The sequence below is a fragment of the Amblyomma mixtum genome, chromosome 7 (assembly GCF_055824585.1).
Source record: "Amblyomma mixtum isolate Tamu chromosome 7, ASM5582458v1, whole genome shotgun sequence".
Taxonomy (NCBI): Eukaryota; Metazoa; Arthropoda; class Arachnida; order Ixodida; family Ixodidae; genus Amblyomma; species Amblyomma mixtum.
The window spans coordinates 126,789,089-126,861,177 of record NC_143018.1 but is presented as its reverse complement, the minus strand read 5'-3'; the positions used below and the strand labels follow the sequence as shown (position 1 = coordinate 126,861,177).

The 72,089-nt window shown below is 47.4% G+C and overlaps 1 non-coding gene and 2 pseudogenes across 1 annotated transcript; 1 reads left to right on the top strand and 2 right to left on the bottom strand.

Annotated features, from left to right (window-relative positions):
- The window catches only part of LOC149337540 (uncharacterized), a 136,986-nt pseudogene extending 97,238 nt beyond the window's left edge, over window positions 1-39,748 (bottom strand).
- On the bottom strand, window positions 22,995-23,158 carry LOC149337541 (U1 spliceosomal RNA). Its single transcript, XR_016284672.1, has one exon. It is a non-coding gene; the product is annotated as a U1 spliceosomal RNA (small nuclear RNA).
- Window positions 39,749-42,311: 2,563 nt separating the features above from the next.
- On the top strand, window positions 42,312-63,771 carry LOC149337539 (uncharacterized; annotated as a pseudogene).
- Window positions 63,772-72,089: the final 8,318 nt, after the last annotated feature.

The window sequence follows — 72,089 nt, the reverse complement described above, 5'->3', positions numbered from 1 at the left end:
CCGTGTTACAGAGCGGGAAAAGTAGAGGTGGCGTAGATGTCGGTCATCCATCGGCATCGTGTGCAAGAGGACCCGGGTTGAAATCTCGGTGCCGCATAATTCTGTACCAAGTTTTTAAAAAATATCAGCGTGTCGATGGAATTGCATAATCAGGCCTGGGGTGCGGCCTGTCCTCGGTGACCACAACCGACAAAGCACTCCCTCACCAGAACACAGTTTGGCTGCACTGGTGTATTTGGCCACAACCTCCTATATGAACAAATGAATTAGCCCTCGACCGTCCGTCGTCAGCGGCTGTGGAGCAACTGACCAAGGCGGCGGTCAGACTTGTGACCCAGCGTAAGTTGCTAAGAATCTGTGGCTCCGGACAGGCCACCAATGGAAACTGACCCGTGCAACGTTTAACGCTAGAACCTTATCCAATGAAGCTAGTCTAGAAGTGCTGTTAGAGGAATTATAGGTTATTGAATGGGATGTCATAAGGCTTAGTTAGGTTAGCACAGATGAAGCATATGTTACAGTGCGTATTATGCAGTGTTAAAGGGCTAGCAGGTATTATGATATCCGGTGTTAGCGAATAAACGAGAACTAGGTGTAAGATTCCTCATCAGTCAGGACTTAGCTGGCAACACCAAGCAAGTCTGCAGTGTTAACGAGCGGGCGGCAGATATCGTATTTGGCTTAATAAGAGGTACAAACTGAAGGTGGTATATGCCTATGCACTTAAATCTAGCTATGGTGACCAGATCGCAGAAAGCTTTTATGAGGACGTGAAATAGACTATGGGGAAAGTAAAAACAGTACACTCTACTGATGGGCGACTTCAGTGCCATGATAGGGAAAAAACAGGCTGTATACCAGGCAGTAGGCGGTTATGGCATAGGCTCTAGGGATAACACCGGGAATTTCTTAGTAGAGCTCGCAGAGACAAATAATTTACGGACCGAGAATACCTTCATCCGCACAAGTAAAAACTGGAAATGGACATGAAAGAATTCATGGTGAGACTAAAAATCAAATACACTTCATATTATGCGTTCACCCTAGTATCGTGCAGGATGTAGAGGTCCGCGGTAAAGTGCGTTGAAGCGACCTTAGGAGGGTATGGTCTCCAATTAGCATGGACCTGAAGAGAGAACGGTAGAAACTAGTGGCGCGGAAGTCTATTAAAAGGAGACTGAAGCACTTTTTTTGAAAATCAGGCTGGCAGCGGCGTCCTATAGTTTTTCATGCTGTATACTGGAATATCGCATCCAAATAAGGCAAAAATAAGCGCGAATTGCCTTTTTTAGCCGAAATATGCGGCCTGTGCCGCGGGGCAGGCCGCGCGGCGCGCCGCCGCCCGTGATTGGTCAAGAGAGGTCGTGACGTCACTTTGAGGACTGGAGAAGCTGCCGATGCAGATCTGGCGCTGCGTTGAGTGCAGATCGCAGCTTTCCGTGTCCTTGTAGAAGCGAATACGGCGACTATTTTTTTTTACTGACCTCCCAAGAAAAGGATACTACAGTTTGCTCATTCCACGAATCGCCTGAAACCAAAAAAGACACAAGCAAGAAATTCTACGCCTAGCACAAGCATACGTCAGCGTCAAAGACACGATGCAGACCATGCGTAAAAGGTGCTAGCACAACCCCGGCTCGTATTCTCGGAAAGGAAGGGGTGCGAACAATACTCAAGTCAGTTACTACCACCGGACGCCTCCTGACTCACCCGGAAGAGGGTCATCCTAAAGAAAAGGCTCAAAGCACTGTCTACAAAAAATCCTGTTGTCAGTACCCGGCGTTGCAGGTTGGGGCAAGAAAGTATTTCAAGGAAACGATGAAGCAGCACAAAGTTGATGTCAAAATTAGCGAAGCGCAGTGGCCAAGCACTGCGAGGCATGTGACCACAGGATAGTGACGCAATCATTGTGCGCTGGAAACCAAGCCAAATACGCGCACAAGCCTGCTGCTTCACTCGTGGCGCGTTCAGCAGATCACAGAAAATATTAATCGCTGCCTCCGAAACTTCGCCCTTCCTAGATTTGCAGTTTAGGTTCAGTGAAGTGGTTGCCAACTATATGTGTGTTTAAAAGCCAAGCTAGTTGCAACTCGCCCCTGCCACAACTTGATGAAGAAACCGAGTAAGGTTGCCGTGTTCTTTTTTTTGCGAAAACTCGGTTGGCATTCATTTCTCTCATAAATTTGCATCCCAAATCAACGTCGCACGCTTTCATTTTAATCGCTTATCTACGATTAAACGAGATGCCGCATATGAAGGGCTTCGATGCTTGCTTGCTTGCTTGCTTGCTTGCTTGCTTGCTTGCTTGCTTGCTTGCTTGCTTTGCTTGCTTGCTTGCTTGCTTGCTTGCTTGCTTGCTTGCTTGCTTGCTTGCTTGCTTGCTTGCTTGCTTGCTTGCTTGCTTGCTTGCTTGCTTGCTTGCTTGCTTGCTTGCTTGCTTGCTTGCTTGCTTGCTTGCTTGCTTGCTTGCTTGCTTGCTTGCTTGCTTGCTTGCTTGCTTGCTTGCTTGCTTGCTTGCTTGCTTGCTTGCTTGCTTGCTTGCTTGCTTGCTTGCTTGCTTGCTTGCTTGCTTGCTTGCTTGCTTGCTTGCTTGCTTGCTTGCTTGCTTGCTTGCTTGCTTGCTTGCTTGCTTGCTTGCTTGCTTGCTTGCTTGCTTGCTTGCTTGCTTGCTTGCTTGCTTGCTTGCTTGCTTGCTTGCTTGCTTGCTTGCTTGCTTGCTTGCTTGCTTGCTTGCTTGCTTGCTTGCTTGCTTGCTTGCTTGCTTGCTTGCTTGCTTGCTTGCTTGCTTGCTTGCTTGCTTGCTTGCTTGCTTGCTTGCTTGCTTGCTTGCTTGCTTGCTTGCTTGCTTGCTTGCTTGCTTGCTTGCTTGCTTGCTTGCTTGCTTGCTTGCTTGCTTGCTTGCTTGCTTGCTTGCTTGCTTGCTTGCTTGCTTGCTTGCTTGCTTGCTTGCTTGCTTGCTTGCTTGCTTGCTTGCTTGCTTGCTTGCTTGCTTGCTTGCTTGCTTGCTTGCTTGCTTGCTTGCTTGCTTGCTTGCTTGCTTGCTTGCTTGCTTGCTTGCTTGCTTGCTTGCTTGCTTGCTTGCTTGCTTGCTTGCTTGCTTGCTTGCTTGCTTGCTTGCTTGCTTGCTTGCTTGCTTGCTTGCTTGCTTGCTTGCTTGCTTGCTTGCTTGCTTGCTTGCTTGCTTGCTTGCTTGCTTGCTTGCTTGCTTGCTTGCTTGCTTGCTTGCTTGCTTGCTTGCTTGCTTGCTTGCTTGCTTGCTTGCTTGCTTGCTTGCTTGCTTGCTTGCTTGCTTGCTTGCTTGCTTGCTTGCTTGCTTGCTTGCTTGCTTGCTTGCTTGCTTGCTTGCTTGCTTGCTTGCTTGCTTGCTTGCTTGCTTGCTTGCTTGCTTGCTTGCTTGCTTGCTTGCTTGCTTGCTTGCTTGCTTGCTTGCTTGCTTGCTTGCTTGCTTGCTTGCTTGCTTGCTTGCTTGCTTGCTTGCTTGCTTGCTTGCTTGCTTGCTTGCTTGCTTGCTTGCTTGCTTGCTTGCTTGCTTGCTTGCTTGCTTGCTTGCTTGCTTGCTTGCTTGCTTGCTTGCTTGCTTGCTTGCTTGCTTGCTTGCTTGGACACGTTGAACCGAGTATAAAATCTCACTAATCGAGCCTTGCTGAGCACGTCTCAGGTGGTCTGGCCGCACCTAAGCTGAGGAGAGCGATACATGCTTAAGCCTCTATAAGGTGTCTTCAGGGGCTAAGTGAGCATGTTTCTACATTTAAAAGAGGCGCTTCTTCGGAATCGTGACACGCCTCTCATGCGCGAGAAAATCGAAGGAACTGTGTCATGGTTCAGCCGCGCCTATTCGACAGAAATCTGCAGAGGTCTCATTAGGGACAAGCTCTGCATGTAGCCGCTCTTAAGAAAGTGCTTCGAGCAGAGTAGGCTTGCTTTGGTCAGCTTGAATTCTTCGTCACAGCAGCGAGCGCTTGCGCTGCGAGCTTATGATCTTACGAAGAACAGTGGAAGACGACGCAGACTCGGCCGTATTTGTTCATGGACACGAACGCAGAGAGCCCTGATTCCTGCCGGGATGTTTACCATCTTGTGCGTGCTACTTTCTGGCCGGATTCCTACCCATTCGAGTATTGTCCCGCCCGTTTCAGACTGGCCGAGCCGTTCTAATTGGGATATCCTCACCCCCTCTGCCAGCTCAACCCATCTGTTGTGTACCCCCATTTTTTCAAGCCGCTCCGTCGACGTAGATATCGGAAGTCCCAGAGCTCGCTTGGCGCATTTCCTCAATATTCTATCCACCTTCTCTATTTCTGCCTTGTTCATGTTTAGGTACGGCGTCGCGTAGGTCGGCTGGCAGGCTTTGCACGTCACAACGCACGCAGCTCGAGAAACAACGCGCGCTGAAAGCTCGCTCGGGTGCGCCGAAGTATCCCCGGCTCCTCAACGTGACGTCACTTGGCCGACATGGACGAGGTTTCTCTCTCCGCTGTTCTCTCCTACGCTCGCGCGGGGCGCGGGGGATTTGAACATCGCGTTTTTAATTGGTGATTGCGCCACTGTTTTAGCCAAAATCGAAAAAATAATTTCACAGACGTGATCAGCAAAGACACTACTTCAAAACCCTAAAAAATTAGCTGATTCGAAAACCGCCTCAGTATCCCTTTAACGAGTTAGCGGTTAAGTGGGAAGTAGAGTAAATCAGGATATCTTTGCAGAAATGATATTCGGCTTTAACTGAGGACGACAACGTCAACGATCAAGCGATGGACGAAAATCCCACAGCTGTCGTTACGGAATGCGCAGTAGAAGTAGGCGGTGTGTTGGTTCGACAGGATACCGGCCAGTTATCCCACAAAATGAACGATCCGATGAATGAAGGCGCCTAACCTCACAGACAGTGTATAATTGGCACAGCTATCAAAGTAAATCAATAAGCGCAAGGTAGCCGACGTAAGGACGTTTATTATGGAGAGGATCGAGCATGCTCTAAAGAACGGAGGTAGCCCAAAATGTGATGAAAAAGAAACTAGGCATAGGAAAAAACCAGATGCATTCGTTAGGAGATAAAGAGGGCAATGGCCGGTAGGTTCGTTGGTTGCTTTACGGGGTTGAACGTCCCAGAGCGACTCAGGCTACGAGAGACGCCGTAGTGGAGGGCTGGGAAAAATGTCGACTTCCTGAGGTTTTTTAATGTGCACTGACATCCCACAGTACACAGACCTCTATCATCGAACCCCGTGTCTTTCGGGTCGCAGCCGGGCACTATAACCACAGAGCAACTGTGCCGGCACCAAATAGAACAATGTCTTTAGCAATATGTATAAGATAGTTGAAGCAGCCGAAGAGTTCTACACGAACCTCTACAGTAGCCATTGCAGTCGGGACGTAATGAGAGAGACAGTAGCGCACAGCGCTGGGACACCCCGCCATTAATGATAGAGGGAGTAATGTAAGCTTTAGGGGCAGTGAAAAGAGAGAAAGCAGCTGGTGAGGATCAGGCAACAGCATATCTGATAAAACGGAGAGAAGGTTGTGGTAAAAAAACTAGCCACCCTGTGTACGCGGTGTCTTATCACCTCGAACGTGCCATAAGCTTGGAAGAATCCACAGAAAGGAGATGTCAAGAAGTTGAAAAATTACAGATCTTTGTGGTAACGCACCACAAAACTTTGGGAGCGCTTAACGCACCTAACCAGGGCACTGTGATAGCGGTGTGTTCTAACTCTATTTCGCAAGGATGGAGGTTCATGAAGACAGCGGCATACTTTGCACAGCGTGAGAGAGCAGTATAGTTAACCACGAGGAGTAATCGGTTGCGGCGATGGCGTAGTGCCCTCGTGCAGTGGCCACCGAAGCTTTTCTGTTCGCGCTGCCGCGGGACCGAAACCCTACTTACTTTATTCCTGCAGGTCTACCGGGCTTCAGACAAAAAGGCAAGGTTTTTTTTTCGAGATTGAAAGCCTTAGCGCTGGCGCACTAAAATTATTGACAGATACACTTGAGGCAAAATCTCAGCGTCAGGAAATGGCAGGGAATCTGCTATGCCCAGTAAATCTGGGCAAAAGAATTTCTGAACGGGAAAGAGTTTCCGGGCGCAATTTTTTCATGTATTATAAGATCTGACTATAATATTCAACATAGCTGTTCTCCCGTCGGCAAGCTTGGTTTTTTGCTATAAACAATTTTGCTCTCATCAAAACTGTTCCCCAATGTTTTTCCATGGCACTCTTATGCTCGATGCGACCGATGGAAACATTATAAAAGAAAGGTTTGCCTACATATCGGACGAATGAACCATTAACTTCACTATTTCATTTTTTCGGTCCAGGAATGTTGGACATGTACCACGCTCACTGTTTCGAGAAATGTCCTTTTCTCTGTTCACTAGGCGCCATACAAATGTATCCTTTTTTAATACGAATAATGCTGAATTCATCTGAGAGAAAAAAATCAGTTCTACTTTGGATCAGTATCACCAAGATGCAACAGAATGTCCTGGGTGAAATGAATATTGTCGATATTGACAATATAAAACAAGAATGGAAGCTGACGTAAGACTGACTCCTGTGGTACTTCCTTATGGTTTTTAGTTTGAACGCATAATCACCCAGATTTTCGAAATGTTTTTAATCGTTTAGATGGCTTTGTATTCGATTATTAGTATGCACCGGAATTCTAAATGCATTCAGCTTTCTGAGTAGTAGAATATGATTAAGAAAATCAAAATGTTTTCAGATATCTGCCAAGGTGCCCATTGTACAAAGCTTCTTTTCGGTATTTTAATTTTTTTGTTCTTGTTGAATATCAATCAGTGTTATTTCAGCGGATTTGTTCTTGCAAAAGCCAAACTATTTTGGAAGATCATTTGAGATCATGTATATTGTTACCGGTGAACTGGTTACTGTATAAAGGGACTGGACTCGTTTATGATTCCTGAACGACGAAGTGGCGGTGCGCTGGATGACGCCGACGCTGACAGTTCGAAGCTGGGCGCTTGGAGTCTCTGAGCTGAGTGCTGGCTATCGTAGCGTAGCCGTCAATACAGGCCTAACAGCCCAAACAGCCCCAGTCAATACAGGCCAACAGCCTAACAGTCAATACAGGCCTAACAAGGATCTTCTGAGGGCGCACTGCGCTTCCACAGACAGGCCTGGAAAAAGGAGTACCTACGAGGAATGGAGCAGAATCGCCGACCAGACCACCGAGTGGTTATGGAACTCTGTGCTTACAACGCTTCCCAAAAGAGGGAGGGTTTGTGCCCAAGAAGGAAACGTTCTTTTTCTCGGGTCTTCTTCAGTTCCGGAGTGCCACCGCAAGGTATTGCAGTTGGGGCCAAAGCACGTCTTTGAACCCCCGCTGAAGTCTGTAGAAAAACTGGCTGTGTCTCGGTCTGTGTCTCGTCTTGTTCCGGAGGGAAGTGTGCCACAGTGCCTGAAGGAGTGTTTTCCAGTTGTAACCAAGCCACAAGGTAGGCCAAAAACTCCTGATCGGTTACGTTCGTTGGTGACTTATTTCTCGACGAACAATTTAAGAGCCATGACCTCGGACAAAGGTTTTTTTGTGCTTATCCCCAAAGGGCTGTTTTTTGAGAAGTCCGGCAAGCGGTGGAAAAATGTTTCACTCGACTCTCTGTAAAACCCTCTGCTGTGAAGAAGAGGGCGCTGAAATTGCTTGGTGATCTCAACCTTGGGCGTTTAGCCTCGGCCGTTAATGGGGCGCGAGAGAGTAAGCGGAGCGTTTTCTTTACTGCAAAAACGCATAAGCCGGAAGTCCCCTTCCGGGTTATCGTTTCAGAACGTGATACCTGGCAGCATGAAGTGTCAGGCTTTCTGCAGAGGCACCTGAAGTCGTTGGACATTGCGGATCCTTTCCTGATCCCCAGTTCTGGAACGGTAGTTGAGTTTTTGAAGCATAATAATCCGCGTGGTGGTTCAGCGTTCAGTATTGATGTTGAAGACCTATTTTACTCGCTTCCGCATGTGCAACTTTTGAAATGTGTCAAGGATTGTATAACGCAACAGAACGATGAAGTTGCCTTTATTTCCAGGTGCGGGATTTCGGTCGATAGTTTCCTTGAGCTTCTGGCTGTTTATTTGAACTCTACTTTTATTGGCTGGAACAACGACGTGTACATTCAAAAATCTGGTATCTGTATCGGGTCAAGAGTTGCTCCGGTTCTGAGCGATATTTTTCTGTGCGCGGTTGATAGGTGCCTGGAGCGTGATTTCGAAGGAATGGTGACAAAAGTTTTCCGTTATGCTGACGATTTCATAGTTTTTGTGGACTTTCGTGACACCACCCGGCCAATGGTCGATGTTTTGAAGGTGTTCAAAGAAAGAGGACGTGGCCTGAAATTTACGTGTGAAGCTCCCGAAAATGGATGCATCCAGTTTTTGGACCTTTCCTTGTTTTTCGAGGGCAACCATGTGCGCTGGTCGTTTTCACCAAGGTCAAAGAAACCCTTGTTGAATTTTTCTTCCGGCCATTCGAAGTTGATTAAGAATGGCATTGCGTGTAATGCATTAAATTCGGCTTTCACAAAGTCCTGTTTCCATCGGATGGACAAAGCGTTCGCTGATCAGGTGGCCAGACTAAAAAACGCGGGGTTCCCGGCCTCTGTGCTGGCTTCGGTGTCGCACCGGATCCTTACGGTACAGAAACAGACTGCAAAGGGAACTAGGTCGCATAAAGAGAGCACAGAGGGAAGGAAAAAGCTCGCCTGCATCCCTTACATACATGGTGTGTCTCATAGCCTTAAAAAGGTGGCTCGTCGTTATGAGGTGGACTTGGTGTTTTCAGCCAAGAATAAGGTAGGGCGGATATGTGCCGCCATTGAGAGGTGTGACGCACCGCGGGAGAGAAGGAACGCTTGTGGGGTGAAGCACTCCAACCCTTTTGTGGACTGTGCTTGCGGTGTGGTCTATTCCATTCCCCTAACATGCGGTCGACACTACACGGGGCAGACTGGACGCTGTCAGAATGTACGCCTCCAGGAGCATGCCAGGTCCCTTGACGGGAGTTCGGGGACGCACCTGGCTAAGCATGTAAAAAGCCACAAGTGTGCCCATTGTTCAAGGAAACGCGCGTTCTCTGGAAGCATATAGATAAGACTTCCCGGGAGATTATGGAGGCCTTCCGCATAAAAAAGTCGGCAGATGTATGCGTGAGTTTGCCATCCTTGCTACTGCTTGACGCCGAGGTTGATTATCTTCAAAGAACACTAAACCATGATAATAGATAGATTCGTTGTGATTTAACGCGTTTTCTACTTGTAACCCTTGTAACCATGTTATGACTGTGCATGTAACCATAGGTTTCGTCTATATATTTTTTGTGCTTTTAATAAACTTTGTCAGTTGTTAGTGAGCACTTGTGTTGTCACTCTGTCCCTGTCCCTGTGGTGCCACACCAGTATGAATTCGTACCAACTCGCCCAATTTTCAACCCTTTTGAACCATAACATCTATTTGTGGAGGTGCGGGATATTCAGCGTCTTTTGTACAAGGAAGTCAAATATTTTCGCGAAAACACTTAAAGTAATGAGCGCGCCAGTTATTAAGATGGCTTTTTAAGCCATTTTTATGTATCACTGTTACCTATTGAAATAATTCATTGCTCAAGATACAGCAGCTGCCTTGACTTGGTTATCGTTTCTCGATGCCTTATCAGCAACGTCCGGGGGTGTTCGGATATTAAAACCCGCGGAAATGACCATATCGCTACATGTCTGATCATTACTGGCCTTTCCACATGCACCTCTGCCACACGCATACCGCGCATCGATTGGTCAGGGTTTCAAGCACTTATGGAAGATGCTTGCAGTGAACGTTCATCCGTTAGTTTAGAAGGGAAAATTAAGGAGGTCATAGAAAATGCGACACGGTTATCCACCCCAATTACAAAGTACACGGAATTCGATATGGAATTGCAGCGCCTGCGATCACTGCGACGGACGGCAGACCGTATGTACCGACGCACAAAGTCGAGGATTGACCTCATAGATGCGAGGCGCATGAAAAAGAAAATTCACTGCAGACTTCAAGCTCTCCAGGCACAACGTTGGAGGTTATTCTGTGAAACGCTTGATCCATGGAAACCTTTGTCACGCATCTGGAATGTCGTTTGTGGCCTTCGAACATCCCCACACCAGCTGTACCCTTTCAAGTCTCTTGCACTCTGCAAACGACGTGGCGAGGTCGAGGTAGCTGAGGACTGCTGCGCTAGGGTAGAAGGACCGCCCAACTTATCTGCAACGCTGCATTGCAGCGATGTTTCCGCTTCTCGGGATTCTCGGATGGACCTTCCCTTCTCCCTGGAGGAATTCGACGCCGCGCTGGCTTTGCAGACGATCATCACCGCCGGTACCTGACGGTGGGCCATACTGCATTTGAAAACCTTGGACAAGAAGCTAGGCCTGTCCTTTTGAAGTATTACAACAAATCATGGAATGAGGGCGCAAGACGAGTTGAAGTTGGCAAATCACGCTTTATCATTAGTTAGAGACTGGTCGCAAACAAATTACCTGCAGTTGAATACCAAAAAAACTCAAGCTATTCTTTTCCGTACTAAGAACACAAAGGTAAACATCAAGGGCAAAATTCTTTTAGACTGCGAAGAGGTAAGCATTATTAATGAAATTAAGACTCTTGGCGTAACATTATCGGAAACTCTAACTTGGAACAAGCATGTTGATGGGCTTTGCAACAAACTTAATAAGGTTTGCGGGATACTAAACAGACACCGCAACTTCTTGCCAACAACAGTTAAACGCTTAATTTATAACGCACTATTTTTGTCGACACTTAACTACTGCCATTTAGTCTGGTCAACTACAACGAAAGAAAACATACAGAAACTTAAAATCTGCCAGAAACGTGCCTTGCGTGCTATTGCTAATGTCCCTTGTCATGCACACACTTCCGATTACTTCTTGCGCTATAAGTTTCTTCCCACGGAATGCATTTATCCTTACCGTCTATCTTGTACATATCGCTCATCCGTATCGGCGTGCAATCACAGCATCCTGAATTTGTTAAACCTTCGCCCCCGCACTTACATTTACAATACACGTCATAGTGACGCATGGGTGGTGCCTCACTGTCGTACAGAGTACGGTCGCCAGTCCATTTCGTATCATGCTGCTATTCTTCTAAATAGCCTTGCGCTCATCGATACCTTCCCGGAAAAATTGTCATTACGAGCGCTACATGCACATTTCCTTGCAGCCAACATCACATGATTCTCTTGTATGATTGCGTTTTGTGTTTTTCTTGGTGCCTTTTATTTTTTATTGGTGCTTTTTTGCTGTAAAATGTCTTAATTTTCTGCTACCACTAAAGGTAACGTCTTTTCCAGAATTTTAAAAAATTGAAAATTATTGAACTGAACGTGTTTTTAATCGGAGTGTGTTTGAAATTTTTATGTTTAAAACCTGATGTGTTCTAGAATGTGTGTTTCGAATGTATTTAAAACTGCATGTGCTTTCATTTGGAGTGATTTTGTTCTGTAGGGTGCAAAAAAAAAAATTTAGGTCTGAGAGGAAGTGTGAAATTTAATTCTGTATGTGCACGAGCAATACTGCCGAACTGTACATAGAGGGGGCCGGGCTTTGTCAAGCCGCAGTCATGCGGCTTTTACCCGTCACCCCCTTTTCTCCTTGAGAGAGAAATAAAGACGATTTGATTTGATTTGATTTGAAGTCCAGTCATCTAATTCCGCCCCTGAAACCAGGGAAATCGCCTCTTGACCTGACATCATACCGTACAATTGCGCTGGCGAGCTGCGTTGGCAAAGTATTGAGCGGGACCTGGAGCGCTACCGCATATATCCGGCTATAATATCCGGGTTTCGACGGGGACGCTCATCAAATGATAACGTTGTCGACCTGCTGTCATCCGTCCAGCGCCAAAAACATTCGAAGCGTTTGACCACGGCATTGCTCCTGGATATCAAGGGCGCATACGACAATGTAACTCACCAGGCTATTTTGGACGCTCTGGAAGCTGCCGAGCTTGGTGGTCGCGTATTGCTGGACATGCAGTTATTTGTCGAACAGATCTGTCTTTGTGCAGACTGAGGATGGCCCAACATCCCATTTCACTTCCCGTTGAGTCCCGCAGGGTGGAGTGCTTAGCGCAACGCTGTTCATCCTTACACTTGTCGGGCTTGTCGATAAAGTACCACAATCGGCGCGACTCAGTCTATGCGGACGACATCTGTATCTGCCAGCCGAAGTTACGCGCCCCCAAGTTCGAGCCAGACTTCAAAAGGCGTCAAGTACTCTTGCTGCCTCCCTCCACCTGCAAGGCATCCAGATTTCAACCGAAAAGTGCTCGCTTATTGCCTTTACACGCAAGAACATATCTCATTTTACCGTATGCATAAACGACACAGCGATACCCCACGCAAAGAGCCATCGGTTTCTGAGAGTAATCGTCGGCAAGAAAAAGAGACTGACAGCGATTTCTTACGTTCTCGCCTTTCCAGGAGGAAGTCGTGGGGAGCGCCAGTGCGATCGATGATGCAGCTCTACAACGCCTTATTCTTGAGATTTTTCGCTACAGCCTCCCTGTACTTCGAAACATTCGAAAAACAAACATACGATTTCTCCAAAGCGTTCAAGCTCAAGCTCTCCGCATTAAAACTTCCTGTTGGGCGAGATGGTAGTTCATCTTGAAGTAGAAATGTTATAGCGCAAACAAAGACACGGACAAGAGAGACGAAACACACAATCATAGCGCTTGTGTGTGTGTTTCGTCTCTCTTGTCCGTGTCTTTGTTTGCGCTATAACACCTCTACTTCAAGCTCTCCGAACTTCCCTAGTGTTGCCAAAATGTGCCTCTATGCCCAGGAGCACCCACTGCCTACCTACCTAACAGTTGACGCACTGAGAGCGCATTTCGACACATATCCCAGGTTCCCTCTCGCCATTTTGCCACTATTCCTATTTCCAGGCCGCGCACGTCGTTCACAAACACCATTGATGCACATCGCGCCATTCTGCCGTCCAAGTTTACACCCGCCTCAAGACCGTCCTCGCCACTTTGGATCCTGCATAATCCTCGTGTGCTTCTTTCAATACCTGGCATCAGGAAGAAGACCGATTTATCGCCGATATAACTCAAACAAGTCACTCTTGAAGATTTCTATGAGTACCGTGCAAGCCGGTTGCACGTCTACACTGACGGCTCAGTGAACCATATCAGTTCTTCGAGCTCTGTGGTCATCCCCGCAAAGACTACAGATATTTTAGTTAGGATAGCTCACCAGATTTATTGGACGGATGCAGAACTCACCGCTCTTCGTGTCGTCATTGAACACATCAGTCAGCAGCGCCCTCAGCAGTGGTCTGTTTTCACCGATTCCAAAGCTGCCCTCCAAGGCTTACAAGCTGCTCTTCGCCGTGCAGCCCATGAACAACCGGTCGCGGAAATTCGACAACTACATCACTCTGCCATCAATTCAAGGTATGACATCATCGATCGATGGCTACTGGGGCACAGCGGCATAGCAGGCAATCACCGCGCGGATGAGGTCTCACGAACAGCTCACCACGACGGCAATTTCGTGTTGATACCCATTTCGAGATCGGACTCAGCGGGCACGTTTCGAGCACTTGCGCGGGACATCAGACTTGCCCCGTAGAACTCCGGCCAATTTTTCAATTCACGTTTAAAATCCTTCGACCCAGATGTCAAGCCCCGGCTTCCATCCGGCCTACCACGACGTGAAGAAACTGTTGTGTCGCCTGTGGCTTGGTGTATATTTCACCAACCATTACTCCTTCTAAACCGGTATGGCTGATAGCCGTGCGTGTGCCATCTGGGGGTATGATGAGACTATGTTCCACATTCTTTGTGACTGTCCTGCCTACAGCGCCGAAAGGCAGTCTCTCAGCCGTGCGCTGGAGCGTCTAGATCCACGCCAACTGAGAGAGAGAGAGAAACCTTTGTTTACACAGGAATTCGGGGCACGCCCCAAGGTCCCCGCACGACCCCACTGCACTCAAGTGTTTATGTTCCTGAGGTCCATAACAATGGCAGCACGGCCGGTGGCGATGGTCTGCACGGCCGGGTCCTCAGAGCGCAGCAGGGTCTTCCAGTCCTCCCAGGTGTTGAGGTTCTCTAGGTACCGCGGGAGAGGGTCCGCCGGGCAGAGGGAAAGGATGTGGAGGGAAGAAGAGAAGGGTTCTGGGCATAGGGCGCATGCGGGAGTGGGAAAGGATGGATGATAGTGGGCTTGGTTAAGGGGTGAGGGGAGAGTGTGTGTCTGTAGTCTGCACCAGAGTGTTGCGTGTTTGTTATCTAGGGAGGGGTGGGGCGAGGGGTAGAGCTGGCGTGAGGCTCTGTATGCCTGCGTCAGCTCACTGAATGTGTGCATGCGCTCCTTCGTGAATCCCCGATCCGAGGCCACCTGAGCCCGGTTTAAAGAACCTCGAGCTAGAAGGTTGGCAGCCTCGTTTTCGGGATTCCCGGAGTGCGCAGGCACCCATATCAGCTACACATGGCGGGGTGGGGTGCATCGGGCGAGTCCAGTATGCCAAAAGCAGGGACATGAACTCGGCCTCGAGCAAAATTTAAAATTGCAGTTTTAGAGTGACTTAATATATACCGGGCTTCCGTGCGAGTGCAATGGCGGCTTCCTCTGCAGCCTCTGAGGACGTGTCTGGAGGGAGAGGTAGTGTGAGGTGGGTGGATGAAGAGTCCACCACAGCTGCTATCGCTTCATCACCCGTGCAGGCAGCGTCCACCCATACGGCGTCCGGCTCGGGGCCGTACGCTCGATGAAGCGCCTTCGCACGGGCTCTGCGACGCTGCTCATGGTGGGACGGGTGCATATTCCTCGGGAGCGGCCTAATGAGAAGATCCCGGTGAAGGGGTCGTGGGATGGCTAGGAGGCTTGGGTCGTTGGCCGGTATTCTGATGCCGAGGGAGTCCAGGATATACCGACCTGTGGAAGTTTGTGTGAGCCTGATGTATTGGACCTGTCGTTGGGCCTCCACCAGTTCCCCGATCATGTTGTGGAGGCCCAGGCCTAGTAATCTTTCTGTGGGTGTATTGAGGGGAAGATGAAGTGCTACTTTGAATGCCTTGCGAATCAAAGCATCCAAAGCGTTTATGTCCTGTTTGGATAGTTTTAAGTATGGGGTAGTGTACAGCACACGGCTGAGGACAAAGGCATGAATGAGGTGACATAGGTCGCGCTCCTTCATGCCTCTATGACGTCCCGAAACCCTGCGGATGAGGTGCGATATCGCGCCTACAACCTGCTTGAGTTTCTTGAGGGTAGTGGTGTTTTTGCCATCGTTCTGGATGTGCAGGCCCAATACACGGAGGGTGCCAACCTCAGGTCACCATTCAGTTCAATGGCAATGGGGGAGCGGGGACAGCGGTGGTTCTTAGGACGGATGGGGAGCAGTTCGTACTTCTCTGGGGAGCAAGACAGTCCGATGGTCCGTGCGCAATTTTGGGTGAGGGTGGCTGCTTCCTGTAAGGTGCTCTCTATGTCGCCGTCACTGCCGTGAGTGGTCCACAGGGTGATATCGTCGGCATAAAGCGTGTGCTTCAGGTGGGGAATAGTTGCCAATTTTCGGGCAAGGGGGATGAGGGTAATGTTAAAGAGAAAGGGGGAAAGAACGGACCCTTGAGGGGTGCCGACACTCTGAAGCGTGTAGGAGGGGGAAGACAGAGGGCCGAAATGTAACTCAGCTGTGCGGTCAGTGAGGAATGCTTGAATGTAGGCATACGTGCGCACACCCACATTCAATGGGGATAGAGCAGTCATGATCGTCTAATGTTCAATGCGATCAAAAGCTTTGGAGAGATCCAAAGCTAAGACTGCCTTGGTGTGACTTGGAAGAAGCGGATCGAAAATGTCGTGTGTGAGTTGCAGCATGGCGTCCTGTGCGGATAGATGGGGGTGAAATTCCACCATGGTATGCGGGTAAACATTGTTGTCCGCCATGTGACTTGTGAGTCTCGCTAACACAACATGCTCGAGGTGCTTCCCGAGGCATGAGGTTAGCGAAATCGGGCGAAGGTTTTGAAGTGTAAGTGGTTTGTTGGGTTTAGGTATGAATATTACCTTCGCGTGGCGCCAGGACTGCGGGAGGTTACCCTCCCTCCAGCACTGGTTGAAGTATTTCGTAATGTGGGTGATCGATTGGTCGTCCAGATTACGGAGCATCGAGTTTGTGATCTGGTCTGCACCAGGTGCGGAGTTGGCGCGGAGAATCAGGAGGGCCGCTCTGACTTCCGTCTCCGTGATGTCGGTGTCGAGTGTGGGATTTGCTTGTCCTGTGTAGTGCGGTAGAGGTATGGGGCCGCCTGGAGATGTGTACATGGTTTGAAGTGTGTCTATAAGGGTGTCGGGATCGTCAATGTGTTCATGTGTGAGGCGTGTCACGTGGTGCTGTGTTGCTGATTTGGTGCGTGTGGGGTCAATGAGGTGTCGGAGGAATTGCCATGCGCGTTTGCTGGACAGGTTTCCGGCGATGCCGTCACATATCTGTCCCCAGTTGGATCGGCAGAGCTCCTCAGAGTGCTGTTGGATTTGCGTCTGCAGCGCGGCCAGCCGCTTTTTAAGCGTTCTGTTGAGTTTGTTGCCTTTCCAGCGTACCAGGATGCTGTGATAAGCCTCCCAGAGGTGGGCTAGGCGTGTGTCAAGGGTAGGTGTTTCGGTTGTAGTTTCAATGTGTCGCGTGTTGTGATGAACGTCATGCTTGAGTGACTGCACCCATGCGTCGATGTCTGCGATGGGAGTGTCTGGGAGGGCGGTGCGTGCAGCTCGAAATGCATCCCAGTTAATGAGTTTGTGTATGGTATTTGCGGGACGGGGTGGTTTATACGGGGCAGTGATTTGTATAATGTAATGATCACTGCCCAGTGTATGTTGTGTTCTGTTCCATGTAACGCCGCGGATACAGCGGCTCAGCGTCAGGTCCGGACTGGTGTCCATGCTGACACTGTTGCCGATCCGTGCAGGCGTCTGAAACGTGTTGTGCACAGTGAGTTGGAGGTTCTGCAGGAGCAGCCAGAGCCTGCGACCTCGATGTGTCGTGGTTGTGTATCCCCAGTCAGTATGCTGACTGTTGAAGTCCCCACCGATGAGTAGGGGATGTTTCCCTGCTAGATGGTGTAGCTTTCGCAGAAGTGATTCTAGCGAGGTCATCGGCTGGGACGGGTGGTGGTATATGTTTGCTATAAATATAGAAGGAAGTGAATGTGTGTGATGTATAAGTTCTGTGATCACGCAGGGCGTCTCAGACGTGATGTGATGAGTTTTGTAGGTGAGGCTGCGGTGGATGAGTGTGGACGCCCTGGGTGTGTTAGTGGTATGGGAGTGTGTAGATGTGTAGCAGGGGAGGGTTGCCTGGTGTGCAGTCTCCTGTAGGAGTAGTATGTGGGGCGTAGGTGTGATGGTGGGAAGGAGAAGTTGCAGAGGCGTACGCTTTGCCTGGAAGCCGCGGCAGTTCCAAATTAAAATGGGAAGATAATTAGGGTTCCCCCCGCCATATTGGATGGTGGGGGTTTGAGGAGGGTAGTAAGACGGGTGTCAAATGGTATGTGTTGTTCAGGAAAGGTGGTTTGCGCTTGCGTAGGTAGGATGGGGGTAGTGGAGGGGGTTTGAAGTTGAGTGAAGCGATGGGTAAGATTATGTTCCAAGAGCTCCATCATCTTGGTAAACATAGTGTCCATGCGCTGCATCAGCTTTTCGGTGAGGGTGGCGGCAAGGTGATTGAATCTGGCCTCGAGGCGGGCGTCTAGCTCTTTTAGTTTGTGGTCAAATTTGGGCTCGAGCGCTGCAAATTTAGCGTCTATTTCTGGGGGCACGGGCAGGGGTGTGGCGTCTGTGGTGCGTTGTTTCTTTGCAGGAGGGGTGCTCGAATTGTCTGAAATGAAGACTCTCGGCCCCTGGCCGTGGCGACCGTCGGCGGTGACGGCCTCAAAGGCACTTCTCCACTTCTTGCGAACTTCTGGCCTGCATGATAGGATGTCTTTAACGAACGCTGACTTTTTCATAGTGACTTCAATTTTTTGCTGCTCTCCTTTCTATTTCATTTTTAAGGCGGAAGCCTTTAATGCCTCATCGTTGTAAGCAGGAGTTGTCGACAGCAAAAGTCACGCTTTTCAATTGGTCGAAATGCTCGTGACGTCACAGTGCGCGAATTTCAAATGGGGCCAATTGTACTTTGGCTAGTAACCATGCAACCAATCAAAGGGATCGTATAGTGATGCTCTAAGTGGGACTGAGTTTAGTTAATTGATTAATTATTCAATTAGCCTAATTAAGATAGAGGAGAATGAAGAGGTCAGAAGAAAGAGGAAAAGAGAAGGAAGACGCGCGTCGCAGCGACAACAGCATCCGCTGAAGGAGACGCTGCTTAAAAAACAGATAAGTACGAAGCCGCGTTCGCTCCACCACCACGCACTTCCCCACTCAGTTCGACGTTGCTCGTTTCATATACGTTGTGTCGAACATCCTAGACAGTTCCAACATTTGGCAGGTGAATGACAGAACACGATGGATAAAAATACAATAATATAAATATGAAATAGCCTAATTAACCTTTCTAGTTAGACCGCATAAATCAATAAAACCGACAACGAAATTGGTCGAGTTGGGGAATCGAACCAGGGTCTCCGGAGTGCGATACGAGCACGCTAGCCACTCCGTAATGCCAGCTGAATGGTTTGGAATGAACAAAGGCGCGTCTAGCTAATACGGCGTCTTCGTTCACTCCCATCTTCCCCCTTTCCCTTACGGCGAGGTGCAGGTGTCCACCCAGATATGCGAGAGAGATACATTTCCTTTCCTCAAAAAATAAATTTACCGTCCAGCAAGGCGTACAGCCGAATTGGCGATGGCGTTCTGTGGACTCCCTGGCAGCGTTGCAAGACGCTGTCGCGTTCCACTCTTACAGGCAAAGCTTAACATGTTAACCACACATCAGTAACACACGCAGACAGCCAATGGACGCGTCATTCGCTGGCAGCACTTGAATCATCATTCACAACCACATTCGTGGCAGAATGCTGTACTCAGGCTTTCGCCTTGCACCACTTTAGTCGCCAAAGTGACTCCTAATTTTTCTGGTAAAAAGAAGCCAAAACTATAAATACATATTTAGTTTTTGTGTTAACGTCCAAAGCGTGAAGACGTTAGGCAAAACTTATGTACTTAGGAGTCTATCAAAATTAGTTCCTTCATTTGAGAAATGTAGGATGGCAGATTTATGAAGAAAAGGATAATCAGCGATTTTCTCTATAAGAGGAGGAGACAGGACTGAAAACCGAGTCCGCGGCTTGAAGCGGGTTTGGGTGCCTTGGAAGTACGCATTTACAGATATAAGGATATCATGTACCGTATTTTGTGGAGAATAGCCCGTGGACAGTGCATGCTTAAGACCTGACATTTTGCGTGGTCCGGGCTGTCTTAGGTGTGGACTTCGAGCTGCGTCAGGGAAGCCCGCCACTAGTTTTTAACATTAGGGTTTTTGAGGTAAAGAGAAGCTGCTGCGTCTAGTAATATCAGTGTTGGCGGACGTCGAAAACAGGCGAATGCCGTTTATATAGCAAAGCTATGAACTAAAATCTAATGGTTAACTTTTTAACTATCACCTATAGACGCTTGCTTGCGAGATTCCTCCTGCAATTTGGAACGGCTCAAATAAGTTCAGCCACAGAGGCAAGAGTAATAGAGTTTTCGAAAGTTTAGAAATATATATGGCTATCACTAACGGTCGGCTACAAATTGTAAGCGGGCACTTATCGAAAATAGTTAAAAAGGAAAATATTAGAATTATGTTAATCACTTCAGTGTTAACATGATCCTACATTTCTCAAATGAAGGAACTAATTTTGATAGACTCCTAAGTACATAAGTTTTGCCTAACGTCTTCACGCTTTGGACGTTAACACAAAAACTAAATATGTATTTATAGTTTTGGCTTCTTTTTACCAGAAAAATTAGGAGTCACTTTGGCGACTAAAGTGGTGCAAGGCGAAAGCCTGAGTACAGCATTCTGCCACGAATGTGGTTGTGAATGATGATTCAAGTGCTGCCAGCGAATGACGCGTCCATTGGCTGTCTGCGTGTGTTACTGATGTGTGGTTAACATGTTAAGCTTTGCCTGTAAGAGTGGAACGCGACAGCGTCTTGCAACGCTGCCAGGGAGTCCACAGAACGCCATCGCCAATTCGGCTGTACGCCTTGCTGGACGGTAAATTTATTTTTTGAGGAAAGGAAATGTATCTCTCTCGCATATCTGGGTGGACACCTGCACCTCGCCGTAAGGGAAAGGGGGAAGATGGGAATGAACGAAGACGCCGTATTAGCTAGACGCGCCTTCGTTCATTCCAAACCATTCAGCTGGCATTACGGAGTGGCTAGCGTGCTCGTATCGCACTCCGGAGACCCTGGTTCGATTCCCCAACTCGACCAATTTCGTTTTCGGTTTTATTGATTTATGCGGTCTAACTAGAAAGGTTAATTAGGCTATTTCATATTTATATTATTGTATTTTTATCCATCGTGTTCTGTCATTCACCTGCCAAATGTTGGAACTGTCTAGGATGTTCGACACAACGTATATGAAACGAGCAACGTCGAACTGAGTGGGGAAGTGCGTGGTGGTGGAGCGAACGCGGCTTCGTACTTATCTGTTTTTTAAGCAGCGTCTCCTTCAGCGGATGCTGTTGTCGCTGCGACGCGCGTCTTCCTTCTCTTTTCCTCTTTCTTCTGACCTCTTCATTCTTCTCTATCTTAATTAGGCTAATTGAATAATTAATCAATTAACTAAACTCAGTCCCACTTAGAGCATCACTATACGATCCCTTTGATTGGTTGCATGGTTACTAGCCAAAGTACAATTGGCCCCATTTGAAATTCGCGCACTGTGACGTCACGAGCATTTCGACCAATTGAAAAGCGTGACTTTTGCTGTCGACAACTCCTGCTTACAACGATGAGGCATTAAAGGCTTCCGCCTTAATACTATCCCTAAACTTTAGATCGTCGCTATAAGAGCAGTGCCCATCAGTTTAAGAGCCCTGAGAGAGAGAAAAAAACTATTGTACAAGGAATTCAGGGCACGCCCCAAGGTCCCCGCACGACCCCACTGCCCTCAAGTGTTTTATGCGAAGCATACTAAAATAGCCCAACCCAGCTCCTCGAGCGCGGCGGTGTCGTTACCATCGACCTTTCGTGACCTCCATGTCATACCACGTGATGCGTGACGTCACAGCAGATGAAAAACGGGAGCCCAACTCGCGCCGTCGCGCGAGGCGTCGTGACCAAGGATGACCACGTGGTGCGTGACGTCACAGCAGATGAGAAACGGGGGCCCAGCTCGCGCCGTCGCGCGAGGCGTCGCGACCAAGGAGGACCACGTGATGCGTGACGTAACGATATAGGAGAAACGGGGCCCCAGCTCGCGCCGTCGCGCGAGGCGTCGCGACCACGGTGTAAGAATACACCGTGGGCGGTGTACAAGGGCGTGCGCCTGCCTCTGCTAGGCGTACACGGGATAGAGATGCCTCCTGGAGACAGGGCTGCTCGTTGGAATGAGAAGCAAAAGTTGCGGCGTGCGACAGAGACTGATGAAGAGCGTGAAGAACGTCTAGCCAAGCGGCGTGCTCGATATGCAACTCGGCGACAATATGCTTCGCGTCTGACTAGGCTTAACCTAAGCTAAGCCTCAGCCATTTTTTGTTCCTAAGGTCCATAACACTGGCAGCTCGGCCGGTGGCGATGGTCTGCACGGCCGGGTCCTCCGAGCGCAGCAGGATCTCCCATTCCTCCCAGGTCTTGAGGTTCTCAAGGTCCCGCGGGGGAGGGTCCGCCGGGCAGAGGGAAAGGATGTGGAGGGAAGAGGCGAAGGGTTCTGCGAATAGTGTGCGCATGCCGGAGTGGGGAAGGAGGGATGATAGTGGGCTAGCTTCACTAAGAGCACTACCAAGACACACCACCAGGCAAACCAGGCGCAGCCAGGGCTATTGCTTCGCAATTTACCAGGCTTAACCAAGCTAAGCCTCTGCCAATTTTATGCGGAGCATACTACTTTAGCTACCACTTCAGCCCTTCACCGTGGTTATGCGCCTCCAAATCACGTGATACATAACGTCACACCACGTGACACGATGACGTAACGACAGTGGAGAAACGGGCGCCCACCTCGCTCCGTCGCTGTGGTTGTGCGCCTCCAAATCACGTGATACATGACGTCGCACCACGTGACACGATGACGTCACGACAGTGGAGAAACGGGGGCCCACCTCGCGCCGTCGCTGTGGTTGTGCGCCTCCAAATCACGTGATACATGACGTCGCACCACGTGACACGATGACGTCACGACAGTGGAGAAACGGGGGCCCACCTCGCGCCGTCGCTGTGGTTGTGCGCCTCCAAATTACGCGACACGATGATGCTTCGCATTCTCCAGGCTTAACCAAGTTAAGCCTCAGCCCTTTTTTTATCGCGAAAGCAATACTGTCTGCCATCAATGGAGGTTCATCCTTCGCACCGGCGCAGCTGCCGCGCGCTACCACGTGAACGCGTGACGTCACGACAAGAGGAGAGCTGCAGGCCCTCGTTTAAACGAGGGTAGTTTCATGGACGCTCTTAATGCCGAAGAAGAATCTATGAGCAGTGCGGAGCGATATAATTACAAGAGAAGAAAACGCCGTGCGGAAGAAACGCCGAAACAGAAAGAGCGGCTTGCTAAAAGAAGATTGCAGTATACAGCCAAGAAAAATGAGCAGAGCATTGTGGTGATTCGAGACGGTGACATCGTGGCTTAGCGACGCGAAGAACAAGAGATAAGAGTAGGCGAGTTCGATCTGCTACGCGTGAATTCGAGAAACGAAACTACCAGCAGAACCAAGCGCAGCGAGGTGTAATTGCTTTCGCAATCAGCCAGGCATAACCAAGCTAAGGCAATTAATGATCACTTCTAACGGCAAGCATACACTACCACAACAATGGTTGTGATTTTGGATTTCAGATGAAGGGGGAAAGCGCGAACGCAGTCCCCCACTACCAAAAATTGCATGCCCCATCTGCCCCCGTTTGGGGTAGTGGCAGGGGTCAGCACGAGCGCAGTGCAATGCCCGCGCCTCTCCCTGGGCGTACCGCCTGGATGATCACGGTAACCCCGGCACCAGGTAAGTATGCTGGTACAACGTCTCGCCACGGGTACCCACCGCGCGCAGCCAGCCAAGAGAGGCCGGTTGGCATGTAGGAAAAACTGGGAACGAAGACCGCTAGGCGTTAAATTACGAGCAGATTTTAAGAGAGGTCCAGTAGAAAGCGTGCCCTAAAACAAATTGTTATTCATATCACCCGTGCCTTACTGCAGTTGATTGAGGGGACCCGAAAATTATCCCGAATATAGCCTGAGAGTATGAGACGAGATGCTTCCTGTACAAGCCACTGAAGGCGCCTCCGCTGCTTTTACGGGTGTTGGTCTGCTTCCAGACTGCGCTGGGTCACATCATCGTAGCGATCGTAGGCGCAGCACTGTACAGACGCCTCAAGGGTCAAGCCAGTACATCTATGAAACCCTACCCCGGCTTTCCAAGCCAGTCGGGCACAGTGCATCCATTCCCCCCTGACTTAGCAGAAACAGCGCAGAACGTAAGAGTGTCTGTGACGGTGTGTGACAAGCTCAGAGTTCACGGGCAGAGCATACAACACTTTCAAACAGCCAAATCGAAATGAAGACATCACGAGCTAGCCTAGACGAACGTTGCACAGAAATGCAGTCATAGGCGACATGACCGACAAAGCATGCTAAATATTGGCAAACAACAAATTAATTAAAATAAAAACAGGGGATTAAAACAAACCTTGGGTCGGCCGGGAACCGAACCCGGGCCACCCATGTGACAGGCGAGTATTCTACCACTGAACCAAAGACGCTTCTTATTTTCTTTATTTTCGAGATTGACATGAAAACAATAAAAACACTTCAGCTACACTTGAGCTGATATGGGTGAAGTTAAAATTTCTTAAGTTTCACTAGATCATCTAGTAGTGTTATCCACTGGGGTGGGTCACGCTGCGCCTGGTAACATTCCCTCAGATAAACAGCACTTTCAACAAAGTTCTCACGTGTACTACGAGTGTTTATATCCGCATGCCTCACTTGCATTCGCGTTTTCCACAAGCTGTGGAGGCCAAGAAGCATTAATAAGTCATAGGGTACCTCTTTGCGATCAACTGGTAGAAATGTGATACCATAAGGGTGCACTGGTAGTTCTTTCTTGATGGTTCTCTGCAGGACATATTTTTGAGAACTGTTATGCAAATGCGGTTGCAAAGGCTGCTCCCCGGAATCATAGTGTCATCGTGTGAAAACATGTGTGGTGCTGTAAACGGATATTTGCGTGAGGTTGTCCTTTCCTTCAGGTTGTTGGAAGTGCGTTTTCCACTAGAATGCCTGTATAACGTTTCCAAAAAGAAGCTGTATAAGGATCTGGTTGATATTATGCTGCCGCCACCTTTGTATCGTGCACCTTACCGTGGAGGTCCAGAGCAGGATATTTTAAAACGGGTGAAAGAGATGCCGGTCCGGCCGACAGTGAAAACATTGTTTTTCAAATTGCACTGAACCACCGACGCGACAGGAAAAGCAATGCACGGATCAAGATTTTCGACTTTCCTTGAAACTGCCTTTCGGAAGAACTACCAACGAGCATCTCCGATGTAGTAAGCTTGCTTTCGGCCGTTTATTTATGGACCTATGCGCTAAAACTCAAAGCGCGCTCACACACAATATGTCGGGCGCGAGCTCGCGCTTATTGCCCGTTCTTCTGTCATTGCCTCGTGTATTACACAGTAGCTGGGGCCGTATTACGGAACTGGCAAATCAAAAACTTGTCAAAAAAGTATCAATTAGCCCCGCAGTAGCCGCACTCCTCTTGGTCGGCCGTGGCCGGCGGCCATGTTGCTTTTTTGCGTCACGGGTGACTGTCGTTTACGTCACGGACAGGACAGAAGTGGTGACGTTGCACACCTAATTATGCAGGCGCAATTTGACGTTTTTTTCTTGATGGCTTCGGGGCGGTCAATTCGAACGCTGCGTTTGTTAACTGAAGATCCTGTGGGAAAGGCGTACGGGTTTGTGCTTGTACTCATTTCACGTCCATGAAGCGAAGCTTTAGGGGCAAGGACGCGGGGGGAGGCGGGGCGGAGTGACTCCTCTATTACGCATCTTTCTATGCGTAATCCTCATCGCATGCCAGCTATAGGTAGTTTTTCTGATTATCTCTTCTATACTCTCGGATAAACTCACTTCGTCCTGCTTGTTACGTGACCGGCCACCGTTTCCCAGTTTTCATGTTAAAAATTCTGAGTTTCACGTTTTCCTCAATTTTTTTCTCCTTTCTCGCAGTGGCAAGGGAAAGAGCTCAAGTATTGTGTTGCTGTTACTGAGACTCTAAGCACAAAACAGACCCACTAGCTTGGTCTCTTTGAGATTACGGTATGTACTATTACAAAAAAAAATGAAGAATATCACGCTCTAGGCCATTCTAAATTTTTGCACTACTGGCTATGATGTTTTCATTCTGAAGAAAAAATTTGGATGATCAGGACATTGAGGAAGTCGCCAATGCACCTGGCGTACATCAGTCACAATTCCTTGCGATGCATTCCGCCCTTACGCGACTTTAGATAAGACCCGCTTCATTACGTTTCTATGGCGAGAGATATACAGAGCTCTCCTGGATTTCCGCGTGACTGAAGTCCGTCAAATTTGGCACGTGCCTGGATGTGCACCCAACAAAAGTGCTCCAAAGGGAGGCATCTTCCGGCCCACTAGGTTGGAGAAAGTTGAGTCAATCCTCTGGCTCGTGCGCACGCACGTACGCACGCGCACATACTCACACGCACCACAACTTCTTGGCTGATGGGGTGGACCTTGAACTGCCATCTTGGATGAGGTTCGTGCTGGAAGGCTGTGGAGCAGTGAAAGTGCAGGAAGCGTCAACGCTAAGCAGCCGTCGCCTCCGCGTGAGGTTTGTGACCAGTGACGGCTACCGAGCAATTTTTCAACTCAGCCATGGGCTAGCTTAGCCGATAATTTTTTAATCATCGTTTCTTTATAATGTGTGCCCCTTCTTTTGAAACACCTCCATTAATTAAATGCATTTCAATCAAACGCTTTTATTCATGGTAGGCGTTTACTCTGTGTCCTCTTCCCTGTCCTTTTACGTTGCTGTTGCCGTGATGTCAAGTTTTAAAGTTGTTTGATGCCGGCATAGAAACAAACTAGAAATTTGCTACAGAGAACAACTGAAGGCACCTGGTTGGCTTGTGCTGGTTTCTTTTATTGCAAAGGCGCCACAGTGGAGCAGAATTCAATCATTTTCAATCATTCGGGAGTAGGTGATGAGGCTAATTTTCATCTACTGCATGGTAGCGCACAGGTTACGCAGAAAGGCAGCGGCAGTGCAACTGACAGGCAAAAGATTCATTCCGGAATCGTATGTCCGTCTCTGATTAATGGGGCTCACAGTCCGGAATACTAGGGGACTAGTGCGCTGCGGCATCCTGAAGACTAGGGAGGGGCACTGGGCACGTCAGTTGCATACTCAAGTTCTGGACAGGTTTCCAGATATTGGCTCAGAAGATTCTTGTGTTTGTCTGCTTCCCAAAATAGTCCTTCACGATGTCCTTTTCAATGCCTCTGCCCCAGAACCCGAACCCGGTGCACAATGGCGTTATCTGCAAAGAATCGGGAATAATAGCGAATAATTGTAAGTATTTGTTGCTTTCTGTGACCGCTACTGACTAAAGGACCAATCTATATCATACCGTACCATACATGTCGCTTCTCTGCGAGTAAAAGGCTCGGGCGCCAAAATACAGAAGGGATTTTTTTACAGCGACCGCTTTAAAAAAAAAACGGACCCCAGATTTGGTGTCTTTGCAGCAGTAATTGCCGTAGCCAGTCGGTAGCACTAGGAAAGAGAAGGGTTGCAGAGGAAACAGGAAACCCTAGTGAGAGCCGAAGAATGCCCAACCGGAAGATTCTTCAGCGTACAATGATATGGAGGAGGGGGCCTGAGGAGGGAGGAGGTAGAGGATTAAAGTGTGAAGAGGAGGTTGTTCCGATAGTGGGGGCTGCATTACAGGAGAGTGGTTTGGTTGCAGCGGGAGCCTTCAGGATGTTTAGCGAGGAGGTATGATGGTATGGCTACGGTGCAGGAATGCACAACAGGCGAGTGGTTCCCGCAGGAACCGCACTGCGGGTGGTTACTGCGGAAGGAGAGAGAGGAGAGGAGTATGGCGCGAGCAGAGTACGTAACCGAAAGGTGCTTCCCATGCCGGTGGCGGCTGCTCGAAACGCGTCTTCGCATCACAGGCTCAGCGGCGGTTCCGCGCCGCGCCTGGAGCAGCCGACTGAACAGGAGTAGTAGTCGAAGAATCGGTATGTGTAAAATTAAAAGGGTTGTCTCTAATTCTGCATATATGGGTGTCACTTTCAAAAATCTTCACCGGAATGTATCGCGAGACGCAAATATCTGAACAGCTGTCGATGTATCTCACGTTACACAGCAGTAAACATCCTTTGATTTTTTCTCTAACGTTCATCTTGTGGAATCTAAATCAGAGCGTTTCTTTTAAACGCACATATAGAAAAGAATTTCCGGTATGGAATTTTTATTGTTTTTAATGTTCTGCATTCTGCAACTGTTCCGCTAAGGCGTGCATTGTCGGAAGGGAATTGTGAAATGGCTTCATTTTTCGATAGTAGACGCACAGGCAATCTCGCTTTCTACTCGTCGGTAAAGAATGATTTGTGGCGTATTGCTTTCCTGTAAAGTATTAAGTAGTTGTGGGATAAATATTTAAGTACCCTACCAATTAAGCCCGCACTCGGCCATTTCGGCAGTCTTCGTCTGAAGCCTACCTGACATTCATCACAACCTGCGCACCGTATTGTGGAGCAGACTGCCCCACCGTGGCATGTGGTCGTTCAGTTAATGACTGGTCGCCAGAGGTTGCTCGGGAAGGGCAACCTGGGTACGAGAAACCCCACTCTTTGCAGAACCTGCCATCGTTGTTAAGTGGCGCATCGCTTAACCGTTCTAACACTGCACCGGCCAGGAGTGGTAATACCACTTCCAGGGATCTATGAACGCTAAGTAAAGAACGACCAGTTCCGCATACGTGGGCATTAAGTCCTTAAAGCAATCGCGGCATGCCCCTAAAGCGGAGCTTAGATATCGCTTTCAGTTTTAGAGCGCTTGCACTAATACTCCCCCCCCCCCCCCCTCACCGATTTTGCCGATCTTTGTCTGAACCCTGCTTAATCTTGAAAACTGAGCCTCGAACGGAAACCAGAACCGAAGTGAAAATCGAAACGCTAGCGCAGCTGATTCGCACTTGCACTAACCACGTTAAACTGTTCGTCATTTTCTGGCATGTTGGCTAATCTGCTGCTAAATTGGTTGAACGCACAGGAAGGCAACACTAACAAGATGTATCGCAAAGTATAATGGGAAAAATGCGTAAAGCATGACATGCAACACCTCATGCGCCTGCGTGTGTCCGTTTGTTGCCATGAAGGTTGATATTCTGTTATTCTGCCCCTGCCCGCTATGGACGCAACTAAAGGAGGATTTAGGGCTAGCGTTTCCAATAGGCGCTAATAGGGGGTAAAGTAACTTGCACAGCCGTGACTCCAGTGCTTCTTACCGCGCCGCAATGTTGAGACCCATATCTGTACAGGCTTCTGAGCTGAGCCCAGAGGCTGGGGATTTAATGTGCGGCCAGGTCAGCCGCGTTGAAATAAAGCTGAAAGGGGGAACGTGCGTTGCACTAAGTCAGTCTCCGTTATAAAAAATGGTCTACAGATTTTCTGTAGACTTGTTATAGGCTCAGTGGCCTTTCTATAGATAATTCGTTTTGTCTATTCATAGCCTACAGACTTTCAATAGAGAAAAGGCTGCTAAAATGTATGGCCATAAATATTTACGTCTTCTAAAGACTTTCTGCCGAACTTTTAGAGTCTACCCTAGTCTATAGAATCTGTGTTTAGAAAGTTCACAGATTTGTTGCAAATTCTATGGACGGTCTACAGAGTGTATTAAAACAATTTTGCAAGGGATATGGACCCACGCGGTGGGGTTTGTTGTTCAGGTCCTCAGGAGAGAGTGAACTACCGTTAATCTGCAGCTTTTCGACATGCAGCCCTCTGAAACATGAAAATTATATTCATTCATTTATTTATTTTTATTTGTTATTTTTGCCGTTTCTCACAGCACGACTGGAGAAAAAAATTCCAGGGGAGGAAAAAGCTACTAACAAACTAGCTTTACGAGGTTCCTACCCCTGTTTTGCGCGGGCAACACACAGTGACGCTAGTGATACTTATACAAACATAGTAGAAGAATGCAGAGTACATCTACAGTACAGTGCACAAATTTAAAGCAACAAAACAAAGCATTATCGCATACCAGGTAACGAAGGAAAGGTTTGGTAGTTCTTAGGTCGTCGGAAGCGTGCGTCGAAGCAAGTTCCAAATTGAGGGCGGCTTTTCTCCGGAAAGCAGAAACAGCCTGGCTCACAGTCCTGTCCCAACAGGCGGGGATCGCACTGTTCACGCAGAAAAAGAGAGTGGCCATGTTTTTACTGCGCACTGAAAACCGGCAAACCGCACACTCCCATGTGCTCCTATGTGACCTTCCAGCGCATGGGCCGCCGCGGTGGCTCAGTGGTCATGGCGCTCGGCTGCTGATCCGGAAGACGTGGGTTCGATCCCGGCCGCGGTGGTCGAATTTCGGTGCAGGCGAAGTTGTAGAGGCCCGTGTACTGTGCGATGTCAGTACACGTTAAAGAAGCCCAGGTGGTCGAAATTTCCGGAGCCCTTCACTACGGCGTCCCTCATAGCCTGAGGCGATTTGGGACGTTAAACCCCATAAACCAAACCAAACCCACGCATGAGTAGAAGATTGTCGAGTACTCACCCACAGTTACGTGCAGCGAAAAGAACTACTGTCATAAGGAATTTGAGATTGAAATGGTAATAGCGCTGCGTCCTGTGTCGGTCTTTCTTGTGTACGTCTTGCTGTAGCGCTATTGCCATTTCAGTCTCCAATAATGCACCATCTAGCCCAAGTTCTTCTAAACCATCTGTCTTAAGGAAGCATATATCATATGACAACAACTGTCTGCTTGCCACCTTGGGCGAGTTTAGATGCCGTATTGTCTTTGCTATGTAACCAAACTACCAACATCTTGTGTGAGCGCTAAGTAGCCCCAAGGTCATTTTGTCTTCTCAATTTCAGTTATGGCAATAACGCCCTTTTTACCCTGTTTAATTTTTTTAATTTGCCTCCAATTACTTGCCTGTTATCCAGTGTCAGCACTCGCGTTCTCGACATCAGTCTCATTGAAAGCAAGTTCTCAAGCATAGAGGCGTAGGCCCCTGAGACAACAGGTGAGAGTGTAATACGCTTTCGTCTAAATAGGTACCAGCCAGCAACTCTTGCTGAGATCGTCTGCGAAGCACCGTGCCATGAGTACTTATTGCGATGTAAATTTATTGCAGTGATTATTTCAGGACACAGTGTGTCTAATTTGGGTGGTGGTGGGGTTCAAAAACATTCATTAGCTCAAAAGAAGACCCCAGTGCGGGAAAGAGCCCCGCACTGGGGTCTTATAAGTTACGAAAATGTCACTGACCGCACATCGTTTGGATTTTACATGAGCATGCGTAAAAAATTATTTTCTTACAGGTCTGAGGCACTTATCATGGTAATGGTACCGCATTCGAGGCAGTCTGTGAGGACCCCTGAAAATAAATAAGAAAAACTCTTATGCGATCCTAGGTCGATTGTATGAATACGATAGCATTTTCTTTTGCTCGTGATTATGTTTAAGGTAATGCCCATAGGTGCAGGACAGGTCATTTTTTTACTTTATATTCATAGATTACTGGTGGTCCTGAAACCAGACTGGCAGGAGGCGCTTTCAAACAAAGGCACTGGTGATGCTTGTCACATCCCGGTTGCAGTTCCCGAGCAACCTCTTGAAACCAAACATTAACTGCCACCTGCACACAATCCGCTGGGCAAGTTGCCACCTGCCACGACCAGAGGTGGGCAAAAGCCCTCATTTTGATTTTCCTCCGACATCCTCACTTTTGAATGCGATCCTAGGTTGATTGTATGAATACGTTAGCATTTCCCTGCCCTCGCCCTCATTTTGAAAAATTATCTCGCGCTCTCTCATCCCCACCCTCATTTCGTAAAATTTTCTGGTCCTCCCCCACCCTTACCCTCACTGTTAGCTAGCTCTTATTCATCATGTTTCTCAATTTCTTGGGGGCTGCTACCACCTACTTTTGGCGTGAAATTTTCCAACTCCGAGGAGTTCAAGATAGCAACCCCCATAGTAAATCGATATAGCAACGCAATTCGTGATTGATTGGCGACGTCATTAGTATACCGAATTGGTGAATGGTGACGTTACTGATTTTGTGACGTCATAATCAACTACTCACATGATTATGGTCAATCGCTTTTGACTCAGTAATTATTGAAGCATCATAAAATGAATGAGATGCTTGGAATCCTCTATTTGAGTTGAACAGGTTAGACACCAAAATTAACTAATGATGAAGTTCATAGTCAATTATGGTTATGCTTATATTTAACTGCTTATAATTAACTAACCGATAACGCCATGATCTAACTAATGGATATTCCTAACGGGCTCGATCAGCAGGACGTGTTCGGCAGCAACATTGTCTAATTAGGTTAATATTTACTTATGGTTAGGCTTAACATGGCTGCCATGTTTTCAGTTCATAATTTCATACCTCATGGCGACCGGGCACCTTCCGCCTTGAGGTAAAAAAAAATGGCCCTCCGAAGAGTCGAAAAACTTTTTCGGCTCGAATTGGTAAAAAAAAAATTGCTGAGGCTCAGCTTGGCTAAGCCTGGGGAATGCGAAGCATATTAGTGGCTAGGCTTGGTAATACATGGCTTTCCTTGGTTGAATACTTGGTCATTTTAATACAACCACTAGAAGCCTTCGTCGCGGGGGAAGACAACGGCATGGCTACAGCGGAACGCCGACTAACCCCGAGACGCGCGTTGGGTGAGCGCCTGGATGGCCACGGAAGCCGCGTCTGCCTGCCCGGTGTAGCGAGCGTTTCACCTACACCGAGTGTGAACGCGCGTTCGAAATGCGCGGGAATGCGCGGGTGTGATGGCTAGGGGTCCCACGGCGACGGCGCGAGGTGGAGGCCGGCTCTCTCATCCGATGTCACGTGGTGTGACGTCACGGTGTCACGTGGCGTGACGACTAGGGGTCCCACGGCGACGGCGCGAGGTGGAGGCCAGCTCTCTCATCCGATGTCACGTGGTGTGACGTCACGGTGTCACGTGGTGTCACGGCTAGGGGTCCCACAGCGACGGCGTGAGTGGTAGCTCTAGCGATATGCTTCGCATAAAAATATCCGACCTCAGGGCGGTAGGCGCCCGCTCGCCGTGACGTATGGAAAAGTAGCCTAATCACAGGACAATGCATCACATGGATGATAGATGACACTACCGAACTGCTAACGCTCGATACTTCAACGTCTTCCAGACGGTGGCGCCATTTTTTTATAGTTTCAACTTTCGGTGATGTTCCAGAGTAATAAACCTATATAAGTCAAGCCCTCAAGGCACTACAGCGGCTAACATGAAATTTGAGACATAGCGGGGCCTGACGACCTGAAAACCGAAACCAGAGATGGGGTTAATGCAAACTTCAACACGCGACAAATCAAGCGATTTTTCCAGCCACCACATTTGTTCGTTATCCTTCCATCTTTGAATCCGTATGTTTCCACTCGGAAAATGTGATGAAGGAAGACTCCTGAGCCATTCGGAAACCGGGAACATGGCATCGCTCCTCCAAGGCGAGAGGCAAGCGCAGTAGCCGATACGGTTAGGGTGGTGCTATTTCCTTCCTAAACTATTATTTGCCTAGGAATAACGGGAAAACGCGCTTGCTGCTGCAAAATGAAAATTCGAAGCGCAATATGCGGCGACCTTTTAAATACACTCGCGCCTGGATATACCGAACCATGATATTTAGAGTTATTCGCAATTTCGAACACAACCATTATTCTCTTCAAAATTTTATGTAAATGCATAGGAAAGTCGCGTACTACATACACCTTCAACTTCAAGAATCCCAAGTCGTTCGATATAGATATGGAATGGCCCGCAGCGCCCTTCCCAAGGAACGACGCTCTTTCACCAATTTTTGCGCACGGAGCCGGGATCGCGGCGAAGCCTTGGGCACATTGCAGCACCTCTAATACTGTAAAACTGCTTTGAGAGGTGAGCGTGGGGTGTGCCTAAGCCGGGTCTCGGGTCTTAAAAACAGAAAAATAATAGCGAAAAATGCACAGATGACGAGGTAGTCGAGAGCGAGAGAGGCGCCAGCGTCGCCATCTGCGAAGTTGAAACGCTGACGCAAATCGTGACCGGTGCCAGGTGCCGTAATTGCGAACTCGCTGTTGCAGAGGTCATAAACAAGCGCGGGGACTTGGCTCCTAACCTGGAGCTCAGGTGCGCGAAGGAGCGTACCAGGGAGGAGTAGTTTTTGCCGTGTATACGTCATATAGCACTAGTACTGCCGGCCGTGAAGACTGCTCCCCGGAGCGGTGCAGTGGAAGCACCCACGATGGTTTCTCAACCAGCGTGAAAGCAGTGCTTGTTGCATGATCAGTCTTGATCAGCTTTGGAGGTTCTGGGAGAACTGGAAGTTCTCCCTTCAAAGCAACTGGTCAGCCTCAGCCTTGAAAATGACCAGAAAAGGATTAAAAAGGCTTCTGTCTAGCTGACTGCTGCTGAAGCTACTCGCTGAAGTGAAGCGAACCCGTGATGGGGACTCTATTCGCAAAAACCATGAGGGCAAAAAACTAGTACAGTAGCAGAGTTCTTGCCTTGTGGTCTAATGCTCCGCGCTTTCAGCTGTATTAGCACCAAGTTTCGTGCGAATTAAGCAAAAACTTCGGCATGTAACATAGAAATAAACTTTCAATTTAGTTTTTCTCAAAGTGGTGATTTTACCCGCTTTCAAAGTTTGTGCTCACAATTTTTTCTTCTTGCAATCGTTGAATCGAAACGAAATTTTGCACAGGAGATGTTCCTTGGGGGGCTTAGAGTGCGCAAATCTTTTTTATAAAACTGCAATTTCATTGTATTTTTCTTACCATTTTATAACAAGATACTTCCAGGCAAAAAAAACACTCTACTCTTCTTTTTTATCGGAAACAACTGAGATAAAGGTATATCATCGAAATTTGAACATTCTGCGGTTCATAGTGAACCATTGCGGCTCATATAATGCATTAAGTCATAATAATTACTCAGAAAAATTTTGTGCACAAGGTATTCATTATACGGTCAAACAAAATTGCGCTTTTGAAAAGACAGGACAAAACAGGGACGACACAAACTCTCGTGCGCAAACTGTCAACTGAAGTTTTATTGCGATGAACACACATATAAAAGCTTCACGTCATAACATAAATCACCAAAAAACGGAGTTAAGCAGCAGCTTTTCAATCATGTCAACAAGCATAAAAAAAAGGTTTTGTCCCAGCTGATTGGATTACAATCGTTCACACTGATCCAAGAGTTGCCTTACCTGTTTGGAAATCTTTATTTGATGCTTGTTGACATGATAGAAAAACTGCGGCTTAACTCCGTTTTTTGGTGATTTATGTTATGACGTGAATCTTTTATATGTGTGTTCATTGCAATAAAACTTCAGTTGTCAGTTTGCGCACGAGAGTTGGTGTCATCCCTGTTTTGTCCTGTCTTTTCAAAAGTGCAATTATGTTTGACCATGTTAACTACCAACCAGCCCAATTTGAAACCCTCTTAATCATCATTTCACATTCCATACAGCATAGAAAGTCAACGCCTGTAGCTATCAAAAAGATGATTACATACACCGTAAGAACAACTCCATTTATGTCAACTGTGAAAATTTCAGCTCCACCGCAACTAAACCAAAATTTTCCTAATAGTGACGCATGTAGGAGAGGCTGCTTTCCCCAGGACAATTTCTGGATCAAAGGTTGCCGGCTCCAAAGCTGGCTAGACATCGCCGGGGTGCGCGATTGTCAAGTAGGCGCTTGAAATTAGGAAAGTTGCAAGAATAACTTGGCTGCATATGACGCAGAAGAGCGTACGTAACTGGTGCCTTCAGGCAAAGTCTTTTTTGCTGTAGTGCTCGTAGTTCATATCATCTTGGCTATTGAGAATAATGCTATACCTTAGCAAAAACTAATACGTTTGGAATATACGGTAGGCTATTTAAATTGTATTTTAAACATATTTTGTATTCATGAACGCACTAAAAATATGGAGGAAATACGTTCCTGAAATTTCATGCTTGGTATTCGAAATATGTTCTTAAAATATGTCACAAATACCTCACTGAAAGCATACTTCGAGCACTTTTGAAATACGTCAAAAACATGTATGCAGTTTTAGCATCTTGTCAGTGTATTAAAAGTGTATTTTCGGAAGTATGAAATTAAATCATTCAAAGTGTACTTCAATTCTAAAAAACGGCCAGTCCTTGCAAACGTATATGTATGCAGTTTTAGCATCTTGTTAAAGTATTAAAAATGTACTTTCGTTAAGATGAAATTAATTCATCCCAAGCATAATTCAATTCTAACAAACGAGCAGTCCTTTTAAACGTATTTGCAGCACACTTCAAGCTGCCGTTGAACAGTCGAGTGCTCGAAATCGCGTTTCCAGAAAAGGCATTTGCGTCTTGTCAACGTATTTGAAGCGTAGTTCCGTAAATATGCAATTCATTCGTCTAAAGAATACTTAAATTCTAGCAAATTGGCAGTCCGCCTTAGCATATTTGCAGACACTTCGAGCTGCCTTTGGACAACCTAATGCTCGAAATCGAGTTTAGGGAAATTGCATTTTGGTGTTGGCAATGTTTTTGAAGTGTATTTTCGTAAATACGCAATTAATCCGTCCAGATATACTTCTATTCGAACAAATGGGCAGTCCGCATAAACATATTTGCATCACACTTCAAGCTACCGTGGAACAATCTAGAGCTCGAAATGACGTTTCAGGGAACAGTGAAAACTCTCCCTTTCCTGTCGTCCTTTCGGGGCAACACAGTAATCATAGCGCGCGAACAACGCAGGACAACGACGAGACCGGACGAGAACGCCTGCGTTGTTCCAGCGCTATGATTAGCGTTGTTCCCGCGCTATGATTACTGTGTTGCAATGAATTACCAACCTTCCCAAGCCTTTTCTGTTCTGAAGTCATTTCGTTTATGGTAACTTCTAGCAGGAAGGTAACCACCACTTATTTACACTACGTGCGGAGAACGTGATAGCATGATACCGGCAAAGGCGCCTTGGGTGTTTACGGGCCCGAATATGCCAGCGAAAAGGACCAGGACCGGCAAGGCCGTCCGGCGCCCATAGACGCCCGTGTATCTGTTGGTTGACAGTTATACTCCTGACCTGTTTCTGACGCAAGTTTCGACTAGCAATTCTGTTCTAGACTGCCTTCCGATTCGAAAGCAACTAGTAGTGCACTTCTCGCATAATTTTTGGGCCCACAGTCTTTGCGCAAATAAACGCCTCACCGGGCAAGATAGTGCGTCGCTCTCGGTGGGTATTTATAAGGCAAATCAAGTATGGAGCTTGTCGCAGCATTTGTTGTTTGCTGCGGCCCTTCCGCCATGGTTTGCTTTGTAGGTATCTTGCCGTTCCCATGCCTTCACTTGACCTTATCATTTCATGTACATTGTGATTGATGATGATTGCGCTTATGCAGTTTGATCTGAAGTTGAAGCATTAAACCGTATCACTCTGTGAAGACCACATTTTTTAAGCCTAAGTGAATATATTTGTAATGTATTAAATGTATATTTTTTCGTGTATTTCTAATGTAATCTAATCTATTTAATGGGTATTTTAGTATATTTTTAGACCATTATAAATATGCTAAGCGGGCAAAAATGTACTTTTCACGTATTTTAAAGAACGTTCAAAATATTATTCGTAGTATACTTAGAAAGCATTCCTATTGCAGTATAAGCATAGGGACAAAAAATGCGAAATAAATATGAAATTAATACAATATGTTTGAAATACATTTTAAGCACATCCCCTTTTTCGCTAAGGGATATATTTCGTGTAAACCACTTGGGAACAGCAGAGCAGCATTACTGGGGCATACCCAGGAGTCTAGACAAGCTCATTTTTTCAGCGCAAGGCTGTTTATAAATGCAATTTTTATCGCATATTCAAGACTGCGCATTAACAATGAATGTACCTGCAAATTTCCCCTCGGAAGTTTGTATTAGAGCGCAGCTCTTTGGCGTCCGTTCCTGGGTTTCGCGTCGTCGTCGGCGTCGGCCTCGTAACCAGCTCCGCCCCCAATATCACGCTTTTCAATTGGTCGAAATGCTCGTGACGTCACAGTGCGCGAATTTCAAATGGGGCCAATTGTACTTTGGCTAGTAACCATGCAACCAATCAAAGGGATCGTATAGTGATGCTGCAACTAAGTTGGACTGAGTTTAGTTAATTGCTTAATTAATCAATTAGCCTAATTAATATAGAGGAGAATGAAGAGGTCAAAAGAAAAGAAAGACGCGCGCCGCAGCGACAACAGCGTCCGCGGAAGGAGACGGTGCTGAAAAAAAAACATAAGTACGAAGCCGCGTTCCCTCCACCACCACGCACTTCCCCACTCAGTAAGACGTTGCTCGTTTCATATACGTTGTGTCGAACATCCTAGACAGTTTCAACAATTGACAGGTTAATGACAGAACACGATGGATAGAAATACAAGAATATAAATATGAAATAGCCTAATTAACCTTTCTAGTTAGACCGCATAAATCAATAAAACCGACAACGAAATTGGTCGAGTTGGGGAATCGAACCAGGGTCTCCGGAGTGCGATACGAGCACGCTAGCCACTCCGTAATGCCAGCTGAATGGTTTGGAATGAACAAAGGCGCGTCTAGCTAATACGCGTCTTCGTTCACTCCCATCTTCCCCCTTTCCCTTACGGCGAGGTGCAGGTGTCCACCCAGATATGCGAGAGAGATACATTTCCTTTCCTCAAAAAATAAATTTACCGTCCAGCAAGGCGTACAGCCGAATTGGCGATGGCGTTCTGTGGACTCCCTGGCAGCGTTGCAAGACGCTGTCGCGTTCCACTCTTACAGGCGAAGCTTAACATTTTAACCACACATCAGTAACACACGCAGACAGCCAATGGACGCGTCATTCGCTGGCAGCACTTGATTCATCATTCACAACCACATTCTTAACGTACGCTCCCTTGCCGCACATGCCAAGGACGTACACCACGATCACATTCTGCGCTACTCCTCTGTACTTTGCTTTGCTGAAACCTGGATGGATCCCGAAGAGCCTCTCGAAATCATAGATTTCCTATACTGCTGTGGTGCTCGCAGAGACCACAACAGAGCGGCTGGAGTCGCTATCTACTTGCGCACAGGTCTCTCTGCAATACCAGTCGAAATGTTTGGCACGTCACATGAAGTTGGCGAACTGTGCGCCGCAAAGTTGCCCAACGGCTTGCTGGTAGTAGCTGCCTACTTCGCCCCTACCGCACTCACGAAAGACGTCGTGCACTTCCTGCAACTCGCATTAACCGTCCATCGATCCACACCGATGTTAGTAGTGGGGGACTTTAATGTTGACATAAAGACAAACAGCAATTTCCTAACACTTATGCGGGAGAACATCCCGTTCCTCTCGCTCGTAACGCGTCCCACGGCTGTGACAACCTCGCGAGGCACTTGTATAGATCTCGTCTTTGAGAATCAAGCATTGGTGTACCAAGTCGAACATATATCAGTCTATTTCTCCGACCACAAAGCTTCCTTCATGACTGTCAAGAAGTGTTAGTGGAGTCTTTGTTAAAGGAATACGTGTGAAAAATAAAAAAAAAAAATTCTGTGATAGCGCATACATGTGTTGCTCGATTTCTTTGCCTCAATCTATCGAAAAGGTGAAACAGCTTATTTGCTGCGCTCAAATTTCGCATTAGGAAGTAACGTAATCGTCGGTAATTTTTTTTCTGGTATTCAATGTCAAGAACGCATTCCATACGTTTTCTATGGCAGCCTTAACCACTGCGTGTGCTATATGACGACAAACTTCAAAACCTGGAGGGTACAGAACGTCTGCCTTAAGGATGTGATGGGAGAGCCTCAGTACGTTAGTGCCCATATAGGCATAATTGATCATTCTCTAATTCACAGTCATAGATCGTGGGAGTCCTCATAACACTCCTGGCGCAGTGGTGAAGTGGTTCAGCGACACCCCATTGCTCCGCCAGGTGGAGTTTGTGAGGCACACCGCGCTCTTCGCGAGCAACCACTCGCAACCAATCACTAGTTTAACTGTTACCTGCACACCATGGCAGCCCCTGCTATTTCGTTCATAACACCGCCGCCGCCGACGAGGACGATGACGCCGGAGTTTAAACACAATATCGTTCATGCTCCAGTTGCCCAGGAAATCCGACACCGTCGTTGTCATCGTAGGCTTTAGGAACGCAAAATCGGCCGTTGTAGGATAACCCAGGTGTGTAACCAATTCATCTAGGGTCGCCATTCTATGGCCAACCTTGGACGAAAGATTCTGCTCGGCCTCGTCCAACCCTTCATGGTCAAAGAATGGGCCGCTGAAGTAAAACTGTGACGTCATCCTAGGTCACGTGACCTTGTGGTGTGATCACACTCCGCCCAGCGCAATGTGAGCCGTTAAAGTAATGATAGGTCAAAAGAGGTTGCTCGGGATAAGCAGCTTCGGTTGGAGAAGCGCCAGCTGTCACAGCACCTGCCATCGCAGGGAAGTGGCGCAGTGCTTAATTGCTGCACCATAGCGCCAGAAACGGTATGAAAACTCTCAGGGACCCAATGATGGCAAAGTAGAAAATGAACAGTCCCGCATGTATGACCATCAACCTCTTACCGCTATCGCGTCTTTATTTCCGCTCAGTTGGAGACTCAACCCTCCCACTGAGCGTTAAGTATCTTAAAGCAGGAATCTGATACATGAGAAGATTACACCATTCACGCCAAAATATTCATAAAGTTACTGTAAAATATTCTGAGTTGCTTAACAATTATTGTTAAGATCGCACCCTATTGTTTTTTTTATTTTTTGATGCGATGTTGATTGCCAATTGGTTTTATATGGCAGTCTTCCCTACTTGGAGGTAAGGCTCGATAAACTTTAAAAGCAAGATTTTATTACACGTCGGAAGGTAAGTCCATGCATTTCCATCAGAATGTTAACAGTATCTCACAGTATTCCACAGTTACCTCGTGATTAAATAAGTCATCCAAGAAAGATGGTCTTGGCTATTTGTCTAGCACTGCGAAATTCAAAACCAGCTCCACTAAAAAGGAAAAAAAATGGCCTGATGGTTTATTAGAGACTACCTTTAGCAAACATTTTTTGCAGTGCCCTTTCTCCCTCGGGTATCGCGGAAGCGCACAGTACTTCGACCTGCACACGTCATCACAGCTCTGTGCCATAGGTTTTCATGTATGATGATGTTATTGTCTCCAAGCTTGCAGTCTTTTTTTTTATTAAATAGGAAAAGGCAGCAGCACATAACCAACGTATTCGTGCTTCGATCCAACTGCATGTTCCCTCAGCTTTGGTACTATTTCAGTAAAAAACTCGAAACCCATTGTAATTACTCTTACTGAGGTTTTCCAGGTATGATGAAAAAAAAATTATTGGTGCATTTCTATTCGCACACAGTCGTCGCAGTGCTGTAATTAGTGACCAAATGCAGAAAACACTTTTTTTCTAGCGGCTGGTATATAGCCGTTACCTCTTTGAGTAAGAATGCATCGCAACTCTGAATGGTTAGCTTTTTTATAGAGGAAGATTATCCGTCCCTAATAGAAAGCAAACATAATACTTACTCTACAAGAACAAAGATATGCAGAAAAACTAATGTGAGGGGAACGAAACCCATTTGCTTCCGAATGTACATTCAGAACCTTAACAACTGAGCAAGAACAAATCCTGAGAGCAGCCTAGGAGCGACATTTACACAGCTCTAAATTATCAAATTGTAGGCGCATGTTAGCGTGGCGACCTTTAACTCAGCTTTAAATTGAGCAACGGACAGCTTTGACTGATCACGAGGAATTAAATCCTCCCATCAAAACGACGCTGCAATAAGCGGTGGCTTGAGGAAACGGATTAAATTAATTTTCATTTGATCTGCAGCAGCGCCTTCTAGAAACCCGTAATTGGGAGCGTAGCCATTTTATTCTGAACGTGGCTTTTTGCGAGAAAACGCAACGAGACTTGATAATAACATCAAAAGTTGTATGGTAGAGAGAGGGTGTGGTAGATGGTCCTTGGCGATCACAAAATGAACAAGGGAGGGGAAAACCTCAGGTTGCTTGAGCCAACGTTTCGACAAGGGGACTTGTCTTCGTCTGGGCAAAGCGTTCATCATTGGCAGGGATTAAATAGGGCGTTCGCTCCGAGGAGGAAGGCCCCGGGGGTGGGGAAGGAAAGTGGTGTGAGAGGGGATGCGTGTCAGGAAGGGGAGGGAGGTGAATCATGATTCGTTAGGCTGCAATAGTGGAAAAACTTGTATTCGGGGGGTGTGTAATGAACAAGGGCTTTGAAGAGGCTGCGACGGGGAGAGAGGCGCTGTAGGACCTGAAAAACTCAGATAAGAGGATTAGTCAGCGTGGTACAGGGAAATGAGAAGAAGGCAAACAACATAGGCTGGCACTGGAAGGAGGGGCATTTCCAAGGAAGGGGGGGGGGGACATTTCCTAGGAAGGACAAGGCAGAGGGGGGGGGGGGAATGGCTCGAGTTCAGAGAAAGCCAAAAGGTGGGGCGGAGGGGGTAACAGGAATATCATGGTTTCCGAGAACTGATAGTAGGGGATTAGGAGAGAGAAAAAAAAGAAGGAAAAAAAAGTGTGAAAAAAGAAAAAAAGAGGGTGAACAAAGGGAGAGGGTGAGAAGGCCGGAAATGGGGTGGAAGATATTGTTACGGTGCATAGTTGCTGGTCGAAGACGACGTTGTTTTGGGACGTTCGGCAGTGGACGACGACGAGGACGTGGCAGTTTGTGCTGGAGCGATTTAGCTCGGTGTGGTTTCTGACTGTGGCCTGTCCCGTCTGCCGCTGGGCTAACCCCCCGTAATATTTGGTGGAGGTGCTGGGAATCACACCGGGACCCTGCCCTCGACCTCCGCAGCGGTCGTCAGCTTCGAGCCATCATTATGCCGTCCAACCCACCTCCGTCCGCAGCATCACCACCAGCGCCGACCGTTGTCGTGGCGCAGCCTCGCGACCCGGGCACCTTTTGTGGCACCGATGACGTCGATGTCGAGGATTGGCTCGCCATGTATGAGCGAGTCAGCAAGCACAACCGCTGGGACGCGACGCTCATGCTTGCTAACGTTATTTTCTACCTGGCGGACACGGCGCGCGTCTGGTTTGAGACGCATGAGGAAGACCTCACCTCTTGGGACAACTGCAAAGAAAAGCTCAGAGACTTATTTGGCAAACCAATTGGACGCAAGCTGGGTGCTAAAAAAGACCTTGCTTCTCGAGCACAGTCGTCTACGGAGTCATACCTCTCATACATCCAGGACGTCCTCGCTCAGTGCCGAAAAGTAGACAGCGCCATAGCAGAGACCGACAAGGTGGGCCACATCCTGAAGGGGATTGCTGATGATGCATTCAACCTTCTTCTTTGTAAAGATTGTGCAACGGTTGACTCCGTCCTCCAGGTATGCCGGCAATTCGAGCAGGCAAAACATCGCCGTATTGCTTCTCGTTTTGATCGCCTTCCGAACACCGCGGCGACATCCTCCTGCGAAGACCTCCCAACACTGCGACAACCATGCCATCCTGCCAATTTAACTAGAATCGTCCGCAGAGAACTGGAAGCTATGACTCCCGTCACCTTCGCCCCTCAACCGGCCGACTCTACGATTGCGCTGATCCAGGCCGTCGTTCGCCAGGAGTTTGCGAACGTGGGCCTCAATTCTGGCCTGCCGTCTGCGTCGCCCTGTTTGCCAAACACCGCTCCACTGGTTGCTGCTGCTTCACCGACTCCGACCGTACTACCACGTTACCGCTACCGGAATCCTGCGGATTGCCGCACCCCGGACGACCGCCCAATCTGCTTCACCTGTTCGCGTGTCGGCCACATTTCGCGTCACTGCCGCAGCCGTTGGTTTTCACCACCTCACCTTCGTTCCACTTACGATCGTCGTGCAGACTACGGACCTAGTTCCAATTATGATCGCCGTGCCGGCTTCGAACCACGCCAGACGTCTTCCCGTGCTGAGTCTCCGCACGCTTTCGACACTTCGACCGCGCGAAGGTCCAGCCGCTCGCCTTCCCCTCAGATCCGCCGCTCCCGTTTTCCGCAATTTCGACGCCCGTCCACTCCACCCTTACCTGGCTCTCACTCGGAAAACTAACCAATGCAGCTCCCGGAGGTGATGCTGCATTGATGACCCGGCCCGAAAATCCTCTCCGGACCCTCGCTCCTCGCCGCAACCTTCTCGATATCTGCGTGGACTGTGCACCAGTTACCGCTCTTATTGACACTGGCGCCCAAAGTTCTGTCCTTAGCTCCTCGTTTCGCCGTCGTCTGAAGAAGGTTGTGACACCTGCCGTTTCCTCAGCCGTTCGCGTCGCCGACGGAAGTGCTGCTGCCGTTGTTGGACTGTGCACTGCGCGTGTTTCCATTGCTGGTCGTACAACCCCTGTCGCGTTCACTGTCCTCGACTATTGCCCCCACGATGTGATCCTCGGCATCGACTTTTTAACGACGGACGCGGCTCTAATTGATTGCGCCACTGGCCTTCTTCGTTTGGACTTGCCACTACCCCCCGGCTCCTCCACTAAATGTAACGTGGCGGCCAGCAGAAGAATGAGGCGTGGTGAACGATGGCTATGAGATGATTTTAATGGCCGCTGGCCTAGCGCGGGCGTCCGTCCCGCGCCACTGCCAGCTTCATCTTCGTCACACTACCCGGGGCCTCCGAGCGATCGTCCCGATCGGTGACGAAATACGGCGAAATGGCGATGGTCTTGAGTGAAGGATCAAACAATATGTAGAAGATGGTGCAGTGCTGGCCGCCACGATGAGAAAGATGAGAGAATGAGTCCCGGTCCACGAAGCATCCGTGCCGTAGGGTGCCAGGAGCTGACGGCCGAGGTCTCTGGACGCACCGAACGGCGGAGGCAGGGGGGCGGTGTCTTCACGTTTGGTTCTTGAATCAGTGGGGTCTTGGGTCGGTGGGGTCTTGGGTCGGTGGGGTCTTGGGTCGGTGGGGTCTTGGGTCCGTCGGGTCTTGGGTCGTTGTGTCGTGTGGTCCGGGCGGGGGACGGGCCTGGGGTGAGCGGCGAGGTCGGTTCAGGTCGGGCTGGCGGGGGCACGGCCGTGCGGCGCTGACCAGGTACTCACGGCCGACGTCCACGGCAGGCCTAGGACGCCGAAGCTCCGTGACCAGGCTGGCGATGAAGGGATCCCCGCACCTCCACCAAATGTAACGCGGCGGCCAGCCGAAGAATGAGGCGTGGTGAACGATGGCTATGAGATGATTTAATCGCCGCTGGCCTAGCGCGGGCGCTCCGTCCCGCGCCACTGCCAGCTTCGTCTTCGTCACAATATGATGTGAGAAGAGTGCAAAGAGCGATAATATACTTATGCGAGGTTCTAGGAAATGGTCTGACCGCGTGCAAGACATTTGTTAATTTAAAATTATGCTAACCCTGGAATGTACCTGAGGGATTCCAGGTTTCCTCTGGACATGTTAATCCCTGTTGGTTGCAGTGTTTTAAATTTGTGGATTAGGAATGCTTCTCTGTATTTTCTGTCCCTAGTCAATTTGAAGCCTGACTGAAGAATGAACAATTTGAGTTCGTCGAATTTGTGATGGCGTTGATTAAAATGGGTCGACACTGCCTTCTGTTCATTCCGTGTTGTGTCAGCCCGGTGCCCGTTTAATCTGGCACTCATTGTTTGCCCGGTTTCTCCGATATATTGTTTATGGCAGAAGGAGCACTGGAGCATGTAGATAATATTGGACGATGTGCACTCAAAACTGGTCTTAATATCGAAACTGAAATCGCTTGCCGTACTTTTAACAGTAGTGTCCCTTTGTAAATGTTTGCATGTCTTGCATCTAGGTCGACAGCATGAAGTTACTGTCGGTGGTGGTTTCTTACCGAGCCTAGCATGCACCAGGATGTCCTTCAGGTTTGTGTTGCGTCTGTATGTTACCCTTGGTGCGTCGGGAAATATTTTCTTGAGACGGTCGTTACCAGTTAAAATGGGGTGCTATTTCCGCAGGATATTGTTTATGTTTGGAAGCGCGTTTGAGTATTTCGTTATAAGTGCAGGAGGTCGTTGACAGTTAGCTTTTGTTCGTTTTATAAGAAATACATCTCGTTTCAAAGTGGTTGCTCGTTGGAACGCATTATTAAGGGTTGTCTGTGGATGGTATCTGATGATTAGTGTGTTTTTTAGCGAGTGGAGGTATTTCAGGTAGTCGTCGTCGTCGCTACGTATTCTTCTTAGTCTCGTTAGTTGTAGCAATTCATACAGCAATTCATACAGGAGTCTGGCATCACCACCTAGTGTGCACAGTTAAAGAAGAGGCCAGCAGAGATCGTCGTAACGCTAAAATAAATAACTTTAGAATGACAATAAACTAGGACAGTGCCGTCTCAGCAGGTGGATTGTACGGCATGGCGGACAGCATGTCCGTTATAGTTTGTAGTTAAAATACTATTTGTTAACTATTAATAACTAACTTTGGAAGTTTTCTTCTCAGGGCACATTATTATATTGCGCAATGCAGGCCTTCAGGATCACAGGCGAACCTAGTTTATTGGTTTCAATTTCTATATTGGTACTGTTGCCCGAGGTGCGGAATATGAATTTATGCGCTCAAGATGAGCCGATACCTGAAGGGACGCGTGACTTGCGCTGGAACTAGTATTTGACCACTTTAACCCGGGATTTTCTCGCCCCCGAAAAAAGCACGGCCATATTCTAAATCATGAGACACGCACCTTGTCCGTGGCGACCCGCGTTCCGCGCTCCTGACTAGACCACGTGACACGACGTATTGGGAACCTGCAGTGAGCAGGCGGCGCGACAGAAGCTCGGCGCTCATTGCCACCAACACCGGTGCCGGGTAACATCCAGGCGACCAACTTGGCCGGGTTGCTTTTTTATCGGCCGGTAGGCAATATCGTCTCTTTCGGTTTTAAGGCCATCGAAGGCTTTTTCGACTGCTTTCGGCCGCCAAGTTTGCTCTACGGACATCGGATGTTTAAAAACGACCTTGTATAACGCGTGCAAAAAGTTGACGGCAAAGACCTATCGGAAAAACGCCTATTGTAATTAAATAAATACGCGTGCGACGTTGAACATTCTGTTAGTAAACAAATTATTTTATTTTAAGCTTGCTCATGTGAAGTCTTTATGGCCGTCGACTCAGTCGATCGATCCTTGAGCATTTCATGTCAGGAATTTTGCCAATGAGCACCAGGTTGAAACCATATTATTTTCCTGTTGTTACTCATTTTGCAGTGCGAAACGAAATCTTATGATTTCACCTTGTAATTTCACATTATGCATTGAATGCAGGTGGGGAACGATGTACACGGAACTCTGTGAGAGTTTCTGCAACTCCTGGCGCCCGCGGTACCACCCCCTTGAGGCATCGGCCGCCACTAGCTGCCGGCAGAAAGAAAATGTTCCGTTTCGACATCCCCTCGTCATCTGTCTCGGCTACCAACCCCATATCAAGTGCCTCTGCCTCAGCAGCCAGCTATAAAACGACGGAGAACACAGCCCTTGCTTTCATTTTGCCAGCGGTGGGCAGCGAATTCTACACGGCTCGCAGTATCTGTGCTTTATGCAGGTCAAAATTACTTTTACTGTATTATTCGTAACCAGTTTTACACGCATTACTGCTGAGCGCTGCAGGAGTTGCTGCTTGTGGTGCGCTCTCGAATTGAGGGTTTCATGCGTATTTTGCGCAGAAGAAACTGTTTCTGATGCGTACTTTCCTATGGTTACCCGACGGCAGTTAGTAGCGACGTGAAACACATTAAAAATTTCTTCAGGATTTTAGACGCAAAACAGAGCCTGACCTCGGAAACTTCAATGAAAGTGTGAAGCGCTGCATTTGCGCTTGTAATGGCGTCGACGAAACCACAGCGAAATAGAAGACCTTGGAGAAAAAGTTCGAAACCTGCCCAGACAAAATGAAGGATTACCAGCTGAGAACAGCGGTCCGTATGTGATTCTTGATGAACTGACAAAGCTGAATGAAAAAAATTGGAAAGGGTACACAAGTTCCGCCGTAAGGGAATGGCCCGATAGCGTAGTTAGGCTTCTTATTCTGAGCTTTCTGACACCTTTTAACTCATTTTTCATTTTTTGCAATTGCTTAAATTATTTAATTGATTAATTACACAACGCAAATTTTTTAAATTAGTATCATCAAGCATTAGCTTTTCATTCTGAGCATTTTCACACCTTTTAACCCTTTCTTTAAATTTTTTATTTATCGAATTTATTTATTTATTTATTTATTTGCAGATACCTTACAGGCCTCCAGGGAGGCATTGTGTAAGGGGGGAGCAATAAATATGTACAACAGTAGCTAGAAAAACCATAAATGCGTAGAAACAAACACTGTTACGTCTAATAGCTGATTACATATTATCACGACTGTACAAAATACATGCAGAAAAACATTGGATCAAAAAAAAAATTAGAATGTAATGAAGACATAATAGTAACGGGAAAAACAGAACTTGAGCAAATATACAGGAAGGCAAATGGGCTGATAAACAGGGTGTGACAAAAAAAAGGCATGACTCGGAATTAATTGATTAATTGCAACAATTTCAATGATTTCAATAACTTGTCAACGCCTATCGTACAGCAATCAATCATCAATCATTAGAACCACAAATTACCGCAATAAATTTTTTTAAGCAGCCTTCGATTATAGGTCACCGGAGTGAATCCCTGCCGCGAGCTGGGCTGTAACTAAGCTAGTAAGTTCATGCTTCACGAAACGCTGACTCGTATGACACCATCCGGAACATTATGCGGCAATTGGTTGGCATAATAAGATGGCATAATAAGTTGGCATAATAAGTAATAAGTAATAAGTTGGCATAATAAGCTGTGCCGACTACGCCGACGGCTTTTCGCCCGAGCAAGCTGTATACACTACAGCGTAATAGCGTAAGTGTATTGCTTAAAATATTGAATGTGATGACAGGAACCTTGTACAGGCCGACATACGGCATTGTAACTGAACTCATGACATTTCTGAAAACACCTTGAGAACGCTAAGCCCAGAAGAAAACAGGTCCTTTTATTGAAACGTAGGCAAGATCCCTGCGGCTTCCTCCTTCTTTGTTCGCTTTGCGTTTCTGGAGTGTCTTGGGCATTTAATGGTCTCCATTATTTTTCTGATTGAGGTGAATAATGATTCCATATCTGATTGCCCGTATGCGAAGTATTTTACAAATATTATTGACGATCATGCTTGCAAAAATTTTATAATGCAACCAACCAATGTAGCAGCTGCTGCGGTGACGTGCGTCACTACCATTAAAATCAGTCAGGTTGCAACACGTTTCACCGGTTGGCATACTGCCCTGAGTCTAAAAATCCCCTATCTTTCTTTGCCAGCGACAATGACGGACTGCTGACGCAGCTTACAGCTCTTTCGAGTTCTTTCTGCGCAATGGAACATAACGCATACCCACAAGCCGGAACCATCACCTTGGTTCCTTCTTAGACATTCTGTGAAAGAAAAATGAAGGAAAACAAAGAATAACATTGCGTAAGTCACACTCGCGACAATGCCCAGAAAGTTCGATATAGGTGAGCGCAGCTGTCCGCACGACTGCTTTGGCGATTGTAATGGCTGCTTGGCAGTAGCACTACTTAACTAATGAGCCCGAAAGAACAAATTACACAAGCTCTACGCAAGCGTAGGGGAAGCCGGCGATTAAGTAAGCATTCAACGATAAAGTGTTAATGAGAGAGTTGTATGGAAATTTTATGCACTTGCTTCAAACACTCAACAAGCTACCGCCGACCGCGAACGCGTCAATCTTGAATCTGCCCGGCTGCGGCACTAGTATGCGACGCATCGTTCTGTTGAATTTTCTTTTTGCGTCACATCTCCTGTGTGTGTCATTTTAGTGTTCGCCATGTCGGCAGTTTTTTTTTTATCTGGTTCTTGGCCATTAACAACACATCTCACGTCCGCCCTAACTGTGCTTCGGAAAATATGACACATAATCAAAAAATGCCTACAAAAAATATGATGCACGCTGTAAAGTGCTGTCGCTGAAAAAATTCACCTCCTACCATATGGTCTCAACAGAGCATAACAACTTATATATTATTGGTTTATGCCCAGTCATTATCATCTCGCTCTAATTCCTACCTTAAAGAATATCTAGTTTTTCGACACAAGAAAACCAGAGGAATTATCACCGCGTCACGTGCCTCCCGTTTTAAAGTCCAACGTTTATTACATCATATTGTCACGGCTTGACGTACAGGCCGGCGGCGAGAACGGGTGAAGACAGAGAGCACAGAACAAAACAGGTAGGTCCACCAGCAGCAACGTCGTCGTCGGCGCGCCGCAATCGCTACTCGTCTTTTTCTTCCACTCGCGACACTACCTCCCCCTATAAAGAAGCATCGTCCCGATGCTAGCACGGAAGCAAGAGCACAGGAAGGGAAACCACACACGCGCCCAGCAACTCCTGCTGGCCAGTGTAAAAGGGAGTGGTAAAATCAGTTCGGGTCCAGGCGATCATCGCGCGTAATACGGTTTAAGCCGCACTACGTGCACTATTTCAGGGCGGGGTGAACGACGTGATGACGGTCGGGTTCCTTCGGGCAGCACCTCGTAATTAAGTTCACCGAGGCGGCGAACAACTGTATACGGGCCGAAGTAGCGCTTCATGAGTTTTTCGGAGAGACCTCGACGGCGCACCGGTGTCCACACCCAGACCTTGTCTCCAGGGTAAAAATGGACGTCGCGTCGACGGAGATTGTACCGACGAGCGTCGGCATGTTGTTGATGTTGGGTACGGAGTCTGGCGAGTTGCCGAGCTTCTTCTGCGCGCTCGCAGACTAGTCGGGCATCATCGGCGACGTCGACAGGTGGCTCGTGCGGCAGCATAGCGTCAAGCATCGTGGTGACCTGTCTTCCATGTACCAGCTGGAAAGGGGACATACCTGTCGTCTCCTGGACAGCGGTATTATAAGCGAATGTAACGTAGGGCAGTACCGCGTCCCAACTGCGGTGGGCGACATCCACGTACATGGCGATCATGTCGGCCATGGTCTTGTTCAGCCGCTCCGTCAGCCCATTCGTTTGCGGATGGTACGCAGTAGTTCGGCGGTGGCTGGTGCAGCTGAGACGGAGGATCTCCTGTGTGAGCTTGGCCAGAAACGCGGCACCCCGGTCAGTGATCAAAACGGCAGGGGCACCGTGACGGAGCACAATGCACTCAATAAAAAATTGGGCTGCCTCAACAGCTGTCGCCGACGGAAGTGCTCGGGACTCCGCGTATCGTGTTAGGTAGTCCGTCGCTATGATAACGTACTTGTTGCCCGACCGCGACGTTGGAAATGGACCAAGAAAATCCATTCCGACAGTGTGGAACGGAACAGGTGGTGGTTCGAGTGGTTGGAGAAGGCCAGCTGGTCGTATGGGCGGTGTTTTGCGCCTTTGACACTCTCGACAAGTTCTTATGTAGTGACGGACGTACTTAGGAAGTGTCGGCCGGTAGTACCGTTCTCGAATACGTGAAAGTGTTCGGCTGTAGCCAAGGTGACCAGCTGTAGGATCGTCATGGCAAGCTTGGGCGACCTCGGCGCGCAGGTCTTCCGGCACAACAAGGAGCCACGACCTCGGGCTGCTGTCGAAGTTCTGCTTGTACAATACACCATGCATTATCTTGAATGTCGGCAGTATGCGCTGGAAAATGCGAGGCACCGCAGCTTCGTGGCCTTCCAAGTGCGCCATCAGCTGATCAAGCTGAGGATCACTGCGTTGCCGAGCAGCCATATCTGCCATGTCCAATGCCCCAAGGAAGCCGTCCTCTTCGTCATTTTCGCCTCCCGGTGCCGGCTCCACGGGGGCTCGAGACAAGCAGTCAGCATCATGGTGTTTGCGGCCGGACTTGTAGGTGATGGTGACGTCGTACTCCTGTAGCCGAAGGCTCCACCGAGCAAGGCGGCCTGCTGGATCCTTAATATTGGCGAGCCAGCACAGCGAATGGTGATCGGTGACGACACGAAAAGGGCGACCGTACAGATAGGGCCGGAATTTGGTGATGGCCCAGATGACAGCGAGGCACTCTCTCAGTTGTCGAGTAATTGCCCTCCGCCTGCGAAAGAGCTCGGCTGGCATACGCAATAACCCTCTCAGCGCCGTCCTGGAATTGCACCAGCACTGCTCCTAGTCCTTTGTTGCTGGCGTCCGTGTGGAGTTCAGTGTCGGCGTCTTGATCAAAATGGCCTAGTATGGGGGATGTTGCAAGGGCGTGTTTTAATTGGCGGAATGCTGATTGTTGCTCCTCGGTCCACTCAAAGACAACGTTATCCTTCGTCAGGCGGTAAAGTGGCGCCGCGATCTGGGCAAAGTTCCGTACGAAACGTCGGAAGTATGCGCAGAGACCAAGAAAGCTTCTGACGGTCTTCTTGTCCGACGGTGGAGGGAAGGAGGCGACGGCGGCCGTTTTCTCGGGGTCTGGCTTCACACCCACTTGGCTGACGATGTGACCAAGGAACTTTAGTTCACTGTATGCGAACCGGCACTTCGAAGGCTTGAGCGTGAGTCCGGCGTTCAGAAGAGCTTGAAGAACCGCTTCAAGACGCACCAGATGGTCTGCGAAAGTGCTTGAGAAGATGACAACGTCATCCAGATACACGAGACATGTCTGCCACTTTAGACCGGCGAGCACAGTATCCATGACTCGTTGAAATGTCGCGGGCGCTGTACACAGGCCAAACGGCATCACCTTAAACTCGTAGAGGACATCCGGGGTTATAAATGCAGTCTTTTCGCGGTCGCGCTCATCCACTTCAATTTGCCAGTATCCACTCTTCAATTCGATGGACGAAAAATAGCGGGCATGAAGAAGACGGTCTAGGGTGTCGTCGATGCGTGGTAGTGGATACACGTCCTTCTTGGTCACCTTGTTGAGTCGCTGGTAGTCGACGCAAAATCGTAGGGTCCCGTCTTTTTTCTTCACTAGTACTACAGGTGCGGACCACGGACTGTTGGATGGTTGGATGACGTCGTCCTTTATCATTTCGCGCACTTGCTCCTGTATGGTTTCCCTTTCCTTCAAGGAAACGCGGTACGGCGGCTGACGAATCGGGTGCGTTGCGGTGTCGACAATAATTCGATGCTTGGCGACGGGTGTCTGGCGAACTCGGGATGTCGTCGCGAAACAGTTATTGTACCGATGCAAAAGAGAGAGCAGTTCACGTGTTTGGGAAGGCTCAAGTTTGGGGTCGATATCTAGGGGCAACGTTGCAGGGTCTCGAGACTCGGGCGGGGCCGCCTCTGTAGGCAGCGCAACAGCTTCACGAACGCCGCTAAGTTCTTCCATTTGGGCTATAACTGACCCTTTTGTCAGGTGCTGCGGCTCGTTCCTGAAGTTGGTCACGAAGATGTTGGCATACCCTCGTCGAACATTTGCGACCCCTCGCGCAACACCAATGCCACGCGTAAGTAACAGCTGGACACTGCCTTCCAGAACGCCTTCTCCACATGCTGTTGTATCGGCTCGGACCGGCAGGAAAACTGTCGACAACGGCGGCAAGTGGACATGGTCGGCATCAACTTTCATCGCAAAGCCTGTGGCCCGAGGCGGTACTGGCGATGAAGAACGTGCGCGGAGGGTCAACCTGTTCTGCCCTATGTCGATTACGGCGCCATATTCACGGAGAAAATTCATGCCCAGAATAACATCTTTAGAGCAATTCTCCAATATCACGAATGTGGCGGGGCACGTCTCACCGTGGATCTCGACGCGGGCAGTGCACTTGCCAACAGGGTTTACGATGTGGCCTCCCGCGGTACGTATGGGCGGTCCGTCCCACTGGGTGGTAACCTTGCGAAGACGCCGAGAGAAACTTCCGCTGAAGACCGAGTAATCGGCGCCGGTGTCCACAAGCGCCGTTACGTCGCGTCCGTCGATCAGAATGTGCACATTGCTAGAGGTTACAAAACGATTCGCGCTTCCAAGGATGCCATCGGTCGAGCTGGGACATTCCAACGTAGGCGGAGGTTCTTTACTTCGTGCGACTCCGGCAACGCCACCTCCAGGCGTCGCCGTACTCAGTTTTCCCGAAGTGGCGAAAGGCTCTCACGGCGAGACCCGCGAGAAGGGGATGGTGGGCGGCGAGGTGGCGGCGACCGGGAGGTGCGAGGAGAAGCTATAACCGGTGATGGAGAACGTCGAAGGTAGTCTTGTATGTCGCGGGGCTGTTCACCGTAGCGGGGGCACGGATCAGCCCGGTTAAAACCCCTTAGGCCAAGCTCGCGGTATGGACAGGAGCGATACATGTGGTCAGGCTCACCGCAGTGAAAACACAATGGTCGCCGGTCCGCAGTCCTCCAGATGTCGGTCTTCCTGCGTCTCGGCGGTCCCAGGCGGGCATCAGACGGGTGCAGGAACTCGCGGCGTTGAAGGCCAGAATCGGGAGCGCTCTGGACTTGGCGATGGGCGGGAGGCGGACGACGAACTGCGGCGGCGTAGCTCAGAGTTGGTGGGTCGGCTGCAGCTACAATTGGGACGTCTTCTGGCGCCAGCGTGTGTCGCAGTTCCTCGCGAACGGCCGACGCGATGGAGACAGAGGCGGGCTGCTCAGGAGAAGGGAAGAGCTTTTTCAGCTCCTCGCGGATGACGTCGCGAATTATTTCTCGAACATCGGCTAGACCAACTCCGCCCAGGCCAGACGAGGCAAGACTTGAGACGGCAGGAAGGGCGCTCAGTCTCTGAAGGTGACTGGTTCTTGTCGCCAATGCGTGCTCGATATTTGTAGCTTCGGCGACAAATCCGGCTACTGTGGTCGGAGGATTGCGTATGAGGCCTCCAAAGATGTCATTCCGGACACCCCTCATCAACGCCCGTACCTTTTTCTCCTCAGTAGCCCGCGGGTCGGCGCGGGCACTCAGACGCAGCACGTCTTCGACGAAGCTCCTGACGCTTTCGGTGGGTCCCTGGATGCGAGCGTGGAGCAGATCTTCTGCTTGCTGTCGCCGGTGTTGGTTCGCGAACGTGCGCACCAGTTCGCTCTTGCATGTCTCCCATGATGTTAAAGAAGCCTCATGGTTCTCAAACCAATACTTTGCTGTGGCTTCCAGGGAGAAGTACAGATTCTGCAGGCATTGGTCGGGAGTCCACCCGTTATGTCGAGCTACTCTTTCATAGTGCTGGACCCAGTCTTCAACATCGTCGAGGCCATCGCCACGGAACGGGACGACAGATCTTGGAGTGACAGGCACGTAGACGATCCTCGACGCAATCGCGGGGTCGGTTTGTTGTGACTGGGACGCCATGGTGACGTTGGCTGTCCTAGGTGTCCGCGATCCCTCGGGCAAGAGTCCGAATTCCGGCGCTTGGCCTTGCTGACGTCGGCTAGCGCGAGTCTCAGTTTCTGCCGAGGGCTCCTCCAAGAAAACTCGACGGCCAGGACTTAGGACGGGGCTCGAACTACGAGGCGGGGTGCGCTGCATGAGATGCGGTACCCAGCACCTCCACCAAATGTCACGGCTTGACGTACAGGCCGGCGGCGAGAACGGGTGAAGACAGAGAGCACAGAACAAAACAGGCAGGTCCACCAGCAGCAACGTCGTCGTCGGCGCGCCGCAATCGCTACTCGTCTTTTTCTTCCACTCGCGACAATATAATAGTTTGCAGCATACTGTTAAGTGTTATAGAGCAATATATCCCAAAGGAGATACTGTAGTGAGACCTCAAATCATCAACGCGTAAGGAAAATAAATAAAAGCAATAGGACAACGAGAAGCTAAACAAGAAATGTTAAAGCAAATAAATTGCAAGCCGATATCTGACGCATACAAAATTGATTTTTACATTAACAAAGAGAGATAGCCTTTCTAATAAAAATAAAGCACTGGATAGAAGAAATTTCCAGGGCAAAAGAGAAAGCGGATGTGTGGAAAGGAAGGCAACTATCAGTGTTTTCCAGTGCTTCTATTTGCAATGTTTTTCTTCTGATTTCAAAGCTGTGGTACCTTATCAATGTTCTGTGTGCATTGCGGGAAGCCATTAAAAAATGCACCGTGTTCTTGCTGTTTTTTGTTTGCACATCTATAATATATGGAATTTCTGAGGATGAAAGTGAGGACAGCGACACACTGGAAAAAACAGTCAACGAGAAAATTGTTCAGAACATCTTAAGAATAGAGCCCGTTACCATTGAAAGAATTCATAGACTGGGCCGGCCTACGAATACGAAAAAGGCCAGACCTGTTATCCTTAAACTGCTTGACTCACGGGACAAATCTAAAATACTAAACAACTGTACAAAGCTGAAGGGATCGGAGTACTCAGTCAGTGAGGATTACTCGGCCCGTGTACGTAGCATACGAAAGAAGTTATGGGAGACTGCGAAGGAGCACAAAGACAACGGAGACAAAGTTGCTCTTGTCTTTGATAAGTTGCGTATTAACGGTGATTTTTTCTACTGGGATGATGAGCAGAACCGTGTAATGCCAATGGAAACCAAAGTCAGTCCTACTAGTCCCCAAAAAAACAGTCAAAGCGATGCAAAAACATTACGGCCACGCCGCCACCAGCAGAAACAGAAATAACTTTTGCTAACATAAATGCTCGCAGCATTCTAAAAAACTTGATTCTTTGGAAAGCTTACTTATGGGCATAAAACCCGACTTTATGGCCGTGACTGAAACGTGGCTCACGTCCGATATCATGGACACCGAGGTTACGCCCCCAAATTACGCGATAATTCGCAAGGATAGAAAAACTCGTGGTGGCGGCGTAGCCATTTTTGTGAACAAAAAAATACAAGTCACTGTACTTCCCGATATCGAAGGCGTAGAGGCAATCTTTTCCAAACTGACATTTGGTTCCTACTCGATAGTGGTGGGTTGCGTTTATCGCAGCCCATCAAGTGATCATGACTTCATGCTTGCATTACATCGCCATATGCAATGTCATCTTCTTGGTACCAGACTAATCTTGCTTGGCGACTTTAACCTCCCGGATATTGACTGACTCACAATGCAACATCATTCCGCTTCTTCAGACTATCTTTTAGATATTATGCTACAGTTTAATCTCATTCAGATTGTAAATGAACCAACACGTCTACAAGGTTCTTCGAGTAACACGCTTGATCTAGTATTTCTAAGTCACCACTTTCCACTCCATAAAACTAAAACTGAAATACTAGACGGAATCTCCGATCACAAACTAATCTTATGCAGTGTCCCTATCAGTAGCAAGCTTTCTTCGCCACGACCGCAAACTTTTGTTCATGATTTCACTAAAGCTGACGATAATAGTATTCTAGATCATCTTTTCTTCGAGTTCGACACATACAAAGAACTTGCAAGCGATGCTTCTTCTGACATTGAATCCTTATGGCACAGCTTTAAAACGACTGTCTCATATTGTATTCATAAGTTCGTCCCACGTAGAAGGAAGCAAATAAAAAGACGTAACCCCTGGATCACCCGCGAAGTCATACACGCTAAGCGCAAAGTTAATCGCCGTAAAAAAGCCCTCAAGGTGAACCCTTGCACGAAAACAAGGACCAGTCTTAACCTTGCAATACAAAGCATGAAACATCGAATAAAGGCTTCTAAATTACATTACTTTAATAACACCCTCAATAACTTTATAAGAACGTCCCCATCAAAATTTTGGAGCTACCTTAATCCTAAAAGACAACCTGAAAACCCACCCTCAAAAGAAGTAAGCCTTGAGATAGCCAACAAACTGAATGATTACTTCGCGTCAGTTTTTTCTACCGATAATGGTATAGTCCCTCATCAGACCTCACGAACAACGAAACACATTGAATCACTAACTGTAACTGAGACTGGGGTACTTAACCTGTTGTTAGATCTAGACACAAAAAAGGGACCAGGACCAGACAACATCCCAAATTCCTTTCTAAAAAGATACGCCGAATGGATGGCTAAGTATTTGTGCTTACTTTTCAATAAATCCTCGCAACATGTACCCTTCCAAAGGAATGGAAAATAGCCATAATTATTCCGATACACAAATCAGGAAACAGGACAGATGTTTCTAATTACAGACCCATCTCTATCACCTGTTCAGTGTCTAAAGTACTCGAACACATCATACTAAAACACATAACCGTCTTCCTTGAAAATGAAACCATACTCTCCCCATTTCAGCATGGCTTCCGCCAAGGCCTTTCGACAGTAACACAGTTATTAGAATTAGCCCATAACTTATCCCACAGCATAGACAGACAAAAGCAAACCGATCTAATACTACTAGATTTTTCAAAGCCATTTGATCGGGTTACACACATTAAACTAATTAATAAACTAGAATCAACTCTAGGTCATGGCTCTATAGTTAATTGGATTAGCAACTACTTATCAGGCAGAACACAATTTGTAGAAATTAATCATCAAGCCTCCCACGTAGTAAATGTTGTGTCTGGTGTACCTCAGGGTTGCGTCTTGGCACCTGTTCTTTTCTTGATTTTTATAAATGACCTGACGACTAATCTCAACGTTAATATACGACTGTTCGCCGATGACTGTGTAATTTACCGCTAAATTAATACAACAGAGGATCATGAAGCTCTTAACAGCGCATTACATTCTATAGCAAAATGGTGCACTGACTGGCAGATGACACTCAACGCTACTAAATCTGCTGTTATGACAGTTTCTAGAAAGAAACATAAATCCGACTTTCGGTATACTATAAATGGCACACCACTTACTGTAGTGACTAATCATAAGTATCTTGGCGTACTAATAACCCATGACCTCAGGGGGAACGCTCACATGGACAAAATCATCTCAACAGCTTTGAAACGACTCTTTTTTCTTAGACGACGCCTCACATTAGCCCCTTTTCAAACTAAGCTTTTAGCCTACAATGTTTTGGTTAGATCTGTTCTCAAATATGCTAACGTCGTTTGGTTTCCTTATACTAATCAAGATATAACCAAACTTGAAGCCGTTCAAAGAAAAGCAGTCAGATTTATATTTAACGAATACAAAACAACCGATTCGCCTACTGAATTAATGAAAACTGAAGGAATAAAATCATTGCAGACCCGTGCAAAAGTCGCACGACTAAATTTCATGTTTCAACTAATAAATCGACATCTAAAACTCGACACTACTAAATATATTTCCCTTTCCGAAGCAAGATCAACGCGTCATAAACATTCGCATACATTAAGTGAGTATCATTTCCATACTAACTGCTTTAAAAATTCCTTTTTTTCCACTAGCAATACGAGAATGGAACAGCCTTGATCCATCCATTACTAACTGTTCATCATTGACAAAATTTAATACTGCAGTTGAGAGTACGTCATGTTATTAGTTATTCATTCCTGGTTGCTTGCGTTCTGTTATTATTATACCCATGGTTATTTGTTTTTTTTTTATGTGTAAGCTTTTTTTTTGTCAAACTATGCAGCGTTACATAAACTAAACACCTATACCATTAATGTCTTTCCAGTGTACGCTTATAATATTTACTGTTTACTTATTGTCTGCGTATTATAACAACTAGCAATATTTCAACATTTTGTTATTCTTTGTATAATACTTATTGTATGTGTTATTTGATTGTTTTCGTCACAGATCGGTTGTATTTTCGTTTTACCGTTTGTTGTTTTTCTTAACATGCTGACCAGTTGAATGTTTCGATTATGCTTGACCGCGTTCTGTTAACCTTACTAAGCCTTCCTGCCACAATCCCAACTGGGATTAGCATTATTTGTAAATAAATAAATAATAAATAAATAAATATGGGAGAAAACCAGTCGAACAAATTTGTTTCTTTCTGTCAAAAGCGGAGGACTTGGGTTGGCGCACTTGTTTTTGCGTCAAGTTGTTTCGCGATCTATTTTCCTCCATGATCAAAGTGATGTCTTTCCAAGAACGGTTAAGCAAGTGCGCTTGCAGAAGCTGCTGCCTGGAAGAATAGTATCGTGCAAAAACAAGAATGGGGCTTTGCTTGTCTTCTTGCGCTAGGTTGTTCTGTAGTGCAAGATGCTGGAAGTACGTTTTTGTCCAGATTACCTGTGCAATGTCACGAAGAAAAAACTGTACAAAGATCTGGTTGACATGATGCTGCCGGTACCTTTGTACCGGTCACCTCACCGTGGATGCCCTGAGCAAGATGTTCTAAAGCGAGTTAAGATGATGCCCGCTAGGTCAGGAGTAACAACATTCCTTTTCAAAATCCATGCCAATATGTGCCCTGTTAAAGCACTGCTGAACGATAAATAATAATAATAATAATAATAATAATAATAATAATAATAATAATAATAATAATAATAATAATAAACACCTTTATTTTCAGAGAACAAAATACAATCTTTAAGACAAGTCTGCCCAAGCCATAAAGGCTTGTAGGGCAGTACTCGGCAGTCGATGAAAGAGATACATTAAACAATAGGCGTTACAAAGCAAGCAAACAATGATAAACCGCAATACCTAAGGCAAACAAGAACAAAGAAACAGTTTAGGTTACCGACATATGTGTTTTTAAGAAGTTCTTTAATTGAGACAACGAAGAAACTGAAAAGATTGATTCAGGCAGAGAATTAAACATTTTTGGTATGTAATAATTACGAGTGAAGTGGCCAGAGTGAGTGTAGCAGCGACGTACCGTAACACGGGGATGATGTCGAAAAGGACAAACAGGAATGAAAGGCACCAAAAATTTACTCTCCCAAAAGTGAGCACGAATGACTACATGATGGAAGAGGGCATCAAAAGAGGGCAGCTGTAAAAGCGAAAACAAATTGCAGTCAGGTGAAGCATTTATGTTGTATGCCACGTATCGAAGGATGTTCTTTAGTATCGCATTTAATTTCATTCGCCAAGTCCCTGAGCAATGATAATAAACAGTGACTCCATATCTGAGAATACCATAAATGAGAGCATGTGCAATAATCTTGCGAGTCTGAAAAGGTAATAAACAACAAACATTGTATAGTGCACATGATAAACCACGAAGCTTGTTGCATACTAGGGTAAGATGACTGTTCCAAGACATATCACTGTCAAAAAGTATGCCAAGGTACTTGACACTATTTGAAAAATTAATTGAAATGCAAGAACAATTAAGACAATGGGAAGAATGTAAAAACAATGGTTCAACAAAAGAAAGCTTTTTATGAGGATTACGAAAACAAATGAGTTTATTTTTCTGTTGATTAATTGCAATAGAATTATTTAAGAACCAGTTCATAACATGCACCACATCTGTTCTAAGAGAATCCATGGCCAGAGGCAACGAAATATTTCTTGACAACAATAACGTGTCATCGGCGTATTGAAAGATGCAACATTTTGCGACAGCATTCGATAAATCATTTCCAAATAAATTGAAAAGCAAAGACGATAAAACAGAGCCCTGTGGAACACCTGCCGACAAAAATGATTCAGAACTTCGATGCCCGCTTATTTCAACAACTTGAGCCCGATTAGAAAAATATTCTTTCAGCAAATCGTTAAAAGGACCCCTAAAGCCCATGACATCAAGTTTTTCTAGCAGTAGGTCATGCCGAACACAGTCAAAAGGATCTTCGTGCGATGGACCACAAATCATTTGTTATGTAAAAAACCTGAGATGACGGAGCATACTTTCTTAGAGTGCTGGGAATCAATGTCTCTTTTGGATGTCTTCCAAAGAACGATCAAGAAAAATCTTCCCTTACACCATTACGGAAGCCGATTCCTCCCAGTACAAAACGACGAGGTGCCCTGTGATTTGATTATGCTTCGCAGCCTCCACAGTCTGTGCAAAACAAGAACGTAGATGCGACATGCAGATTCCAACATTTGCTCAGCATGTGAAAATTTCATTGAGAGTGGAGTTTACACACGAAGTTTTCAAAGTGCAGCCTGACCCAGCAGAGTGGGTTTCTCTGCTTATTTATTTATTTATTTATTACAAATTCTTCAAGGCCCCTGGGGCCATTACAGACGGTAGTGGATTAAACAGAAGAAAATTAGTCATAACGCAGCAAAACAAAAACAAAATGCAATATAGAAAACAAAACAGTATAAGCTTTCACGAGAGAGAAGATCGGATTAGGTAACAAGGCACATTAGCCAAAAATCATGTTTTCAGTGGCTATTTCAAGAAAACGCGTGTCAGAAATAACGGGAACTAAGGTGGGCAGGTATTTCTAATCGCTGGCCGTTTTCGGTGTAAATGAATTAAAGTGCGCATTGTCCGGCAGTATGCAATGCGAACGTTGCGGCGATGGTCTGTGCGAGGTGATCTGAAAGACAGTGCAGACAGAACATCCCATTTTAACTGGTGTTTGGGGTAGTAAATTTTGTGAAAAGTTAGCATTCGCGAGTTTTCTACGAAGTTAAACACTTGAAAGGTTCAAAGTACTATTCATTGCAGTTAATCGAGCAGTGCGGGAAAAGTTAGACACTATAAACCGGGTGCTACGTTTCTGTACTGATTTAAATTGAATAGTAGGAAAGTTTCATGATATTATTCATTTGAAAAGTTTCCACTTCCTATGCAGTGGCTGAACTGCAGCTGAAAATATTTTATCATTTGTTATTTTGTGTTTTTCAAGACCACCAAAAATTCCTTAATATAGTAGCCTGTATCCCCGCCTGTCACGCGGGAGACCGGGGTTCGATTCCCCGACGTGGAGCTTCGTATTTTTTTTTCTCTTTGGCCTTCTGTGTCTTTAACTAAGCGACGGTGCGCCTGTGTTTCTGTCTCCTCGTTAGTATAGTGGCCAGTATCCCCCCCTGTCACGCGGGAGACCGGGGTTCGATTCCCCGACGGGGAGCTTAGTCTTCTTTTTTACTCCCTTTGGCCTTCTGTGTCTTTAACTAAGTGACGGTGCGCCTGTGTTTCTGTCTCATCGTCAGTATAGTTATGAAGAATGTTCAATGCAGATTATCATCAACAAGTGTCTTAGTTCAAAGGTGCTAGTCCGCTCCTCTGTGAGGCAAGGGTGTCCCTTGTCTCCTCTCCTTTTTGCCATATACCTCGAACCTTTCTGTAGGGCAGTCATCCTTGATGCAAACATACGTGGTTTTAGACTGCACGCCACTGAAGTTAAAATGCTGGCTTATGCACATGACGTTGCAGTCTTCTGCAAGGACAGAGAAAGCGTGCTAGAGGCTGTGCGCATTGCCAGAAATTTCTGTTGCTATACTGGTGCCCAGATTAACTTCGAAAAAGTGTGGGAATTTGGCATGGGAGCTGGAATACGACACCCGCCAATTTCGCGGGTATACAGTGGACTTCAGTGCCTGCACGGTATCTCAGGGTGCAACTCTAGCACTATAGGGACTCGACGCAGTTCTGGAGTGAACAGACAGAAGAGTTGAGGGAAAAAACAAAAGGATGGCAGGGTCGCGGATTATCGGTGTTCGCGCGTGCGGCAGCGTGCAATGTTTTTTGATTACCAAAGTGTGGTATATGATGCAAGTGTTGTTCATGCCTCGTATAAATGTGCAAAAGATGCACCGAGTGTTTGCCGTCTTTATCTGGAACTCCACTTGGGAGCGGACCAGCCGTACAAACCTTTTTCGCAAAGTTCGCGATGGTGGACTAGGGCTTTCACACTTGTTTATACGACAGATCGTATCGCGATTCTTCTTCCTGCGAGATGAAAGTAACGATTTTCTCCGTACAGTCATCCAGGCGATATTGGCAAAAACACTGCCTGAGTTTGTTGTTCCCACATCAAATGTTGCCAGTATAAGAGTGACCGGCTACTATCGAGAAGTAGTTGCTTCCTTTAGAATACTTTGTGCACGTTTTTCTTTGGAGCATTTGTCCTCAGTGACAAAGAAAGAACTGTACGCGGACTTAGTTGACAGCATGTTGCCCACCCCATTGTATATGACTGTGTACTCTGGAGGCTCAGGTTAAGATGTACTGAAGCGAGTCAGAAGGATGCCTTTAAGACCTGCGGCCAAAACATTTTTCTTCCAGTTGCACACAAACACACTCCCCGTTAAAGTATGGCTTGAACAGAAAGGTATATTCGTGCCTTGGACAACCGATTGCTTGCTGTGTAAAAAGCCGGAAACAATTGAACATGCCTTCATTGAATGCTGGGACGCAGTCTTCCACTGGGATATTTTGCAGCGCACTCTAAAAAAAGATCTCCCCATAACACCCTATGGAATACGATTTCTGCCAGTTGAAAGCGATCAAGGGATACCTTTTGATATGTTCATGGTCCTGGGCCTCCACAGCTTGTGGAGGACGAGAATGGCTTTTCGGCACGCAGATGCCAATGTGCGATCTACGCGCGATAACCTAATCGAAAGTGTTTCACATATTAGAGAAGTGTAACGTGCACAAAATGAACTCCCTGGGTAGTTTACCATCCTTGATGACTTAGTGTGTCTGAAGAAATTTTGAAATATCCGCATCACATGCTGACGTGCTGATTCAGTGTATATGTATGTATTCATTTGTGTGGCCTGTCACTGTATTAGCAGGCAATAAAGAAAAAAAAGTCTCCTCGTTAGTATAGTGGCCAGTATCCCCGCCTGTCACGCGGGAGACCGGGGTGCAATTCCTCGACGGGGAGCTTCGTCTTTTTTTTCTCCCTTTGGCCTTCTGTGTCTTTAACTAAGCGACGGTGCGCCTGTGTTTCTGTCTCCTTGTTAGAGCTTTAACAATTTGCGACAGAAAGATATAAGGGGGCCTTGATACGATCTCGGTCCCCAAGGTTTCTTGATGAGCAACCTTCTCGTCGGGCCCTGAGTGATGAAGGAGAGAATGCTCTTGCGAAGGAAATATTGGAAATTCAGTATGGTGATTGCACATACAGCGATGCGCATGGTATTCTTGCTGCTTTCTTCGACTATTATCGAAAGCTGTTTGGCAGTTGCGAAGATCCAAATCAGGGTTTCGATTACAGTTCCTTACTCGGAAACTTCCCTCGACTAGACGATGAGAAGTGTGCTATAGTGAAGGGACCTATCACTTTGGATGAAATTCAATCAGCCATTTCTGCCCTGCAGAGCCAGAAATCTCCTGGGCCAGATGGAATTACTAGCGAATTCTATAAAACTTTTTCGCCTTGTCTAGTGCCTGTTTTGATGGAAGTTTTCCAAGCATCTTATGATGTGGGTGTCCTGCCTCCCACTTTCTATTCTGGGCACACAATATTAATTCCCAAAAGCAAAGATACTAATCAGTTGAAAACTGTTGAGGGATATCGTCCAATTTCCCTCTGCAATGTTGATTACAAAATTTTTGCCAAGGTTCTTAGCAGTCGTCTGCAGCTCGTCATTATGGACTTGATAGGTTCGCATCAGGTCTGTGGTATTAGAGGCCGTTGTATTCAAACACATATCCATATTGCACGTTCAGTATTAGAGACAATATAAGATGAGACAGGCCAAGTTGCTCTGATTAAAATTGACTTGGCGAAGGCTTTTGATAAAGTTCGGCACGATTTCTTGTTCGCGGTCTTGGAGTATGCAAATATTGGTGACGTCTTGCTCAAAGGCATAAGGCTGTGCAATAAGAACTCCTATACAAGGGTTATTGTTAATCAGGAGCTAACGAAACCAATACCACTAGAAGCATCTGTTCGTCAAGGATGGCCACTGTCTCTATTGTTGTTTGCCCTATATCTGGAACCCCTCTGTCTCAGTATAATTAACAGCGCAGCTATCCGAGGTTTCTCTGTGGCTCAATATGAAGTTAAAGTTTTAGCCTATCCTGATGATGCCGCCCTCTTTTGTTCCGACAAAAAGAGTGTACTTGAGGCTCTAAACTTGACTAAACAGTTCTGTGATGTATCAGGCGCGGCTCTTAATATAGAGAAATCCAAAGCTTTTTGGTTGGGTTATTGGGGAACTAGGCCAAGCCAGTTCGGTGGCATATGCTGGGACAGTAGCCCTCTTGAGTACCTAGGCGTTCCGCTGCCCCAAGTTCGCAACAGTACAGCCTACTGGGATTCTCAAATTGTAACTCTACGGCGGCAAACACAGGCTTGGATGGGTAGGGAACTCTCAGTGTTTGCTAGGGCACAGATCTGTAATATATTTTTGTTTGCAAAGCTCGCGTATGTCCTTCAAGTCCTGCATTGTGCGAGGAGGAAGGTGCAAGCAATACACAGGATATTTGCAACATTCGTTTGGCGCTCTCAATGGGAGCCCATGAGGCATGACAACTTGTTCCTTCCCTTAGAGGGTGGTGGAGTGGGTCTTGTTCACCTGTTCGTGCATCAACTTGTTTCCCGTTTTTTCATTTTAAAATCGGCAAATCACCCGTTTCTGGTAGCTGTGCTCATTAGGCGGCTTAGTTTTCATTTGCCTTACTTATTCGCACCGACTGTGCAGGCTCGTGAGGGGACTTTATGGGGGTTCCTTAAGGAGGTTGCTGACACTTTCAATTTCCTCACTGTGCGCTTCTCTTTAGATTACCTGTATAGCCTCTCGTGAAAACAGATGACCCAGGCTCTCACTGAGTCTTTGTTCCCTACACCATTGTATCGGCAGCTTTATCTGGGGTCTTTGGACATCAGTGTTCTAAACCGTGTTAGGCGGATGTGCATTCACGCAGCCGCTAAAACGTTCTTTTTCAAACTACACACAGCGACGCTGCCTGTCACGACATTTCTTAATGACAAGGGGATATTTGTACCCTGGAATGTAAATTGCCGTCTGTGTAACGTGCCTGAGACAATTGATCATTGCTTCATCCTGTGCCGTGATGCCATGTTCTTTTGGGACATACTACAACGAACTCTTAAAAAGGACATTGAAATTATACCGTACACTATTAGATTTCTGCCTGTTGACAAAAACTCTGTTGTGCCTTATGATCTGTTTATGTTGATGGGACTATTCAGTCTTTGGAAAAGCCGTATGATGGACAGACATGCCGAGCCACCAAGATCGTCCAAATCTGTGTGTCGTGAACACTGTGCTTTGGTGAGGAGTGTATATGCTGCACGCGAAGAACCTCCTAGCTGGCTGCCGTGCCTAGATGTATGTGTGTGCCTCCCTGAATTTTGATGTTTTGATGGGGATGCAGTGTTGAGTTAGGACAATGGCGGGCTCCTATTAAGCAGCCCGGCAACTTGAGACGCGATCCAGTCTGATTGAAGTTTTCCTCCTTTCTACGGATGTTCTTCAATGAAAAAAAAAAAGAATCCTCGTTAGTATAGTGGCCAGTATCCCTGCCTGTCACGCGGGAGACCGGGGTTCGATTCCCCGACGGGGAGCTTCGTTTTTTTTTTTCGTTTGGCCTTCTGTGTCTTTAACTAAGCGACGGTGCGCCTGTGTTTCTGTCTCCTCGTTAGTATAGTGGCCAGTATCCCCGCCTGTCACGCGGGAGACCGGGGTGCAATTCCCCGACGGGGAGCTTCGTCTTTTTTTTTCTCCCTTTGGCCTTCTGTGTCTTTAACTAAGCGACGGTGCGCCTGTATTTCTGTCTCCTTTTAGTATAGAGCTACTTCCGGCCACCGAGCGAGACGGACGTGTGTATCATGGGCTCCCAAGGAGCGGATTTAGCGGCCCAGCCGGGCCGCGGTATCAGGAGTACGATCAAACCGAACGAGGACTACCAGCTGATTTTGCCGCATTTGCCAACAGGTTCGAGCGTTTTGCACACTGTTTTTTTGCATGGCGACGTCCAAGCCAGGCCATACCGTGTTGAAAACTTTCGTGACGCTCTTGAGCGTCTGTCATTGCTGCCGGAAGTGGTTGCCCTCGGGGCATATCAGATGAATCATGTTTGGGCCGTGACATTCTGCAATGAAGAAGGAAAAAACAAAATGCTACAGGCGGAGGCGTTCAACGTCAAGGACCACCGCTGTGTGGTCATTGACCCATGCAACCAGGGCGTCAGGCTGAAGCTGTTCTGGCTGCTACACGGCGTGAAAGATGACGACGTGAAGGCAGCTCTGGCGGCTTTTGGAAAAGTGACCGACATAACTCGGGACAAGTGGAGAGTCAAAGGCTGCGTCGACAAGTCGTCTACTACGCGCTCAGTGACATTGAAGCTGAAAGTGGCCGTTACCATCGAGGACTTACCGCACCAGCTGCGTGTTGGAGAGGACGTCGCACTCGTCCACGTTCCTGGCAGAGCTCCGCTCTGCCTCCGGTGCCGCGGCACCGGACACATACATCGGGAGTGCCGTGTGCCACGTTGCGGGCTCTGTCGTCGCTTCGGCCACGACGACGCCCAGTGCGTGCGAACATATGCTACCGTAGCTGGTCCTGGTCGTAGGGATACTACTGAGGAGCATATTATGGACGAAGTCGACGCAGTAGAGGCGACCCGTGAGAGTCGGCAAGACGCAGTACCGAAAAGCATAGCCTCAGAAAAAGCAACGCTTCCGACGGAACATGACGCTGCCAACTCAGAAGAACCGCCTGTGCCTGACACCAGAACTGAGGCGGACGCGGGAAAAGCAGATGATGCTGCGGTAGGTGCAGCTGAGACGGTTTTGGAATCGACCGACGAGAAGGACGTTGACACGGAGATGCCCGCGGCGTCAACTTTGCCAGCGAAGAGGACGCACGACGAAGCTGATGACAAGGCGACGAGCTACGACGGGACGGACCATGAGGAACCTCTTCCCAAAGCGCCTCCTGTTCGACGTGCGGCCTACAAGCCCAAGCCGAACATCCCCCCTGATCGTAGGACTTCGTCGGGTGTCCCTCCGCCTTAGCGGAGGTGCCTTGCAGGGTCTTCGTGTTGGTAACCCGGTCTTCGACCGGGTTCAATGCTGACACCGCCGTACTTTGCAAACTGGAAGGATTTTTGATGAGGTGAGCTGCAAACCGATGTCACTTTGAGAGCGGCGAATCCCAACCATTTAGATGGCGCCTCAACTAACATCTAGCTTGCGTATTGCCACACTGAACGTGAGAGGTCTTTCTGCGCGAAGAAGGCAAAATCAGCTTAAACGTCTCTTGTTCGAAAACGAAATCGATCTGTTGGCTGTTCAAGAGACAAAAATTGAAAGCGAAGAGTTGACAGATGCGATGGCAGAAATTTACCGTGCACAGTTCAGTGTTTGCGTGTGCCATGCAAAAGGAAAGTCGGGAGGGTGTCTGATTCTAACTCGAAACGGCAAAGTCGCTGTGGAAACTGTATTTTCCTGTGAAAGTGGCCGCATTGTAGCATGCGATTTTTACTTTTCTGGTGTAGAGTGGAGAGCTGTGTGTGTATATGCACCTTATAGAATTCCCGAACGAGATGCCTTTTTTCGCCGTGGTCAACCTTTCCTGCTGACAGAAAAGCGTGTACTATTGCTTGGAGATTTCAACTGCGTGTGTAGACCTGAAGATAGAACAAGCAACAAAACCCTGCAGGACACGAGTGCCGAGCTACTGTCTGAGATGATTAATGAAGCAGAATTGGAAGATATTGGCATTATAATGCAAGGTTGAGAACAAGCACAGTACACGCATTTCCAAGGCGTTAGTCACGCAAGGCTGGACAGAATTTATGTTCCTTCTAAGTTGTGCCCTTGTGTTCCCATTACCAGACTGTGCACGTCAGCTTCAGTGATCATTCTTTTGTCGTGATCACACTTGGGGAGAGGAAAAGGACTGTCAAGTTTAGTTGGGAATTATGGAAATTTAATGACTCATTGTTGGAGGATGACGAGTTTAGCAAGAAACTAAAAGACTCAGTCATAAGCTTGTTAGAAAAAGAGACAGACTTTATACAAACATGGGAACAATTTAAATGCGACGTGAAAGTGGCCGCTATAGAAATAGCATGTGTTTTAAAGCGTAAAGAAAAACAGCAAGAAAAGGAACTCCGTACCGAGCTTGATTTCATGCTCAGCATGGAAGGCGTCAAGCCGGGGTTGTACAGACAAGAAATAAAAGAGACCAAAACTAAGCTTGAACTAATAGATGTAACGAAATATCGAGGTGCTGTGATAAGGGCACGCAGCGAAAGATTTTGGCTTGGGGAGACGCCCACAAAAATGGCGCTCAGCGACGAAAAACAGTATGCAGTTTCGAAAGAGATAAAGGAAATTTGTTATCGCAATGACGTAACTTACGAATCTGAGGTGATTGAAAGGGCGTTTCTGGAATATTACCAAAACTCGTTCAGCCTTAAAACGCCTGTTGTTGAACATTACAAAACTGCATTCCTGTCGCTAATGCCAAGAGTCGAGGAGGACCTGGCGCAGGTACTTGAGGAGCCCATAACGGCAGCAGAAATCGAAGCTGCAATACAGCAGCTGAGCTTGAATAAGTCGCCTGGGCCGGACGGCCTCGGTGCCGCACTTTACAAGGGTTTGAAAACAGAAATGGCAATAGTATTACAGCGCGTAATAAGCGAGTGTTACGAAAGAAAGTTAACTCCGCCGTCTTTTCGAACTTCCCACGTGGTGTTCATCCCAAAATCGGACGACCTGAGTAGGTTGCAGTCAGTTGAGTGTTACCGCCCAATAAGCTTAACTAACGTAGACTACAAAATTTATATGAAAGTGCTAGCCGGACGACTCCAAACAGTAATTAAAACCCTTGTTGGCCCACACCAGACCTGCGGCATAAAAGAAAGATCCATGTTTACTAACATACACGTAGCTAGAAGTGTCCTTGAATGCTGTGATGCAACGGAGGGTCGTGTCGCCATGATGCAACTGGACCTGCATAAGGCGTTTGATAAAGTTGTGCATGAAATTTTGTTCGTGCTTTTGGAACATGTGAATGTAGGATGTATCATCACTGATGGCGTGAAAATGGTTTATGATGGCTGTACATCAAGGTTCATAATTAATAACCGCCTGAGTAATAGTATTCCTGTCTTGTCGTCAGTGAGGCAGGGTTGCCCTCTTTCTCCACTGCTTTTTGCACTTTACCTGGAGCCCTTTTGTTTAAAGCTGCAAACTACGCAAAACAATCGAGGTTACGCCTTTTGTCATAACGAAGTGAAGGTATTGGCATATGCAGATGATATAGCAGTGTTCTGCAGAGACCAGGAAAGCGTGCAAGAAGTGGTGAGGGAAGCCGTAAATTTTTGTGATGCAAGTGGCTGTGCGATAAGCTGGCTTTTGGCATGGAAAGTGGCAGGCCACGCCAGAAGTATTCTGTCGAATGAAGTGGGTAGACACGCCAGGAAAGTACCTCGGCGTGCCGCTAACCAACTACACAGAAAGCAAGGAATATTGGGCCCATGAAACCGAACGAGTCAAAGCTCAGACAGGCAAATAGGGCGGTCACAACTTTTCCATGTTTGCAAGAGCTACGGTGTGCAACATGTTTTTAATAGCGAGGATTTTCTATGTTCTGCAAGCGTTAACTTTGCCAAGTGCTTCAGTGCAAAGGTTGCACAGAGTGTTTGCAACGTTTATTTGGTCGTCAACATGGGAACATACCAGCCGATGCAATCTGTTCCATAAGGTGCGGAACGGGGGGCTAGGATTATCAAATTTATTTCTGAGGCAGATAGTGACTAGATTCTTTTTCTTGCGTCAAGATAATGATTTTCTGCGAACTATTATACATGTGCGATTGTCAGAATCACTGCCTGATTATGTTGTGTCATCCATGTCTGCAGGTTGGAGTGGGTTAAGTGCTTTCTTGCAAGAAGTTGTTGCAGCAGTGCGTATTCTTAGGTCAAAATTTTCCGATGAGTATCTAGCCATTGTAACAAGGAAAAAGATGTACAAGGACCTGCTCGATGTGTTTCTGCCAGTGCCTGTTTATCGCAGTGCATATCTTTTGGGTCACGAACGCGATGTGCTAAAAAGGGTGAAAAGAATGGCGGTGAAGCCTTCAGTGCGTACTTTCTTTTTTCAATTGCATACTGGAACCCTCCCAGTGAAGCCATGGTTGCACAGCAAAGGCCTTTTTGTACCTTGGTCAGTGGAATGACTAATTTGCAAAAAAAGGTGAAACTATAGAGCATATCCTTCTCGATTGTCATGACGCTGTCTTTCTTTGGGATGTCTTGAAACGCACCCTGAAAAAAAGAGTTACCTTTGACGCCTTTTGGAATACACTTCCTACCATGTGCAGAAACAGGTGAAGTGCCTTGCGACCTGCTAATGTTGCTCTGCATGCATAGCCTATGGCGCACGTGAATGGATGTCAGGCATGAACATGCTGTTGTGCATCCTGCACATCAGTATTTCATTGAAAGCATCATGTACACACAGGAAGATTTCGGACAGCGAGCTCCACAACCTAAGTGGTTGCCTGTCCTCGACCAACTAAAATCATTTAACCCATTTTATCATCGTGCACTAGCTAGCAACTGACCAGTGCTTTTATTGTCATGTCATTGTATTTTTGTGTTTCGTTTTTCCGGCCAAGTCGGTAATAAAGAAAAAAAATCCTCGTTAGTATTGTGGCCAGTATCTCCGCCTGTCACGCGGGAGACCGGGGTTCGATACCCCGACGGGGTTCTTCGTCTTTTTTTCCCCCTTTGGCCTCTTTTGCCTTTACCTAAGCGGCGGTGCGCCTGCGCTTCTGTCTCCTCGTTAGTATAGTGGTATTCTACAGCCGGACGCAGAAGCGAACGGACGTGTCTCGATGGGCTACATTGGAGCGGGTTCAGCGGCCCAGTCGGGCCGCGGTAACAGGATTTTGGACACTGCTGACCAGGATTATCAAGTGATACTGCCGCAACTTCCATCAGGTCAGATTGTTTTAAACACAGTTTTTTTGCACGGCGATGTGAGAGCGCGGCCTTTCCGCGTCGAAGATTTCAGAGACGCCCTTGCTAATCTGGGAGCACTCCCA